The sequence below is a fragment of the Papio anubis genome, chromosome 1 (genome assembly GCF_008728515.1).
Source record: "Papio anubis isolate 15944 chromosome 1, Panubis1.0, whole genome shotgun sequence".
Classification (NCBI taxonomy): Eukaryota; Metazoa; Chordata; class Mammalia; order Primates; family Cercopithecidae; genus Papio; species Papio anubis.
The window spans coordinates 32,887,433-32,955,159 of record NC_044976.1 but is presented as its reverse complement, the minus strand read 5'-3'; the positions used below and the strand labels follow the sequence as shown (position 1 = coordinate 32,955,159).

The 67,727-nt window shown below is 48.5% G+C and overlaps 2 protein-coding genes and 1 long non-coding RNA gene across 3 annotated transcripts; 1 reads left to right on the top strand and 2 right to left on the bottom strand.

Annotated features, from left to right (window-relative positions):
- Positions 1–7,574: 7,574 nt before the first annotated feature.
- Positions 7,575–9,003, bottom strand: GJB4 (gap junction protein beta 4). The gene has a single exon (XM_031666833.1). It carries the CDS (start codon positions 8,644–8,646, stop codon positions 7,846–7,848), a length of 801 nt encoding a protein of 266 aa, XP_031522693.1. The 5' UTR covers positions 8,647–9,003; the 3' UTR covers positions 7,575–7,845.
- A 2,393-nt stretch (positions 9,004–11,396) lies between these two features.
- Positions 11,397–12,600, bottom strand: GJB5 (gap junction protein beta 5). The gene has a single exon (XM_021939225.2). The coding sequence runs from the start codon at positions 12,577–12,579 to the stop codon at positions 11,758–11,760; it is 822 nt and encodes a 273-aa protein (XP_021794917.1). The 5' UTR covers positions 12,580–12,600; the 3' UTR covers positions 11,397–11,757.
- An 11,408-nt stretch (positions 12,601–24,008) lies between these two features.
- Positions 24,009–63,636, top strand: LOC108586286. Its single transcript, XR_001903381.3, has 3 exons — positions 24,009–28,047; positions 59,187–59,305; positions 59,675–63,636. It is a non-coding gene; the product is annotated as an uncharacterized LOC108586286 (long non-coding RNA).
- The last annotated feature ends 4,091 nt before the right edge of the window (positions 63,637–67,727 follow it).

The window sequence follows — 67,727 nt, the reverse complement described above, 5'->3', positions numbered from 1 at the left end:
TGCAGAAGAAAGGGAATGTAGGGCAGGGAGGCTGGTAGATTGGGAGAAGGACACAGGGTCAGGTCTGGAAGTGCCTATGGGGTCATGAACAGGTGTTGAGGGAGGAGCTAAGTGAGGGGGCTGGGGTGGAGGCTGTGGTCACAGCATAGCCGACCCTCCTTCTCTAGTCCAAGTCTCCAAGTCTTATCCTCCTTCTGGCTCTGGATCCCATTCCTTCCATCTCTCTTTGGGACCTTGACCCTCCTCTACTGGATTCATCCCATCATTATTTAAACATTCTCAGGCCTCTCCCATCATTAAAAAAATCTTCGCTGGTCCCCTGATTCTCCTGCCAATAAACACCCTCTCATTTCCTATTCTTCTCACAGCCACATTCACCAGCCAGTTGTTCACACCTGTTTCCATGTGCCTGGCCCTCACTGTCCCTTCACTGCCCTGGGACCTGGTTTCTACATCCCATTCTCCTGCACAGGTACCCATGACCATCTTGTGAATGGAACGAACACTTTTCAGTCCTTATTTGATTTGGCCCATCTCAGCGTTTGGCTCTGATGATCACTTTCTCTTAGAAACACTTCTCTTGGCTTCTGCGACACCATCTTCCTCCTCTACGACATCATACTCCCGTGGCTTGGATGATCTCTACTTACCCTGCCTGGAGCTGTCTTCCCCCATGTTATTTGACCTTTAAGTCTCCATCCTAGGGTATCTTCTCATCTCTCTACCCCAGTCTCTGTATGGTCTTACCCACTCCCAAGGCTCAAGTCCTCAACTACCATAGAGGCCCAGATACGTCTCCAGATAAAACGTAACCCCCCATATTCCCATTGAGGAGAGCCTCAAAAATGTGTGTGGGCTGACTTGGATATATAAGCTCTTAGTGTGGTTGAAATAAAATGTACTTTATTCACTTAGTTTGTTATACATTTTAAAAATCACAAATTGTATAAAACAATGTAGTAAGAAGTATTAGTTTTTCTCTCCTCGTGCTTTATGAAGTAATTTTATTTAAATTCTTAACATTTTTCTCTAACATCTGAGTCCATATCATTAGAGCTTTGGTTGTTATCAACATTTTACAAAACACAAAAACTTTATTTCTGCCTAAGTTATTTGAGACATAGTGCTTTTTGAATCAGTGTATGATGCTGGAGATTTTATTCTTTGCCATAAAAGTCTGGCTGCTTAATATTAGGTTGCATAAATAAAAAAAAATCTTCCAGTAGGTATTTGTCATCTCCATAACATAACCACTTCCTTTATTGTTTTAAAGTGATTTTTAAAAATGGGTTTGCTTACAAAGACAATACTTGCAATTGTAAAGTCCTGCCCTTGGGAATAATGATCCAATATATGTGAAATGCTTTTGCCTTCACCTTTTTTTTTTTTTCTGATTCTGCCAAGCAACCACCATGAATATCCAGAACTTCATTGATTGAGGTTATTTCAGGCTAATGAGTTTTCCCCAAAGAGCGTTTTGTTGTTTCAAAATGCAATAATTGAGAGCATGCCTCCCAAATGCAGGGGACTTTGTAAGGACTTGAATGAAAGACAAAAGCTTCCTTCCTAAAGGGTAATTTTGGAGCAAAATCGTGTCTTATATTCAGGCATTTATGCTGACAAGTCCCAAATAGATATCTCCTGACTAGTCCTTTTCCCTCTTACATCAACAGCCTACTAGACGTCTCCTTCTGGGTGCCCATCATCAGTGTCAACCCATTTTAATTGAGTGCCTACTATGTGTCAAGCACTGTTCTAGGTGCTGGAGGATAGAAGGGTGAAGACAACAGAGTCCCACTTCTTAAGGAGCTCATCCCAGTGAGGCAACAAAAATAATAAATATGTAAAAAAATTTCATGTACTAGTAAGGGCTACAAAGAAGATAAAATGAGGTCACACAATGGAGAGTGATGGTGTGTGGTGGGTGAAGAGGGTGGGTCAGAAAGGACCTCCTGGAAGAGGGGATGTCTGAGTTGAGATGTGAATGCTAGGGAGACAGACATATCAAGCTGCAGGGGAAGAGCCCTGTCAGCGGGGCAGGTGCAAAGACCCCAAGATGGGAGAAGGCCAGTGCGGGTGGAGCATGGCAAGAGCGGAGAGTGAACGGAGGTTGGTTTGGAGCAGTAGCCAGTGTCTGACCCTGTAAGACCTTGCAGGTGATGGTAGAGTTTGGCTTAAATTTATTTTTCTGGCCATGATGGGAAGCCACTTGGAGGATTTTAAGTCAGGGAGTGACTCCACTGATCTGACTGACATGCTAGAAAGATATTTCAGGCTGTTATGTGGAAGAAGAATTTTAGGGGAACAAGAGTGGAGGCAGGGAGACCAGCTGCTGTAGGTGTCCAGGTGTAGAAATAAGGTGCCTTCACCTGGGACTGAAGCACTTGGAAAGACTGGGGTGTTGGATATGAAGTCACCAAGTGATTGGATTTTGAATATGGCATTTTGGAATGATAGCCAATACAACTTGCTAATGGTGCCAATATGATTATGAGGAAAGAGATTCCAGGTTTTTGAACTGAGCATCTGGATGGATGGGGATGGCATTTTCCAAGGTGGGGAAGGCTTGGAGAAAGCTTAAATCTGTTCTCGATTAGGGGAATTAGGAGTTCTGTTTTAGATGACCAATAGGAAGTTGAATACAGGAGTCTGACCCTCATAGGAACAGTTAGGTCTGGACACATCAATGTGGGAGCCATCAGTTTATGGATGGTTTTATAGGTGGTACTGGATCAGGTCAGTGAAGGGAAAATGTATAGAGAGGAGGAAAGAAGGTAGAGAACTGGGCCCTGGGGCATCTTGCATTTAGAGCTTAGGAAGAGGAAGGAGAGGCATTGAAGGACATCAAGAAAGACCCATCAGCGAGGTGGGAGGAAAGCCAGGAGAGATGCTGCCTGGAAGCCAAGAGAAGACAATATTTGAGGAGGGAGCTCTCCATGACTGAATGATTCTGAGGGAGTTAGGCCAGGTCAAAGAATGGACCACTGGGTGTGGCAGCTTGGAGGCCCTTGGGAATATTGACAAGAGCAGTCCTGACTGGAACAAGTTAAAGCAACAAGGAAGTGGAGGCAGCAAGTATAGAAGACTTTTGTTTTGGCAATGAGGTAGCAGCTGGAGAAGAATGGAGTGTCAAGAGAGAATTCAAAAAAAGAGAGAGATGAAATTATTATAGTACATTTGTAGAAAGGGAAATGGCAACGCAGGAGAGAGAGGCACCAACTGTGGAGCACAGTCTAGAGCAGGTGAGGGGTGAAGGGGTCCATTGTCCAAGTGGAGGGGAGTGTCCCAGGAGCAGGGACGCTTTGTCCATGTTACAGGAGAGGAGGCAAGGCCAACAGCTGCTCATGCTGTGAGTTTGGCAGATGTGGTGGTGGTGGGCTGAGCTAAGCTGGCCGGTTGCTTCTATTCCCAGCACTCTGTGATGCCTATCAGCTTAAATGGAGGATTAGGAGAATGGTGTCTGTTTGAGGAAAGAGGAGAAGGCATGATAGAGTCATTTTGGAGAGTAGGGATAAAGTTTTAGGAAAATATAGAATTTCTTAGAGGTGCTGAGTGTCCACTTGAAGTTTGTGGTCAGAAGTTTAAATGGAGACCAGTCAGTCCAGTTGTATTATCCTCCAGGTGCTCAGGAACAGGTGCCATGTGGAGAGTCTGGTTTAACTGGAGTTAGGGTCTTGCCAGGTGAGAACTAGAGAGGCATGGGAAGGTGAGGGAGTGGAGGACATTTGTGAGCTGGTGATTAGCTGGGGGTCTGTGGAGTCTAAGCTGAGAAAGGAGGGCAGGGAGAATGGGAAGGGGTGGGGGAACATAGTGGTGGGTCAGTGGATGGGGCAGAAGGATTGCTGGAATGGGAACCAGGTTGGGTGAGCCACATAGATGGGAGATGATGCAGCTCTTGGTGGAGACAGGCCTAGGGTGCAAACACGCAGGTGGGTGGGTTGGAAGGGTGGATAAAAAGATTGTTGAAATCAAGGAAGTCAAGGAACTGAGAGGTCAAGGTGTTGAAAATGGAGTCACTACTAATAAATGTAGTAGCAGATGGAAGACACTAGGCGCTGAGGGGCTGAGGTCATCCGTGAAGGAGAGGGAAAAACCAGGATATCTTACTTGTATCTCAAATTCAACATGTCTGAAACTGAAGTCATCCACACCTCCCCACTCAAGTAAATGGTACCACCATTCATAGCCAGAAACTTGGGTGTCACTTTGATCCCCACACCCAATTAAATCACCACATGTTTTGGATTCTATCTTGTAAACATTTCTTAAATTCATCTACTTCTTTCCATCCCCAAGGTGCACACCCTAGTTCAGGCCATCTCTCTAGGGATTTGTTGTTGTCCTCAGGATAAAGTCCAAAGCCATTAGCAGAGATTTACAAAGAAAGCACTACAAGGATCCAGCCTCTGTCTACTCCAGCCTGACTCCTACCTGAGCCCCTCACCCGGCCTGAGCGCTTCTGGGTTCTCCCCATCTTTGTCACCAGGCATGCTCTCCCTTTGCATAAGCTGTCCCCTCTGTCTGGAATTCCACCTGCTTGCTTGGCAAAATCCTCCTTCTCTAGATGTCTCAGGGAGCCTTTTTCTGGATGCCTGGATGTTAGATCCCCTTTCCTCTCTCCCCAGCTTCCCCAGTGTGCCATGAGTTAGGTAGCTGTCCTCTTCTCTAGAATGTAAGCTCCATGAGGTCAGGGACCATGTCTGATTTTTTCCAGATGACTCCTTAACACCTCATATGGAGCTTTCACATAAAAGTGAATAATAAAGAACAAATATTTCCAGGAATGGAAGGCTCTAGAGGTGGAACAGTTCTGGGTGATGACCAGGTCTGGGATGGGGTCCTGCTAGTGGGTAGCTAAACGCTGTTCACAAGGTAGTCACGGGATGGAAAGGACAGGATGATGCACAGGTGACCCCTGAGGCCTTGGGTCATGGGAGAATAGCAGGAGGAGAAGGCCTTGGGCTATAGGCTCAGTCTCCAATGAATGAGGAGAGATAGGTCACAATGATGTGGGCAGGACAGAGGGCAGAAGAGGAAGCAAAGAGGGATTTTTTTCAAGAAGGTGAAGGTGGACAGGTGTGAGTGGTGGTGAGAGCAGTGTGAGTCTTGACATTGTGAGTGGGATTGAGGATAAGATGGCCTGATGGTTAAAGTGGTCCTTAGTCCCAGGCTCCTCTGAAAGTCCCCACTTGGCTCAGTGGCTCAGGACTCAAGACCTTTGGGAACAGCATCTAAGGAGAGGTCGCCATGGGAGCTGTCAGGTCCTGGAGTGAGCTCACCATAAGCTGGACCCAGCAGCTGTCCCTGGAGGATGGATCTGGAATCTTGGGGGCGTTGACTATTGTGGGGTCCCCTGGCCTGGACTTGGGAGCTACTGTGGTCTGAGCAGTGTGGGGCTATCTGGCTCTGAACTGGTCAGGAGTGCCCCCCTGTTCTCTCGGGCTGGTGGTCCAGCTCTGGTCTGGCTTGGAAGTGGGAGTTATTCTTGTTTCCTGGAGTCAGGAGTCTAGTAGATGGTATTGGTGCCCTGCCCATGTCCCCTTTACTCGGGGACATCCATTCCCCAAATGTTGTGAATATTGGCTGCTGATGGCTTATGGCTACCCCTGAAGAATTGATTTTGACTGAGCCAGAGCCACCTACCCCTTCCTGCCAACCCTCCTGCCACTGGGGGCGCCTGAAGTAATGACTGACTGAAATGTGGCAAGACTTATGATCTGAAGCCCCCTCATCCCACAGGGATCGGGCCAAGGCTGCATCTTCCTGAGTCTACATCCCTGCTCAGTTCGGCCCCTCCCTCCCCCACTCCCCTTGCTCCTTCCTTCACATGCACGCAAACCCCTGCCTCTGGCTCTGCTCCCAGGGAGCCTTGCCCTAAAGACGGGTGACTTTGATCTTATGCCGTAATCAGGGGTGGGTGTGGAGGCTACCTGTGGACCACAGAGGACACAGCCCCTGACAGACTCAGCAGATCTGTGTGGTCTTGAAGGGCCTCTTCCCCTTTCTAGACTCAAGTTTGCTTACCTAAAGGTGAGACCTTGATGCTGGCTCTAGTTAAACAACAGAAACAAAGCAAAGCAAGCAAACAAATGCTTTGCTGAACTCCGCAGGCTAGGTGTGGTGGAAGATTCAGATGAACAAGACTTAGTTCCTTCCCCCAAGCAGCTCACAGACTATTTACTCATCCAACAAGCATTTACTGAAGGCAGCAGGGACCTGGATGACTCAGTGACCTGCCCGTAAAGGGCTCACAGACTGATAGGGAGACACTCAGGGGAAGTAACAGTTCCGATCTGGGGAGAGTGGCAGAGGGACATGTGAGGCTGGCACTTGGAGAGATGGGTAAAGCTGTCCTAGAGTTTTGAGGTAGGGTCACAGAGAAGGTGGGAAGGGCATTCTAGCCAGAGGAAATAGCATGACAAAGGCACGAAGAATGGCACCACGTGACGTGTCTGCCTGGGGAATCAGGAGCCCTTTGGTATTACTGGCAGGTAGAAAGGAGGAGGAAGCTGGGATGAGGAGGGCAGGTCAGCGGGGGCCATGCTGAGGGCATGGGGCTGGTGATGGTGGAAGAAGTTTTAAAGCAGGAGGAATGACATGGTCAGTTGCATAGACGGGTAAATCACTCCATCCCTGTAGTGGAGGCAGATGGGGGAGGTCCAGTAGGTAGTTAGGTTGTCGTAAGGAGAGGAAGAGCAGATTCAGGTGACATTTAGGGACTGGAATCAGTGGGATTTGGTGCCAGTGGGGATGTGGGTTATGAGGGACAAGGATGTCAGGCTTGTCCCTTCCCCTGGCTTGGGCAGTTGGGTGAATAGCTGTGTCCTGCATGAGATGGGGCGGGGCATCTTCCAGGGGGCAAGTCTGTGGGGAGCTGCTGAGGTCAGCTTGGGAGTGGCGAGCATGAGACGGCTGGGGGCCTCCCAGGAAATTGTCTAGTGGGCATTTGGTGGGGCTCGGAGGCATGTTAGGGTGGAGGTGTGGTTCTGGGAGTTGCCAAAGTCTGAGTGGTTGTGGGGTGGGGGAGTATGGGATGGGGAAGTTGTATCAGTGAAAAAGAACATGAAATTCCATAGACTCCAGGATCCACGAGGGACCTTTCAGCTCAGACACTCTCAATGGGCCCTGGCCTGTAGGATGTGCCTCTTGGGCACCTTGACAGACCCCCATCCCTGGCTTGCTCTCAGCCCTGCCCCTCCTACTGTCAGAGGGGACTCACCTATCTGGGACCCGTGCTGGGCAGGGCTAGGGAGGCCCAACCCACGCTCATTCCTGTGATGGGCACTCACTGAGAACCGGCTCCTGCTGGGCACAGAGTCCCCTGGGGTTCCTCTCCTCCGGCTTTGGTCAGCTGGTTGCAGAACCAAGAGGCCCCTGGAGTACCTTCTGCCTTTAGGCACTCCCCACCACGTCCTGGGGGCACACTGTGTGTGTGTTGGGGGGTGATGGGTGAGCCTGGATCTGAGGTTCTGGTGCTCAGGTGCTCACCGAGTTGCCTTGGCATCCTCTCTGAGGTCCACCTAATCCCCCCACCCCCGTTTTCCTATCCGCCACTCCCCATCTGGTCTGCAAAGTACTGGGAAAATCGTATTTATTAAGAGGTTTGACATACACTATTGCCATATACAAAATCCCCGCCAGCCATCAACCTCCCTCCCCTGAGGCTCAGGACCCAGGGACCAAACTACCCGCCACCTCCCACATTGGCCCCTGGGTGAGCTTCCTGAGCCCCCACAGCCACCGTCCTCACCACCCTGCTACGGTAAGGATGCCCCTGCCCCTGCCTGTTTTCCTGGGTGGCCTCAGGTGGGGGGACCTGGTGATCTTATCTGCTGACCTCGCAGATTATGGATACCGACCTGCATCCACTGGGGCCGACCCAGCCTTCATTAGGACAGAGTTCCCATCCTCAGGGTGCCCTCCCTGGGAGAGGACATACGGTGGGCAGGTGTCGGGTAGGCGTTCCCGGCGCCGAGACCGCCGGTGCCTGGGGCCGAAGATCTCCGTGCACCTCTTGCCCACCAAGTAGAAGACCTCACTGAGGTTGAGCAGGATGCAGATGGCAGCTGTGGTCACCATGAAGTAGGTGAAGACCTTCTTTTCCGTGGGCCGGGAGATGTAGCAGTCCACAGTGTGGGGGCAAGGCTCCACGGAGCAGGCCACTACGCGGGGCATGTCGTAATCCTTGTAGAGGCGGTGGAAGATATAGAGGAAGCCGGCATCCACAGCGGCCTTGAAGATGAGACTCAGCAAGTACGTCCACCACAGCCCACCCCGCTTCTTGCTCGGGTTGTTGTACAGGGACGGGGCATTGGGCCCGTGTTTCAGGCGGTGCTTGCGCTCCCGTTCCTCACGGTAGGCCACGTGCATGACCACGAGCAGCGAGGGGCACGTGACCAGGATGAGCTGCAGGGCCCAGAGGCGCACGTGGGACACGGGGAAGAACTCGTCATAGCAGACGTTGGGGCAGCCGGGCTGCTTGGTGTTGCAGACAAAGTCCTTCTGCTCATCGTCCCACACCTCCTCCGCCGCCACCACGTACACCAGCACGCGAAAGATGAACACCACAGACAGCCAGATGCGGCTCAGAGCCGTGGAGTACTTGTTCACGCCACTCAGGAGGCCCTGCAGAAATGCCCAGTTCATGCTGGCTGTGTCCCGGGTACTGCACGTGGAAGATCTATGCCTGGGTGCTACCCACCCACTCAGGCCTTGGGAGCCTTGAGGCCTGGGGGAACCTGGAGATGGGCACGCTTAATGCTGGTGCGATGGAAAAAATCTTTTCACAATCACCGTGTCATCATGTCCTCACTCCCAATGACTTGGTAGGGTAGGGATTGCCCCTGTCCCCATTTCACAAAGAGTAAGTGAAGGCCCAGAGATACCCACCCAAGGGTCCACAGATGGAAGTAGCAGAGTCTTGCACTTTGGCCTTCGGGTTCCAAAATCAGGATCTATTTTATTCTACAAGGTAATAGATACATGTGAAGACAATCATCCTGCATGGACATGCCAGCCAACCTCTATTACCCCATGTTTCAGCCCATGACTTCTAAAGAGATTGTGGGAAGGTTTGAATTGGATGATCTGCTCTCCCGTCAGCTGTCAGGGCTGGGCCAGGGCAGGAAGGGTGGGAACGTACCCTTATCAGTTGTCAGATCCATCCCATTTTTACTGAACACCAACAAGAGCCTGGCCCTGTGCTGGGGACGTTCACATCAGCCCCTTGGTAAATCCCAGAACAATCTTCATCCTTACTCCTTGCCTCTGGCTCCAGGAAGGTTCTCCGCCCTGGCATTCCCTCCCAAACTAAAGAGAGGTGCTTTGGAATCATGGGGACTTGATATCATCCCTGCCAACCCATGTATTGATGCTGGGGCCTGAGGGCTGACTGTCTTGACCACAGTGGGTTCCTCTGGAATTCTAACCATTCCAGCTTTAGGAAGGACCCAGGATGGATTCTGGCATGGTCTGGACTCCCCATTTACTTTCTCTCAGGGCACCCCCTCCTCTGTCCATTTAGTGGCTGTTTGCTAGCCGCATTTCCATTATTTCCTCTCAGGCCCCTGTCCTGTGGACTCTGACCTCCACACCCCCTTATCTGGAGTCCCCATCAGGCTCCATCTCCAAACCCTCCCCTCCTCCTACCCTCTTCCCTCCCTATCCCCAATCACTGACTCTGCTCTCAGCCTCTTCAGACATCGTGTGCCTGGGACATTTTCCAAGCAAGAGGTATCGCCTGTACCCAAATGGTCTATTCACCTGTCTTATTTTTTTGCCATACTGTCAGCTGCTAGAGGGCAGGCTCTTCACCTCTCTCTCCCTAGCACCCAGCACTGGCCTGGCCCAGTGGACACACAATAGATGTTTGTTAAACTGAACTGAAACCCATTACTTCCTGATCCCCCCTCTTCCCTAATCTTCTGTCCTCCCTTAGGTCAGCCAGGACATTCCTTCTCCTCCTTGGCACTTCCCTGGGGATCCTTTAGGGACCCTGAGCCTCTGACTGCCTCCCTAAAGCCCAGCTCACAGCCTGAGATCCCTTGGATATCCTCAGCTCAGCTGGTTGCTTTCTTCCGGCCAGCCTCCTGCCCTATTCAGTCCTCACCCTTCTTGGGTCCAGTAGCTCCTCCCTTGTCCTTAGGCTTGTCCGTCTGCCTCAGGACCTCCTGGAGGCAGCTTTTGTTCCTCACCTGCTGGGTGGGGCTTTCTGGGCCAATGAGCCAAGCGAGAGTGATTGGGTGGGCAGGCAGGAGGGCGGATTTCCCCGGGCACATATTCAGAGCAAACACCTGTGGCTCTTCTCTCCTGGCCCACGCCTCCTCTCTAGCCTGGCTGGGCATGGCTGGGCCTGGCTCCTAGGCAGGCAGGTATGTGGGTAAGACTGCTCTGTGGGGTTCAGGAGCCCAACATCATTATGCTCAGGCCTAGGACTGCACCAGTGGGATTGACCATGTCCCCTTCCCATTGCCTCCTTGCCCTGCCTCCTTGCCCTCTCTCCTGCCCTTTTCCTGGGAAGCCTGATTCTGAGGTCCTCAGCAGCTGACATCTACGGAAAGGGGCAACCGTAATTTAGTGCAAGAATGCATCCCATTCTGGTGGTGGGATATTTCTGGGATTGGAGCCTGGGAAGCTCTTGGATTGTGTAGGGGATGGGAGGGGTCAACTATGACTTTTCTAGACCAGGGCACTCACAGCCCTGGTGGAGGCAAGGAATGCAGGTCAGCAGCATGAAATGCCCCAGTTAGTACAGGGCCAGACACAGCATTGCTGTTCTTCCTCTGTGGGTCCTGGGGAAGGCCTCCAGGGAAGCTGGAGCGTGACCCCACATATGCTGGTGGGGGGCCTGGGACCTGTGTTCCGGCTGGGACGATGAAGGTTAATGTGCAGCTAGGGAGGAGCCTTCTGCCTCATTTCCCACAGGCATTATCGAGCACTTCCTAATACCAATGATTAACATTTATGTGTCCTTTTACAGCTGGCTAACCCTGTCCACAGCCATGAGCTCATCAGTCCTCAGCACAACCCCACAGGCTAGGTATTATTAACCAGTTTTGGAGAGAAGCTGAAGTTACTTTCCCAGAGTCCCGGTGGAACTTGGATTCGACACAGGAATTCTGAGTTCATGAACTTCCCACTGCCACGTGCAGCTCCCTGTGGACTAAGCTCCATTCTCTCTGCAGACAACCCACAGGCCTAAACTTGCCATGGGGCATAAAGGCTAGATGGGAGCATGAGCAAGTAGCACATCCCCTGGAGTTCTGGGGGGCCCCCTTTCTGGAAGAGAGGATGCCTCTCATCAGACTGGACCAAGTGCAGCCCTTTGCGGAGGCAGAGAGATTGACACCATGAACATGTGAGGGTCACAAAGGCCGCACAACCAGAGGGCACCTGGAACCAGCAAACGAGTTGACTTTTATTAAGCTCTCACAGTGGGCCAGACATGATGAAGATGCCCGCATGTGTGTTCTTCTATGAATGCCCGCCTCCCTCCAACCCTGGGCAGTGGCCCTCACTATTTCCATTCTAGAAAAGGAAACCGAGCTGCAGAGCAGAGGGGGAACTGGCTCAATGCCGTCCAGCTGGGGCAGGTGGCTGGAGCGGAGGACTGGGAATTGGCTCCCAGAGTGTCTGAATACTCTCTCTTGCCTGCCCCTACCTCACGGCTAAGCTCCCCCACTCTCAGGTTGCACCTACGAGAGAGGCTTAGAGCCTCCCCATCCAGGCCCAACCTGCCAGCCCAGTCCAGGCAGCCCCTCACAAGATGGTTTTCTTCACATGGTCTCGGGGGCGGTCTGGTAAGAGAGGAGGATGACTGTCTGAGCCCAGAAAGATGAGGTCACCCGAAAGGAGGTCGTCTTGTTTGCAGGAAGAGGTGGTGCCATGTGGGTGATGACCTGTGTACATGGCTTGGGCTTTCCTTGCTGCCAGGCACTCGTGGCACCTCTTGCTCACCAGGTAGATGAGCTCCACGAGGTTGAGCAGGATGCAGATGGCAGCTGTGGCCACCATGAAGAGGGTGAAAATGTTCTTCTCTGACGGTTTGGAGATGAAGCAGTCCACTATATTGGGACATGGATCTGCGTGGCACTTGACCACAGGAGGGAGGATATATTTGGGGTAGAGTGAGTGGAACACATAGAGAAAGGCGATGTCCACGCTGGCCTTGAACACTAGGCTGCAGACGTATGTCCACCAGAGCCCACCCCGCTTCTTGCCGGGGTTCAGGTAGAGGCGCCCACTGTTCTCCCCATGGGCTTCTCGGTGCCTCTTCTCCTGAACCTCCCGGTAGGCCACGTGCATGACCACGAGCAGGGAGGGGCACGTGACCAGGATAAGCTGCAGGGCCCAGAGGCGCACATGGGACACGGGGAAGAACTCATCGAAGCAGACGTTGGAGCAGCCAGGCTGGAGAGTGTTGCAGTCGAAGTCCTTGTGGTCGTCACTCCACACACGCTCGGCCGTCACCAGGTACACCAGCACACGGAAGATGAAGACCAGAGACAGCCAGATGCGCCCAAAGGCTGTGGAGTACTTGTTGACCCCACTCAGGAGTCCCTCAAAGATACTCCAGTTCATGGTGGACCCACGCGTCAGCTGCTACTGCACGGAAACGAGAACAACAATTTCCTACATTTATCACAGACTCACTCTGAGCACTTTGTAGAAATATGTCATCGCATTTCATCCTCACCACTACTAGAGGAACTAGGTTCTACTACTGTCCCCATTTTATAGAGGGAGGAAGCTGAGGTTTAGAGGCATTATACAAGGTTACACAACTATTAGGTGCAGAGCTGGGATTTGAGCATAGGTAATTAAGTCCAGAACCCAACTCTTACCAATAAAAGTGGATGAGGGCAGGTCCAGGGAGCCACTCATTCCTCCCAGGGCCTGAGGCTGTGGTCTTGGGGTTCTGCAGAGTGAAGACTTACGGAGTTGGGACATTCTGCCTGCTCCCTCTATTTCAACCCTGGCCCTCCTCCTCAAGGGACTGAGCCTTGAGATGGTTATCTCCTTTCTGAGCATTGCTGCCTCTTCTCAGACAGCCCCTTCCCCAGGGGAACCTGCGCTTTGTTCTTTTCTTGGCTCAGAGATGGGACTGGAAAGGAGGCTGGAACCTTGTTCCCAAGCCCCCATCTGCTCTAACACTCTGTAATTAGCCAGGCAGAGTCCTGCTTAGTGCCACTCATCCGAAGCATGCCAGTGCAATCCAGCTGAAAGCTAAAGCAGACAGCAATGAATTCTCCTCATGCAGTTGGCTGCCTAGAGTAGCCTGGTATTCCAGTGTTTCCCAAACAGTGTTCCCTGGAACCCTGTCCCATAAGTTGGCAATAGGAGAAGTGAGAGAAGAGGATTCTGTGTCAAGAAAAGTTGGCAAACGTTGGGTTTAGTAAAGTTAAATAGGGTTCTTTAGCTCAACCGTGCTAAGAAGCTCACTAATAAATTCACCAAAAGAGGTATGAAATATGTGGCATTGCCCAAACTCCTTTGCCCACAGAAGCCCTTTTCCTCCTTTTATCATCTTGTGGAACAGCCTTGTCAAGACATCAAGTGGGAAATGCTGCTCCTGTCACTTCTGCTGGTGAATTTGGCCTGATGGACTCACAGAATCAGATTCACCTCCAGGTAAGGACCGTGACTGCAGAGTAAGGGCTCCCCACGTCCTCAGCTGCGAGTCCTCTGCCTGACTCCTGGGGATGGGGGTGTGTCCACTGAGACCCATGCACTGTGGTTTCGACCAACGGTGCACCCTGGGGCCCCAAGGAACCTGTCTGCCTAGCTGCTAAAGGGCTCAGGACGGTCTTCCCGTGCTGGTGCAGGCTGAAGCCCCCCAGGCTGTCCCGAGCCTCCACAGCGACAAAGCAGAGGAGTGATAACAGCCAATATCCATGAAGCATTCGTGCCGTGCCGGGCACTGCTCTAAGTTCTTTGCATGAATCAGTACATTATTCCTTCACAGCAACCTTAGGAAAGGGCATATTTTTTATTCCCAATTTACAGATGAGGAAAGAGGAACACAGAGGGATTAATTAACTTGTTCAATGTCACACAGCTAGTAAGTGGCAGGGCTAGGATTTGAACCCAGGCAGGCTGGCTCTAGAGCCCACCCTCCGGGAACTGCCCAGCCTTAGGCCTCAGACCCTTTCCTCAAGTTTCAATGAGCTGCCTGCCTGTTTGAGTGCAGACGGATTCTGTCCTCCCCGCTGTGCGTGGATCCTGGATGAGGGTGGCTGGGGGTTGGATGGCGGATGGGTGGGGGTGGGGGTCGGGGGGTGGGGGCCTCTGATCTGAATCACCAGCTTGCATTCTCAGTCCTGTCTAAGGTAGGCGAGACTCCTGGCAGCTTCTCAGGGAACACCCAGGGAGGCTCCGCCTTTAGCCCCCAGGGGCTGTCACCCAGCCCATCCCTACTTGGAGAGGAGTGGGGCAGGGCTTTGCAGGCCCAGGCAGAGCTACCCTTCCTGCTGAGTTTCCGGCCTGGCCCCTTCTTAGCTCCTCTCCCACTCAGTTCCCTGCTCCCACCTTTGCCTGGCTGGGGAGAGCTGAAAGAACCCAGAGCCACTTATGCCTCCACCACCGGGACCCAGGGCGCGGATATGTCCAGGCCACCTCCCCCAACTCCCCAGCAGAGAAGTGTCCTCCTGCCACGTATGCCAAGGGGCAGGGCACATGTGGACACAGATGCCCTTACCTGAGTGGCTACTCCTCAGGGCTCTCCTGGCTCCCAGCAGCCGGCAATAGGACTCAGCAAGCAGCTGGAATTTCATATCCAGAAGCGGGGAAGGTTTTCAGGGAAGCCCGTTGAAGCCTGTTCCCAGGACAGCGCCTGTCCTGGGTGTGCCAGCCCAGCCCGGGAGGAGGAGGAGTTGGGGCCTGCACTGCCATTGGCTGGGCCCGAGCCTCCCCAGACTGCTTCTGATGAGGCTCAGGAAACTGAGGGGTTCACTCTTCCCAGGGCACTGAGCCTCAAATCCTGGTATCCTCTCAGGGAGAGGCACAGGTCCACTCTGACTCCTTATTCATCCTTCCATCTGTGGGCTTGTGTGGGAGAAGCTGAGGCCTGAATCCCAGTTCTGCCACTTTCTCACTGTGTGATGCCTCGCCTTCTCTGTGAAAGTGGGAAAAGAACAAATCCTACCTCATAGGGTGGATGCATGAATTAACCCAGCCGTAGGGGTAAAGTGCTTAGAACAGTGCCTGGCACAAGGGAAGCCCTGTCTGCAATTGCCTGTAATGCGTGTAAACTGCCCAGCACAGGCCTGCTGCATAGTATGTCCTCAAAAAAATATTTCTTCCTCCCCCTTTTCCTTATTCCTAGGCCTTTTCTTTCTGAGATACAGGGAAGGCAGAGGAGAAGGGAGGGAGAGAGAGACATATTCACTAGAGAAAATCTCATTTGGATGCATGTTGTCTTTGGGTTAAAAAGGCCAAACCCAAGCCAGGCAGGAACCACAGGAGAGGTGGAGAAGGTGGGCGGGGGTGCCTGGGGAAGGCTTCTCGTTAGTGCACAGACACAGTCCGTTGGCCTAATTAACTTCCAAGGCGCCCTGTATCAGCAGGTCACATAGGGTCAGGATTCAACAAAGTATTCAGCAGCCACAAACACCACATGTCCACAAGCAAACACAATGTGGCTTCACATGTGCATACTCTTACACATAGGCCACAATTATGGGCACAGTGTTGCACACACATGCAGCAGTGGCTTTATTTTATTCACTGCTCTACCTCTCGTGCCTAGAATGGTGCCTGGTGTCTTGTCCAGTTAGGCTTCAATTTGTACTTATTGAATGAATGGTGTGTGAAATGCACACACCCTACAGAGAGTCACACATTTCTATACTCCTTCAGGCTCTTTCCAAAAAGCTGTTGCCAAGTACAGGAGAGAGGAGGCATATAAAGAGATCAGTTACAACATTGGGAGAAGTCCTAGAAAAGACATAGATAGAGAAGGGAGTTTTAAGTTCTGCCAGAGGGAGACCCAGGGAAGGTAACATTTAAGCTGGGTCTTGAAGGATGTATAGGAGTTCACCAAGAAGAGATGCTGAGTGAGGAGGAGACTTTGAAGCAGTGGGCACATAGTGCGCAGAGGACCTTTGTGAAAGATAATGGAAGAACATTAGAGAGTGGGCTGGGTAGTGGTGGGGGCACCACATGGCCAGGTGACTGGAAGGTCAGCAAAGACCTTCCAGACCATGAAGGACCTGGAATGTCATGCTAAGGAGTCTGAATTTATCTTGGGTGCAGAGGGAGGCATGAGGGAATTCTTTTCTTTTTTCTATTTTTACATTTGTGCTGAGGCAGGAGTGAGTTCTAAAAAAGGAAGAGACATGGTCAGATTGGTACTTCTGATTCTCATTATTCGAGGTAGTTATATTCTATAAGTCACCAGGAACACCAAGTTAGTGCATATTGAAGCATTCTTCCTAGAGGACATATGAGGCTAGGTTCCTGCAAGCTTCTGTTTGCAATGTGGTTATCAACTGATCAATATAGAAGTCTGTTTTATGTGTGTTTCTGAAGACACCTTGTTTAATATATATTGTTGACTCATTAATATTGGACTCATAGCCAACACCACTATAACTCGACTGAATGAAGCTTGTCTAACACACATATTTTTTCCATAAGGCCCATTATAGTCTTCGTGTGCTTAGAAACACTAGATGGCGGCTGGGCGCGGTGGCTCAAGCCTGTAATCCCAGCACTTTGGGAGGCCAAGACGGGCAGATCACGAGGTCAGGAGATCGAGACCATCCTGGCTAACATGGTGAAACCCCGTCTCTACCAAAAAATACAAAGAACTAGCCGGGCGAGGTGGCGGGCGCCTGTAGTCCCAGCTACTCAGGAGGCTGAGGCAGGAGAATGGCGTGAATCTGGGAGGTGGAGCTTGCAGTGAACTGAGATCCGGCCACTGCACTCCAGCCTGGGTCACAGAACGAGCTCTGTCTCAAAAAAAAGAAACACTAGATAGCACTTCAGCACTATACTCAGGGCCATTTCAAACAGCAAAACCCCAGCAAAAAGCAAGAAATGAGAAAAACATGGCAGTAAGTAGACCTCCAGTAGAACATATGCTTATAGTATTAGAGCTGAAAGGGGAAGGCAGAATGTCACCTTGTTCAGCCACAGCTGGGAACATGTGCATTGGGAGACTCAAATTCTTGCCACTCTGTTTATGTTATAAATGGCCATGAAAGTGTCTTAAGTGTAAATTTTGGATTAGAAATAAATTGTGGGCCGGGTGTGGTGGCTCAAGCCTGTAATCCCAGCACTTTGGGAGGCCGAGACGGGCGGATCATGAGGTCAGGAGATCGAGACCATCCTGGCTAACACGGTGAAACTCTGTCTCTACTAAAAAATACAAAAAACTAGACAGGCGAGGTGGCGGGCGCCTGTAGTCCCAGCTACTTGGGAGGCTGAGGCAGGAGAATAGTGTAAACCCAAGAGGCGGAGCTTACAGTGAGCTGAGATCCGGCCACTGCACTCCAGCCTGGGTGACAGAGCGAGACTCCATCTCAAAAAAAAAAAAAAAAAAAGACATAAATTGTGGTGAGCTGGCGAAAGCACAATACGGAATCTGTGAATAATGAAGATCAACTGTGTGTTTAGAAAGCTCCCTCTGTTTGAGAAAAGAGGCTGGAGGGGCTTGTGAGACCAGTATGAAAGTTACTGCAATGATTTAGGCAAGAGATGAGCAAGAGGGTTGGATTTGGGAAATAGCTGGTAAATACAGCTGGCAGCTTTGGGGGACTGATTGGATGTAGGGTGTGAGGCAGGAGGCTGGCCTAGGATGGTTCACAGGTTACTGATTTTGGTGATTTGATAGGTGGTTGGGCCACTGATAGAAATAACCCTGTGAGGTAGGAACTCCAATGGCCCCATGTTCCAGATGGGAAAACTGAGGCCCAGAGAGGCTAAGAAACTTGCCTGGGCTTGCACAATCAGTAATCAGGAGAGCTGGGGTTGGAATTCAGGTAGCTGAGCTCCGGAGCCAGTGCTCTTAACACTGTAATGCTTCAATATCTTCATACCCAAGGATTTGGCCACACTGTTGGCTTCCTTATGCCTGATAAACAGAATCATTTACTCATCGTCAAATATTCATTAAGCACCTACTATGTGCCACGTGTTGTGCCTGATGGTGGAAATAGATCAGTAAGCATGATTCTCATGGTTCAACCTCTGGGCATGGTCCTCTTGAAGATTACAGTCAAAGGAGGAAATAAGACATTAAATACACACACACACACCAATAACTCTAAAAATGCAATTGTGATAGACACAAAGGAGAAGCACAGTGCCAAGAGAATGCAAAATGGAGAACCAGACCTAGTTTCAGGAGGCAGGGAAAGCCTTTCCAAAAGAGTAAGATGTAAATTGAGGCCTGGAGCTTTCTCCTCTGCCAGTAACCCTCTGCCTGCTTCCTAAAACGCCAGCACTCTCCAGAGCTCTGCTGGATTCTCTTCTCTCAGTGCACTCTCCACAGGCTGTGGCTCCTACCACCAGCTTGGGGCTGAGGACTCCAACTATTGCTGCCACCTCGTGGCCCTGGATAGTTCAAGTGGCGCCTACTTGGCACACATAGCACTGAACTCATTAACTCCAAACACATCTGTACGAACCTATGTGCCACGTTTCCCACTCACTCCCCCTGCTATGCTTGGAATGTGTCCCCCAATGTTCTCACGTACTGAAACTTAACCCCCAATGCAACAGTGTTGGGAGGTGGGACTTTAAGAAGTAATTAGGTTAGTTAGATGAACATCATTATCATGGGAGTGGGTTTGTTATCATGAGAGTGGGTTTATTATCAACTGAGAGGTTTCAATGGAGGCTTCATGGCTGTTCTTTTACTGAGGGATGGGACTTGGGGGATGCTGGAAATCCAGGAGTGAGCTGGAGGTGGGAGGGGTGGAAGGTGGGCATGACAGAGAAGAGGCAAACCTGGAAAACAGGGAAAGAGTTGTGTGATGGGCAGAATCCACACAGACCTGGGCTCAAACCCCATTTCTACTCCTTAGCTATGTGGCCTTGGTCAACTCATTTCTTCTCTCTGAGACTTAGTTTCCTTTCTTTAGAATGTGGAAGGGGTGGGGGGTGCTGTTGTGAGGAGTGCTTGAGAGGATGTATGTAAACATGGTGATTTACAGTTGGCATGTCCCACACATTCATTTTCTTCCACTCTGTGGGCTGTTGCTCTCTGACCTGTTGGGTGGACGTTTGTTTTTCCCCTGGGACGAATGGTCATGCTCTTCCCCTATGATATGCCTCCCTTCCTGGGCCTCTAGACCTACTCCACCAGCTCTGCCCATGCTTCCAAGCTCAGCCCAAGGGGGCTGAAACTGGAATGTGCCCCTTGGTCTCTTCCTATGATTTCTGAGGCTCTGTGTGAGCTGGGTCATGGAGAGGTTCACCATTCCTGAGACTGGGGCCCAATGCTTCTAGGTATCTTCATCCCTCCAGCCCGGCCCACACTAAAGCTGAATCGCTGGTCTCATTCACACAGTGTTTTGTTGTCTCTGGGCAGGTTGTCTCAGTTCCATTTGGGGCCTCCCTTTTAGAGTATTGAGGGCTTATGAGCAGTTCTTGAAGCTTTGGCCACTGGCTGCCACCTTTCCCCTTGCTAGCCAAGAGTTCCAAGGCCAAGGACCTTCCTGTTGGGCTCTTGCCTGGATGCTCAGCATCTCTGCTGAGTCATGGTCCAGTGTGGGGACCACATGACTTACTGAAAGTTACCAGACAGCTCTGGATTTTAAATCTGGTTCCATCAAGTGGTCAGTACATGTAGCAGGGGCTGTCAGTATCAGTCCTAGGTCCTCTTGGCATACTCCATTTCGGTGGTTAAGAGGACCTTGTACAGCACAATGATTTACAGAAGCAGGACCAGGGTCCAATGGCCAGCACCTGCCACTCTGCCTGGGGCTCTCTGGGCTTCTGGGCCTCTGCCTGCAAATGGGGTAGGCTGGAAGTGCTAGTGAACTGATGCCCCACTGGGAAGAGCCCTCAACAAGTGACTGATAGAAGTTAGGGTATAAAATCTCCAGCCTCCTCAGCCTTTGATTGAGATGACTGTGAAGCCATTTTCTGCTGTTTCCCAGCAGTCCCCAGCAGGATTAAGCTCCATTGCCCATGGAGGTAACTCACTCAATTAAACACCCTTCATTAGCTTTCTTCCCTTCTCTGACTCACTGCCCATTCCCATGCTGATGTTTCCTGGGATGGCCTCCCAAATAAACAACTTGCATGCAAATCCTGTCTCAGGCTTGGCTTTTGGGAGAGCCCAAACTAAGACATCTCTTGTTTGAACAGAGAAGCAATCTCATTTCCTGGGGAATTCGCTTATCCTCACTCTAACCAGCCGCATCTTCACTCATTGAGTGTTGATTGGCTCAGGGCTGGGACTGGCCCCTAACTGAGCTAATCAGTCACACGGATCTTGCTCAGTTGATTGGTCCAATGTGACAACTTAACCCATGCTGATCTACCAAGGGGTCTTCCCTGGGACTTTTGAACATGGGATAGGGAGAGTGTCTATCTGATGACAGACATAGTGAGAAGTGAGGCTCTGGAATTGTCGGCAGTTTGCTGTTTGAAAAAGCTGCTTTGCTGAGTGAGACAATGAATCTGATGCAGAAAGGGAAACAGAAACAAAAGATGAGCAAGCGAGTGCTTGGGAGGCTCTGGAGTCCCCGGCTTGATCTATCTCGGGAGCCCAGCCATAATGTTTTCTTTCCTGCATGCACATAAACCACTGCATTTTCCTTTTGTTTTAGCCTGTTTAATTTAGGCATCTGCCATCTGCAGCCAAACATACTCTCTGTAACCTTGGATTTGCCATTTAATAGTGCCTGGTGCATAGTAGGTGTTTAACAAATATTTGTCGACTGACTTGTACCCTCTGGACCCTGTTTCCCTTACTTGTGTGTTGGGAGTGATAAGAGGTAGCTCGTAGGGCTGTTGCATGGATGAAATGAGAAAATGAGAGGGAGAGGGCTGTCTTGGCCTGTTTCATGCCACTGCAACGGACTACCACAGACTGGGTGATTTATAAAGAACAGGTATTTATTTTCTCACAGTTCTGTAGGCTGGGAAGTCCAAGACCAAGGTGTTGGCCTCTCGTGAGGATGTGGCCTCTGCTCCCAAGATGGTGCCTCAAACACTGTGTCCTTCAGAGAGGAGGAATGCCGTGTCCTCACGTGGCAGAGGCAGAAGGGCCAAAATGGTCAAACTTCCTCTATTAAGCCATTTTATAATGTCATTAATCCATTCATGAGGGTGGAGCCCTCATTACCTAAACACCTCCTCAAGCCCCACCCCCCAATACATGGGGGATGAAGTTTCCAACATATGAATTTTGGGAGACACATCCAGACCCTAGCAAGGGCTCTGTCAACTACGAAGTGTCAGAGCCACGCAAAGAGCTTTGTTATATGCCTGTGAGCCAGGGAGGGTGCCAGGGTGCCAGGGAGGGTGCCAGGGGAGGTAGGGCATCTTGGATGAGGTGCTCAGAGCCCTGCCTGGATCTGTGGATGCACAGAGCCAGTGAAAGCTGCATGAAGATGAAGCTGAAGGGAGTGGAATGGGAGGAATGGCTTGGGGAGATTTTTTTCTTTTGAGAGAATCAATAAGAAGGGCAGAGAAGGGAATTAATGTTTATTGACTCTCTGTTATGTAGCATTCACTGGGCTCAACTCCTCGCATACATCAGAGGGTGCAAACTGGTGACCTGGAGGCAAATGTTTTGTTTGGCCTTCACGGTGCTAAAGAAACATTTCAATTAATTATCAACATATCAAAATCTGGAGGTTCCATATAAAAACATATTTTGGGGGAAGGTCTTGAAAAATCAGAAGATCTGGCAGCACGGGGTCTGTATTCCCTGTAACATCAAGAGCTGGAGCTGACAAGCGCTGCCCCTACCTTGTAGTCATTAAGATGGTAATCCTGGACACTGTCAACTTATCTTCCTAATAGCCCTGCAAAGCCCACTTAGTTCCATTTTACAGATGATAAAACTGAGAGTCAGAGATAAAGTGATTTGCTCCAGACCACACAGTTAGGGATTGATGGAGCTGGGGTTGTGGCTCAGTTCTTATTGATCCCAGAGTCTATTCTCCTACCACAGTACGGAGACTGTCTGGTTATCTGTGGGAGAAGAGTGAGGAGGGGGAGAGGTTTGGTATCAGTGATTAGGAAGGGTTAGGGTGCCACAGGTAGAGGCAGGAGAACTTGAGGGTGGGGAGATGATGATGTCAGACCAGGCCATTGCCAGTTCGAAGGGACCACAGGATGTCCAGGTGAAGGGGTCCACTCCTAGGTCACTTTTAGCACCTGGAGCCTGGACCTGGTGGTTTGAGAAATAGAGGATTGTGGCTGGAGATATTTTGGGGACCTGGTGGCTGATTAGCCAAGGGGAATGAGGCAAAGGGAGGATATGGAAATGCTGTTCAGGTGTCTTGCTTGACAGCCTCGGTGGCTGGCCCTTCAGGGGATCAGGGTTGGGGGCGGGCAGGAAAGGGGAGGAGAGAGAGGTTGGGGGAAGCAGGTCTGGTAGGGGAAGATGGTGCATCCGGTTTGGAGGTGTTGAGTTGGAGGGAGATGTCCGGGGACAGTTGGCTGAACAAGTCTGGAGCGCAGGAGGACGCTCCTAGCTGGAGATGATGATCCAGAGAGTAAGCTGTGGTGCCCAGTACAGACAAAAGGAGCCAGGCCTGGGTGTCCAGACCAACTGTGGCCTTAGTGCTTGGTGGAAGTTGGAGGAATGCCCCCCATTCAGTCTCTCTGACCTTCCACACGGTAATGAGGATCCCGCCCTCCTCACCCAGCGGGCCCCTCTGTAATCAGCTTCCCTGGGGATGTTTGAGCGAAATGGAATAGCGAGGCAGGCAGGGAAGAAGGGAGGGAGAACTGGTTATCGCTTCCCCTCAGCTCCAAGTGGATAATTACACAGCTCTCTGAGCCCCAGGACTGGGCCAGGCGGCAATCCATACAGACAGCCTCTCAAAATTAATGGGACTCCAAGGGGTTTGGGGTGAGGGAGCACCAAGCCTGAAAGAGGCTGAGGAGAGAGAAACTAGACTTGGGAAGACTGTGTCTGACAGAAAGAGCCCAAGGTACAGGGTCTGAAGCAGAGATGGAGGGAAAGAGCAGGAAAGTTGAAGCTCAGAGAGGTTAAGTCACCTGCTCAGAGTCACACAGCAACAAAGCTGGGATTTGGCCTCTGTTTGTCTGTGTCCAGAGTGCATGCTCTTCACCCATTCCATGGTGGACCTTCTCCCTCACTGAGAAGGTCCCTGGAAACAGGCCTTCAGCACACAAACCCTGCATCAGAGCTGCTTCCGGTCTGAGTGAAGGTGGGGACCTAGGGAAGAGCAGTGACTTTTGTAGATGTGAGGGAGGAAAAGGGAGCAGGTGTGACGGATCTTTCCAGTCAGCTCGCACGGGGCCCCTCCCTCCCCTGTTGGAACTGAGGGCACCTCTGCATCCCGCCCCTCCGCACCCCCAGCAGTATGCCTCTCTAGCATGCTTCTGGATTTATCTGGAGTTTGGTTTATAGTCATTGTGTCAATGGTAATCTCTTAGTTCTATAAATGTACCATGGCTCTGTGAGATGTTATCAGTAGAAGGTATACAGGAGCTATTTGTACTATCTTTGTAGTTTTTAGATTCTTCCAAAATAAAAAGTTTATTATAAAAAACCCACAACCAACAGCAGATTGCAGCTATTGGTTGGGGGCAGGGAAGGGGGTTAATGAGGGGAGAGGTCAGGGCCCCAGAGGGGAACTGGGGTGCGGAATATTGATGCAGGCCCCCACGGCAGTGTTCTCATATGAGGGCCCTCTGGCACTTGAGTTAAGCCAGTCGGGTCAGTATCATTCACCTAGGTCCCCATTGGCCATGTCACCAGGGCCTCAACCTGAGTCTACACTGTGTGCACTCAAGATTCAGTCCACTAGGAGGGGTGAGGATGCATGGGTGGGGGGTTGTGAGGGGAGGGGAAGCACCGGAAATATCTACAACTTACTTCACATCTGTTACATGCTGGTAAGTCTCCTAAGCTGCTTCATATACAGCATCAATTTGAATTCTCACAAAATCCCATTTCCTGGAGGAGTCTGAAGCACAGAGAGGTTAAGTAACTTGCCTAAGGTCACACAGTATGTTCTGACCAGAACTCTTCTGATAGCCAGGATGGGAGACCTTTTAAAGTTTGCCCCATGAAAGGGACACACTGTAGGTACGGCAGGACTTCTGCATCTCCCAGGGCAGGAGCCACTGGACCAGCAGGTTTCTGGCGGCCTGCAGCTTGGGAGCCAGCAGGACTGAGATGGGCTCTGGCCTCTCTCCCGGGAGCTTCTTGGGCATCTCGGCTTGGCTTTTCTCTGCATGGTTGCTCTGTTCTCTCTTACACCTGGTCTCCAAGGCTATTCTGCCCGCTCTACTCCACAGTGGAGCTCAGCCTCTCCTCCTGGCCCCTGCGCCCACTGCTCCCAGTCTAGCTGAAGGAGTGACTGATTGGCCCAGCTCCTCCTCGTGATGATTGGCTGCCCTTAGGTCCAGGTGTCTGTGACCTGGATGGGCAAGACAAGCAGGATTGTATGGTTCAGTGCCATGAGCCCCGGCTCTGCAGGTGGATTGCTTAGATTTGAATCCCACTTTCTCCCTGTGTGACCCTGGGCAAGTGACTTCACCTTTCTGTGCTCTCGGCTCATCCTCGGAGGTAACAGTGCTATCTTCTCCATGTGAAGACTGAATACATGATGCTGTGTGAATGAATGCATGCAGAGCCCTGGCCCAGAGGATGCACTCTGCCACCACCGCTTGTTGCCATTATTATTACTGCCATCATAGATCACGGTGTGTCTACTTGGCAGGGGCAGCGAGTAGGGGAGGGAGTGATGGACACCCCTCCTACACCCAGCCAGCCCAGGGACTGCTCATCCTCATGCTCCTAACCTGTCTGTGAATCTGGGTGAAAGACTTCCTAAGGAAGGGGAGAGTTCAGGCTTCAGGCTTCAAGGTGTGTGTGTGTGTGTGTCTGTGTGTGCACGCACACGTGGAGAAGTAATGCCCCCTCTCCCGCCCCCCACTGCCGTTCCTGAGCCCCTGGGCTATGGCCTTGCTTTGTCTCTTATGCCCTGACAGTGGTGAGGGAGGGCTCTTCCCTACCTCAGCAGAGCACAGGTAGATGTGTGTGTAAATGATAGGCTTTTAGGGGGAAAGTAAGGACTGTGCCTCACAATCAGGAATCTTCCAGGATTACAGAAGACTCTGACTGCATCTGGGTAAATGAGCAAGTGGGTGCTGGGAAAGGAAGGCAGATCTTGTGGGCAGAGCTGCAAAGCCTGAGCTCCTCCCATCCTGGTCTGTGGAACACCTACTTCTCCCACCTCAGAGTCCTGCCTAGAAGTCTCTCTGCACCCCCAACCCCGCCCCCCGCCTCCAGCTGCTGGGCACATTGGTGCAGATCGCAGGCACAAGAAACCTGAGGGCTCTGGTGCTAGGATGGCTCAGGCCTTCAGGTATGGGGCCCAGGCAAGGCGTGGGATGGGGAAGAAAGGCCAAGAGGAGGCTGAGTTATCCTAGCAAACAATAAGACATTGCACATGTGCACACCTACAAAGCACCTAGAAACATCTCTAGCTCACGGTGAGTGCTACCCAGGTGCTATTAACGCAAATGAAGAGAGACGAGAATGAAGAAACCTGTGTCAGAAGCTGCCAGAGTCCGCTGACAACCAGAACACAGCCTCCTCGGGACCCCACACCTGCTGGAGAGAGGGGACACCAGCACGGGATTCGGTGCTTGCTTTGTGCCAGATAAGGTTCATTTAATCCCAACAGCCACACAATGAGTTGTGACGATCATCGGCCCATCTTCCAGGCGAGAAGATGAAGGCTGAAAGAGGTTAAACAACTCTTTTTCTGTTCATTTTGAGCACGTCAAGATGATGTCTTTGCACCTGCTCTTCCCTGTCTGCAGTGCTTATGCTCTGCCCTAAAATATTCACAAAGCCAGTATACGAAGCTGTAACAAATCACCCCCAAATTTAATAGCTTACAATCACAAGTATTTATTATCTCCAAGTTTCTGTGGGTCAGGAATTCTGGAGCAGCTTCAGGAGCACATGATGATGTCTACGGGACCTGGGCACTTTTGCCTTTTTTGGCCTCTTCCCTTTTCAAAGAATATTTGAAAAATTACATTTCATGATTGTGTTGGTATAAAGGTAAATATATTAGTGTTATAAATTAAAAACATGTTCTTTGACCTAGAAGTTCCTTCTTTCTCTGATTTTAAAGGAAGTGTAAAACATTTTCTCTAGTCCTGAATGTCTTGTGGGCGCAAGGCACGGTGCCTCTTGTGTTTAGTGGACAAACTGACCCTCAGTGGCTTAGCCAGCTAGTTCTGGCTCAGGGTCACTCATGTGGCTGCAGTCACCTGAAGGCTTGACTGAGGCTGGAGGGTCCATTTCCATGATGGTGTACTCATGGTTACTGGCAGGAGGCCTCTGTTCCCCGCTGTGGGCCTCGCAATGGGTTGACTTGAGTGTCCTCATTGACAGCTGCTTCCCCTAGAGTGAGAGAGGGGAAAGTAGGGTGGACTTCTTTCATGCCATATCTTGGAAGTCGTCCATGGTCAAATATCATTACTTCTGCCACATTATTCTTGTGAGTCATTAAATACAGCTTGCATGTAAGGGACATAGGGGAAGGGAAATTAGGCTCCACTTTTTGAAGGCAGTGGATAGACATATTCAAAAACCATCATACTTGACTTCAGACAGGCCAAGACCCTTCCCTAAGTCACCTAATTTTGACCCTTGTTGCCACCCTCCAAGTCCCCTATAACACATCACTCAACTTATGGCTATCAGAGATTACCTTGTTCGTTGATCTGATTGTCTGTCTGCCCCAGCTGGAAGGGAAGCTCCTCCGTGGGAGGAGACCTTGTATGTCTGTTCTCTGCCGTTGTTCTAGGGTCTAGCATAAAGCCCAGCACCCATGAGGCTCTCAGTAAGTATTTGGTGAACGAAGGAATGAGAGAATGAATGAGCGTTGGGGGTGGTGGTGGGAGAACCTGCGGTCACTTCAAACTGGTGGTGGAAGGGGCGTGTGTGAAGAGGCCGAAGCGCTCTGCTTGGGGTTTGTTGGCCTGGGATGGTCTCCAAGGCCCAGGGGATTGGGAAGAAGGTCTCGTAGGGAAGAGCAGGGTAGAGCAGTAAGGGAGTGAGAGGCCTGGAGAGGCTGGATGACCAGAAGGCATGGGATTACCTTGTGAGTGGGGACCCCAGATTATAAGATCTAGTGGGGTCTAGTTGCTACAGATGTAGGAACAGGAAAATTACAATGCATTACGGCAGATGCGTAACAGAAGTGTGTTCAGGACCCATTGGGCTGGACGCTGATGCTGACTGGTGATGGAGGACTTTGCTTTTGGCCACACCCTTGACTGTGGACTTTGCTCACTTGCGGAGGTGTTAGGGGATTGCTGAGTCCTGGGGAGACACTGGGCTTCTGGTCACTGCAAGACTGGCTCACCTGCCCGAGCTGCTCCATTCAGCCGCTGGGGGGCAGCAGAGGCCCAGGCTTGGCGGCAGCGCCCGGGCTCCTGCAGCCTCCGCCCTCAGAGCCGTTCTCTGCGGCCAGCTACCAGCAACCAGCTCCTGCTCCTGTAGGGGCAGAAGCTGCTGGGTGGGGTGGAGGTCCCAAGTTTGGGGTGTTCCAGTCTGTGCTCCTGCTGCTGAATTGTTCCTTCCACTCTGCCCTGAGCCTTCTCCTAGTATCCTTTCCTCCTCTACAAATCTTCCCCGAAGATGAAAGCAGGTGGGGGTAGGGTAGGGGCCTAGAAATTGTCGACTTCAGTAAAGGAGTTGGACTTTACCCTAAGAGCCATGGAAAGTTCACTGAAGTGCCTGATTTGTGTTTTCGGAAAGGTACCCCTGGCTACTGGGAAGCAGAAAGCACAGACAAGAAGCTGCTTCAATGGCCCAGGTGGGAGAGGGGTCGGAGAAGAACCAGTGAGACAATGAGGCGGATGGTGGGTACCCCCTGCTGGGACATGGGGAGAGCTGGGCTGAGTGCAGGGGGGCAGTGCTGAACCCCAGAATAAGCACACTATTGCAGTGATGGCAGAGGGTTCAGGACACAGGGCACCCCGCCCGGATAGGCCTGAGTTCAAGGCCAGGATTCCCTTCATGGGGGTGACAGCAGGCAGGAGGGGAGCAGCCCCCCATCCTATATGGACTGGCTTGCTAGAAAGTGACTCAGGAACAGGGGCCAGGGACGCACAGCTGAGCACAAAGTGAGGTGCTGGGCTTGACCGTGGTGGAGTCTCTGACCAGAGCTAGGCTCAGAAGGGCAGCTGGCCCTCTAATTCCTAAAGGCTGTTCTCTCATGCCATGTGCTCCAAAGGTGCTGTCACCAGACATCAGGGACAGTGTGAGGAAACCCTAGAGGATTAGCCTGGTCTTGGCCCTGATCTCGAGTTGACTGAAGCCCTACACTTTTCTACTTGGGACTGAATCCACAGGCCTCACCAGCCTTTGTGCCTGCTGCCTGCTGGCCTTCACCCCACCTGGCTCCAGGTCCTCCAGGTCCTCTAGGTTGGTACTGAGCTGGAAGCTGGCTGTGTGATCACAGGTGGCCTTGTGCCCAGAGACTACACTTGGGCTGGCTCTAGCAGAGGGCCTCGCTGCCTCCCAGGGCTCATAAGGGGGACTGCTACTCTAAACTCTTGCTGTAGGTGGTGAAGGACTCATCCCTGAGCCTCCAGGAAGGTTTGGCCCAGAGACTGCATACAGTTGGGCTGGGTCTAGCAGAGGGCCTGGCTGCCTCCCAGGGCTCCTAAGGGGGACCGCTCCTGTAAACTGTTGCTGCAGATGGTGAAGGACTCATCCCTGAGCTGCCAGGAAGGTTTGGGCTTGTGCCCCTCTCCCCCTTCCCACCGGCTGTTACTGGCATCTACAGCATTCTCTCGCTGCTCTCTTTTACCTGGCCAACTCCTAGTCATCTTTATGTCTCAGTTTAAATGCCACTTGCTTGGAAACAATTTTAGTGCACCCATTATTCTTTCTCAGAGCATCCTTTGCTTTTCCTGCAGTGTATTTATTACAACTTATTATACTTTTATTTTGAGTGAGAGAGTGAGAGAGAGAGAGAATGTGTGTGTGTGTGTGTGTGTGTGTGTGTGTTAACATCTTGACCCCCTGAATAGACTGGAAGCTCCCTGGAGACTGGAAGCATGTCTGTTTTACTCATCATTATAGTCCCCAGGCCTGGGATACTGCAGGCACTCTAAAAATATTTGTTGAATGGGTGAAGGAAAGAAAGAATAAATGCATTATGGATGCCCCTGGGGATGCCCTATGTGTTGGAAATTCATAAAGCCACAGAGTAAACCTGGCATCTCACTGGATCATCAATTTTACTTGATGGTAAGGAATTAGAAGTATTCTATTTACTTATTAATCAAATATTTTACATTACAAAAGTAATACATGTTCCTTGTCAAAATTCAATCAATAGGTGTTATTTTTATATTGAAACAAACTCTGACACATTATGGAGTAAAATGAAAAGTTCACTTGACTTTTAAAGAGAAAATAGGAGGCTTCAAAGACATTTTGAGCTTAAGAGGGGCCAGACTGGCCTGTGGTGCAGGCTCCTGCAGGGATGAGGTCACTCCTGTGGGTTAGGGCACCTCCATGGGAGAGGCTGAGAAACTGCTGTTAGGCAATTGCACTGTTGTTGGCATTGTGGCTGCAGAGCCCGGGTGCTGACTGCACTTGGAGAGAAAGCAAACGCCCGCTTTATATAACGAGAAGTGGGCTGGTCAGACTCCAGGGGCAGGAGCCTGGAGGAGAAGAGTGTTTTTATGGAGGAGTGGGGATGCAGCGAGGCTTTCTAGGGGGTATCAGGAAAGAAACCTTCCTGGTAATGATATAATAAAAATCCTTTGCAAAGAGTGAGAGAGTTTACCCCCAGGGTGAGGGTGCTGTAACAGGTCAGCCACTTCAGAGGGGCTGGCTGTCCCAGGCCGGGGGCATCAGGACTGGGGAGTACCGGGGAGGTGGGGAAGTAAGTGGTGGGGGGTGTGATTGGATTGGCTGAAGGGGTAACCCACGGCCATCCAGGGAGACCAGCATTGAGCGGGCAATGGAGAATGACACTGTTACGTGCAAAATGTACAGCTCGAAGTGGAGTCAAAGATGTGGGCCTGGAGCCTGACAGATCTGGGTTCAAACCCCAGCTCTGCCGTTTTTAGTGATGTGACTTTGGTCAAGTCCTTTCCTCTCAACCTCATTTGCTCCATTGGCACAAGGGGAATCCTGATCACCATCTTGAAGGGGGTTGTGATGGTTCCATTAGGAATTTGTTCTCTGCACGTTCAAATCACCTGGGTAGTGTTTTAAAAAATACTGATGTCTGGGCTTCAGCTCAACTACCTGAAGCAGAATCTCTGGGAGTGCATCCCCAGCATCTAGGATGCTTTGGCAGAGTCCCAGGTGATTCTGTGTGCAGCCGGGGAGAATCCCTGCCAGAGGTGATCTGAACACAGCCTTGTGATTGTCTCCAGCAGAGGAAGAGGCTCTGGCTGCCCCAGGCTTTGTGGTCAGTCCACAAGCTGCTTTGTGCCTCTCACTGGGCTTTTCTCCTCTGCCTGGCTTGTTTGCTCTTTGTCTGGGTCCCAGCTGTCAGGGACAGGGCACGAGCCAAGTGCCCACCGGGATGCAGCTGCTTTCTGTCCAGTGGCCTTGGGAGTGACAGACAGATGCAGACCTACCGGGAGAATGACGCAGGGGTGGACAAGCCAGGCCGAGAGCGAGGAACACCCCTCCTCCCCCGCAAGGAAGATCCAGAAAGAGATTGACTTGGTGCTAAACTTGAACTGCACCAGAAGCCCCGGGGATTGGGAGAGGGGTGTTAAAATACAGATCGCCAGGTCACCCATCCCAGGGCATCGGCTTTGGTAGGTCTAGGGTGGGGCTGGGAATGTGCACTTCTGACAGATTCCCAGGTGACACTGCTGCCCCCTGGACTACGCTTTGAGAACCACTGACTTAGAGGCCCACAGAGAAGTCAGCTACACACCAGCTCCGCCCACACATACCCAGAGCCAGAGAGCAGCAGGCCCAGAGGAATGGTGGGCAGTCAAGCAACCCACAGACACACTCTAGTCAGAGGAGGCACCGAGGAGGCGAGAGACCCAGACACACATCAGCAGAGCTGGGGAGACAGGGACCCCAGGGTAGACCCAGGGAGGAGACACCTAAGGGACAGAGGCAGTGACATCCTGGTCCCTCACCCCAGCTCAGAGAATGACCTCGGGAGAGAGAGTGGTAGGCTGACCCAACGACAGACAGACAGACCTACTGGAGGACAGAGTAGGGTGGAGATTGGCAGTGTGTGAGCACCGAGCAGTTGGGGGGAACCACAGATAGATAAACTGACTGGAGGACAGAGAGGCGGGTAGAGATTCGCAGTGCGTGAGCACTGAGCAGCTGTGGGGAGCTCTAGGGTGTGCTGGTGCCAACGTGTACCCCTCAATTTTCAGGACATTTGCCAGTGAATTGTAAACCCTTAATTGTTGGAAGTTAGCCCTGGTGGGATTGTTCACCCTGGGTGAACACCCTGTAAACCCCATGTGCTGGCGACTTTAGAAGCAATGGCTCCTCTTTTCTGGCCTAGGTTTGACCCATGTGGGACTTTTTGCCGTTCTGCTCAAAGGTCAGGTCCTGCCACCTCGTCCAGGAAGCCTTTCTGACTGCTCCACCCATGCGGCAGATGCTTGTCTCCTGGGAGTTCTGTGGTGTCAGCTTCTCAAGACTTCTGTGGATTTTTCAGGGCTTTGGTTCATTATTTCTGGTGTGACTCTGGGTTGCGTCACCCCCTTCCCAGCCCTCAGTGTCCCCAGTGGGGATTGGCTGAAGGATCGATCCCTAGGGCCTCTTCCACTTGAACTAATTTGTGTTTAGTCTCTCTTTCCTACCTTTTTTGATTGTGTTCCCCTGTCCTTGAAATTTTCTTGAGTAAGGCCCATCAATATACGTATGTTCATTTATGAAACCTGTACATACATTATGAGACGTATATAAAGTATAAATTTAAAAGGATGAGATAAAAATACAAATAGAAGTTACTATGTGTGTATATATACACACATATAAATATATGTAAATAAATATATATTTATACATTTATTTTCAACAGTGCTTGAGAAGTAATATAAATATACATTAATATTATGTAATTGTAAATATTCTATTACTGTTATCAAATAATCAAACAGGGGTAGCTGTTCGCTCATTATCTGATAATAACAGTAATAGAATATTTACTCAGCGCTCTTGTTATGAGCTGGGTACTGTGCTAATTGCTTTACATGAATTGACTCTTTTAAGTTCCTTAACAGCCCTATGAGGTGGGCACCATCATCATCTCTACTTCCCAGGTGGGGAGACTGAGGCACAGAGATGGTGGGTAACTTGCCCACTATCACACAGCCAGTAGATAGTGTGACTGGGATTTGAACCCTGGTCCAGCCACCAAGCTCAAGTCACCTGTTAGAGGGCAATTGAGGGAGGTTCTGCCTCCAAGCCCTGGTCCCTCAACCGGCATGCTCCCAGACGTGAGGACCATGCTGTCTGTGTCTGTTTTCTTTTTTTTTCTTCTTCTTTTCTTTTCTTTTCTTTTCTTTTTTTTGAGACTGAGTCTCACTCTGTCACCCAGGCTGGCGTTGGAGCGCAGTGGTGTGATTTCAGTTCACTGCAACCTCCGCCTCTGGGGTTCAAGCAATTCTCCCGCCTCAGCCTCCTGAGCAACTGGGATTACAGATGCTCGCCACCACGCCCAGGTAATTTTTGTATTTTTAGTAGAGACAGGGTTTCACCATGTTGGCCAGGCTGGTCTCAAACTCCTGACCTCCAGTGATTCACCCGCCTCGGCCTCCCAAAGTGCTGGGATTGCAGGTGTGAGTCACCGCGCCCGGCCCATGCTGCCTGTTTTCATTAGAACCACTGCTAAATGGTCTTTGAGAACTTCTTGGACCTCTGGTGTCCTGTCCAGGAGCTGTACCTGCATTATCTCATTGACTCCTTCCTCAAACCCCACCAGGGCAGTATTGCTATCTTTACAAAGCCTGAGCCCAGGAGGCAGTGCCCTTCCCAGGGACCTGGCTGGGCACTCTCCTGCCACCCTGGTTGAGTAGGAGGGTGAGATTTCCCTATAAACATTAGGAGAACATTAGGAGATACATCAAGCTGCCCTAGAAACTAGGCTCTAGTTAAGTGCTTGAAAAGTAATTATAAACTCCAGAATATCTTTCAGCCGAGCAGGTGGCTGGAAAATTAGAAATCTATTTCTGAGACACCTTCTGCTTTCCAGAAAGGCTGAGGTTATGTTTCAGGCAGGTCAAGTGCTGGTGGCCTCTGTGGAGTGTGTGTTTGTGTGTGTGTGTGTGCACGCGTGTGCGTGCGTGCAGGGTGCAGCACTGAGGGGCCAAGGAGAGAGGAGATGCCAGTCTGGGGGTGTAGCTGTCATGCCTGCCCGTCCCTGGCACTCCGTGCAGTGTGGAGGCGGCAGGCGCCTCCTCTCTGGTGTCACCCCTTGAGAGCTGGGTTGCTAGGACACCGGAGCCGAGGAGATGCCAGTTGATTTGCCAAACAATTTTTCTTCCAATTAGGAATAATTAGACAAAGGGAGAAAGTGTGTGCTTTCATGGTGGCAAGAGAGTCTTGGAGCTTGGGGACCCCGAGGAGCTGTTAGGGTTTCGTGGCTGAAGATGGTTAGGAGTGTTGCCCCACCCCTGGGAAGGAGCCTCTTTCTGGACCCATGGCACCCACCTTGGGGGAGAGAGGAGCAGATCTCACATTTATTAAGTGTCTACTACATGTGTGCAGCCCTCTTTCATGCTCACGACAAGCCAGGAAGAGGGACTAGGATCTCGTGTGGTCTCTTCACTGCTTGCAGCCATGCTGGGCTCCCTCAGTTCCCAAACTTCTTGAGGTTTTTGCACACACTCTTCTGTCTGTCCAGAGTGCTTGCTCTCCTTTATGTAGCCGGCTCCTTCTCGCCCTCCAGGTGACCACTCTTATTATCCACAATAGGCCCTCATGCCAGCTTTCCCCCCACAGCCCCTGGCTGCCTCCCTGCGTGGTACTCATTATGGCTTGCAGTTATTTTATTTGTTCGGTCACTTGTTTTCTCGTCTGTCTTCCTAGCTAGAACATCACATTCGTGAAGACAGTGTGTGGCACATGGAAAGGTCTCAGTAAATATTCGTGGAATGAATGAATGAAGATCTCTGTTCAAAAGGAAGTGGAGGCTTAGCGAATCTGAAGTTCTTCCCTATGGTCTGCAGCTCAGTAAGGGGTAGAGGGGTAGACCCAGGCCTTCACCTTGTGTCCCCCTTGCACCCAAGCTGGCGCTCTTCCCATGGCATCACACTGCCTGCAACCAGGGGCGGCCTCTGTCTGTTCCCCTCTTTCCAAAGAGGCTTGCATCAAGGGAAGGCTGCTGGGCCTCCTTGGATACAAAGACTCCAAGTGCTGGCAATGGAGCAGTGCAGGGTAGTGGTCCCTGGAGTCTACCTGTCTGGGTTCAAATTCCAGACCTGGGCTGGGTGCGGTGGTTCACACCTGTAATCCCAGTACTTTGGGAGGCCGAAGTTGGGGGATCATGAGGTCAGGATATCGAGACCATCCTGGCCAACATGGTGAAACCCCATCTCTGCTAAAAATACAAAAATTAGCTGGGTGTGGTGGCGTGTGCCTGTAATCCCAGCTATTCAGGAGGCTGAGGCAGGAGAATCGCTCAAACCCGGGAGGCGGACGTTGCAGTGAGCTGAGATCATGCCAACGCACTCCAGCCTGAGAGACAGAGTGAGGCTCCATCTCACAAAACAAAACAAAACAAAACAAATCCAAAATTGCAGCTCTGCCTGGCTGGGCCTCAGTGCTCCTGGCTGTGGTGTGGAATAACAACAGAACCCATTTCTCAAGGGTCTTGTGAGGATATAATGAGACAATGCATGTGGAATGTTTAGAGTGGTGCCTGGCACATAGGAAGTGCCTCCTATGATATAAGTTGTGGGAAAAACTGGGGTGACAGACAGCTTTGATCCTTCCCACTTGTGTCAGTGACACATAGTGGGCCAGATGATGCGGCCCTTTAGGTGCCTGCATAAATTATTCATCTTGGCATCTGAGGCCTCAAATTCTTAAGAGCTCCACTATTAGGAAGCTGAGAGAAGCTAGCCAATGTGAGAGAGCCCAGTACAGTGTCTGGCACGTAATAAGTGTTCAGTAAAATGGCAGTTGAGCCACTCTTGAAATAGCCAGGCCGAAAGTCCAACTGACTGTCAAAACTCTCCATCTGGGTATGCCTTTGGTCCCTCAAATGCAAGAATAAAAATAGCTGCTGAATTATAAGGCCACTGTGCCTGGCTTTTTCATGTACTTTTAACTATTTGAAATTATCCTATTTAACTCATTTATTACCTATCTCTTCCCACTAGAATGAAAGCTCCAGGAAAGAGGGATTTGTCTCCTTTTTCATTGCTCTTTTCTCCATGCCCAGGGCAGTGCCTGGCTCATAGCAGACCTCCAGGGAAATATTTGTTGAGTTAATTGCCGTCATGTCTGTTATGGATCCTGTATTAGACTCCTATTGTTGTAACCAATGACCACAAATGTTATGATTTAAAACAGTAACATATTTAATATCCTACAGTTCTGGAGGGGAGAAGTCTAAAATGGGCCACAGTTTGTGTTCGTTTTGGAGGCTCTGGGAGATCATCTGTTTCCTTGCCTTTTCTATCTTCTAGAGGCTTCCCACAATCCTTGGATTGTGGTTCGGCATCACTCCGACCTCTGATTCAATCATCATGTCTCCTCTGACTCTGGCCCTCCTGCCTCCCTCTCAGACCACTCAGAGAATCCAGTATAATCTCCTCATCTGAAGATCCTTAGCTCGATCATACCTGCAAAGTCTCTTTTGCCCTATAAGATAACAGTCACAAATTCCAGGAATTAAAATGGGAACATCTTTGGGGGGCTGTGATTCTGCCTGTTGCAGGCCTGATACCCCATCTGTTCTTTCCGATGATTTATTCTCTTTCTCTCTACTTTCTTCTTTCTCCCCCATCCCACCTCCCCACACCCCTGGCCCCCCAGGCTCCACAACATCAAGGGTCTGCCTTCAAGGACAGACCATGGTTTCTTTTCCCAACGGCTCTTCGCTCTGAACTCTGGGAGTGATAAGGGGATTCTAAGAATTCTTAACATTTAATATTCAGGTGCTCTGGTACACTGTAGTGTTTTTAGGCACTGAAATGCAGGCAATTTTTGTTGTACGGGTATTTTTTCAGTATTTTAGAAACATCTGAATCACAGCTGTCTGAAGTCTACTCAGAGAGTGATACACTGCACTAAGATTTCCAACTAAACAAAGGTGTATTCACGTAGAAGGCATGCTGATCACCTTCCGGCCCTCTCTGAGACCCTTCCAAGTCCTCTTAGTGTGGATTTAATTCCCTCACCCTGGGCGATAGTGAAGATGCAGAGCTGAATGTCTTTCCCCTGTTTCAGCCACTGTGTTCCCTTTAGAGCCACTTTGGGTCTGTGATGGAGTCTACCTAGGATCAGGTGGTGGGGAGGACTTTAAAGAAAATGGGAAGAAAGTTTGGTTAGGAGACTTAGGAGAGAAGAGAGTGGAAAAGGTATAGGGAGATTTCCTAGACCCAATTCTTAGACTTCTCCACTCTCTTCACCAATTTACTTAACCAACCCTCATTAAGAACTTAACATGTGGCCCGGCATGGTGGCTCACACCTGTCATCCCAGTACTTTGGGAGGCTGAGGTGGGTGGATCACTTGAGGTCAGGAGTGAGGCAGGCGGATCACTTGAGGTCAGGAGTTCAAGACCAGCCTGACCAACATGGTGAAACCCTGTCTCTATTAAAAATAAAAAAATTAGCTGGGCATGGTGGTACATGCCTGTAATCCCAGCTACTCAGGAGGCTGAGGCAGGAGAATCACTTGAACCTGGGAAGCGGAGGTTGCAGTGAGCTGAGATTGTACCATTGCATTCCAGCCCAGGTGACAGAGTGAGACTTTGTCTCAAAAAAAAAAAAAAAAAAAAAGGAACGTGACATCTTAACCTGTGCCGGGCACCTTTCTAAGCACCTTATATATATTAATGAATTTACTCTTCAAAACAACCCATTGAAGTAGGTCTTATGATTAACCCTGCTTCACAGACAAAGGCACAGAAAGGATAAACAACTTGCTCAAGGTCTCACAGTGATGAGCGGAGCTGGACTGGACCCAGGCAGTTTGGCATTGGATCCCACGAGTTCACTACTGCACGATGCTGGATTTTGCCTGATAGCTAAATTCCCTCTGATTTCCTCCTCCTTCTTCCCAAGCCAGGTCTGATATGGTTTGGCTGTGTCTCCACTGCAATTTCATCTTGAATTCCTGCGCGTTGTGGGAGGGACCTGGTGGGAGGTCACTGAATCATGACGGCAGGTCTTTCCCGTGCTGTTCTAGTGATAGTGAATAAGTCTCACGAGATTTGATGGTTTTAAAAAGCAAAGTTTCCCTGCACAAGCTCTCTTCTCTCGTCTGCCACCATGTGAGATGGGCCTTTCACATTCTGCTATGATTGTGAGGCCTCCCCAGCCACATGGAACTGTAAGTCCAATAAACCTCTTTCTTTTGTAAATTGCGCAGTCTTGGGTATGTCTTTATCAGCAGTGTGAAAATGGGCTAATACAAGCTCCTTCCTTATGGGTCCTGCTCCTTCTTCTCTGATAATTTATTTTGGCCAGGATCTTGTCTCCATCCTTATACCTGGAGAGACTCAAACCAGAAAGATGGAGGAAGCTTAGTTATTTATCCTGGCCCATCTCAGATAAAGCAGCATTTGAGGACCCTGTGTGGGTTCAGTGGTGATCATAGTTTGCTTTTTAAAAAATTGGCATTTTAGTATCCTTTTAACAAATTATGGAAATACAACAAGGGATTATTTTGCTCCAGAGCTGCAGCCACTAGGTCAGAATCAGAGCATGGTTAACGATGAGGCCATGGGGCAGTGACCTGGAGCACCCGCCTATATGGAATTCCACACCTCTTCGGAATAAATTGCAAACTGACTGAGGTTTCCATACTAGACCCTGTATGTGGCACGTAGAATGTCAATGAGTCCTACTTCTGTGACACCCTCAAAGGGAACACTCCACAACATCTTGGACATAGGTTATTTCTTTTACTTCAAATAGCAGTTCTATGAAGTATGCATTACTATGTGCATTTTATAGATGAGAAAATTAGGCTCAAAGAGGCTCAGTAATCTGTCCAAAGTCACAGCTAGTAAGAGGCAGAGCTGGAGGGTGAACGTGGAGTTGGCTGTGTCCAGGGCTTGTGGTTTTAATGTCGTTCCTCTGCTGCCCCAAGAGGTGGATAGTGGGGGAAGAAATGGCCTGCAACGCTTCCTCCTCCCTCTCCATCTCACAGCCAGTGTGGGGCAAAAGTGCCTGCAGTGAACTTAGGTCTGCGGCTCATAATAAGTACTTGTGTGTTGTGGAGGTGCAAGCATTGTGACTGGAAGAAAAGAGAAAGGAAGGAAGACAAGAAGGCTTCAAGAAAGAAGTGGCATTTGAATGAGGCCTTTGATACAGGGAAGGGCCTGTCTCCATTTATGACTGTGTGCACATGGGTGGGTTCATTCACTTATGATTTCCTGAACCTTTACTATGTGCCAGATCCTATGCTGGGCACAGAGTACACATTAGTGAGTAGAAGAGGCATTGCCCTGCCCTCTCTAAGCTACAGTCTGTGGCAGCACTATCCAAGGGAACTTTCTGGGCTGATGGAAATAACTCACAGTGTTCAGTGGAATAGCCACTGGCCACATGTGGTTACTGCAGGTTTGAAATGTGGCTAGTGGCTGGGCGAGGTGGGTCACGCCTGTAATCCCAGCACTTTAGGAGGCCAAGGCGGGTGGATCATGAGGTCAGGAGGTCGAGACCATCTTGGCTAACACGGTGGAACTCCGTCTCTACTAAAAATACAAAAAATTAGCCGGGCGTGGTGGCGGGCGCCTGTAGTCCCAGCTACTCAGGAGGCTGAGGCAGGAGAATGGTGTGAACCCAGTAGGCAGAGCTCGCAGTGAGCCGAGATCATGCCACTGCACTCCGGCCTTGGTGATAGAGTAAGACTCTGTCTCAAAAAAAAAAAAAAAAAAAAAAGAAAAAAGAAAAAAAAAAAGAAATGTGGCTAGTGTGACAGGAACTGAATTTTACATTTTTAAATTAATTTTGTATTTAACTTTAGTTAATTTAAATTTGAATAGTCACACGAGGCCAGTGGCTGTGCTATTGGACAGTGCAAGTTTAGAGGGAAAGGCAGACAGTAAACAGAAAGAAGTGCTTATGGTGATGAGTGCTATGCAGGAAGAAAGACCCAGTGGATGAGAATAATGGGGAGTGTGCTATTTAGACTGAGTGATCAGAGGAGGCCTCTCTGAGGAGGTGACGGTTCAACAGAGACCTAGAAGATGAGTGTGGGCCATAGGAAGAGTCAGGGGCAGAGGGAAGAGTGGGAGAGAGGCCCTAAGTAGGGAAGGGGTGGGTGTGCCTGAGGCAGTGCGAGGAGGCCAATGGGTGAGAGTGTTGTGGGCGAGTGGAGGGGATGCAGGAGATGAGGTCAGGGCATGAGGGGAACAGGGTCTGATCATGTAGGCTTGTAGACTCGGTTAAGGAGCCTGCACTTATGTAAAGTGCAAATGATGTCACAAAAAGGTCTCTTGCTCTGACTGCCACAGATTGTAGGTGGCGACAGTGGAAAAAATGACCTCAGGGAGGAACTATAGCAATGGCCCGGGGTTGGGGAGAGGGGGGCATGGAGTGGAATGATGGCTTTGGAGATGAGGGATTTGACTGAATTCAAGACATACTTTCAAGGCAGACATGGCAGATAGCCTGGCTGTGAGGGGTGAGGAAGATTCTCAGGTTCTTGGCCCGAACCACTGGGCAAATGGTGGAACCATTTTCAGAGAAGAGAAAGTTAAGAACAAAAAATCAAGAATCCAGGCAGTTGCATGGTCATCCAGATGGTTGCTGAAGTCGGAGGGAAGCTGAGTGTTTATCTGATTATGTTGTGTCTCTGTGGGCTGAGTATGTGAGCACAGTCTGTGTGGGCGAGCACGCATTGATGTTTGTACACATTTTTGCTTTGGGGAAAGTAAATGCATCCATTTGGGGTGGGGTGAGTGTGTATGCACATGAAGGTCTGTATTTGGATGACTATAGGAATGTCTGCACACATCTGTGCAGGTGTGGGTGGGGTCAGTGTATGTGAGTGTGTACCTCTGTGTGTGTCTGCACGTGGGGTGAGAATGTCTGTCTCGGGTTCAGGGTGAGCCCAGGCCTCGTTTATATCTGTGAGATGCGTATAAGGGAGGTTTGTGTGTATGCATCTGTGTGTATGCAGGGTGAAGGCGTGCGCGTGTGTGGGGTGACTGTGTGCAAGTTGCTGTATATGTGTGGATGCAGCAAGTGTGTATCTTCAAGCACTAGGGTGGAGCTGCATGTAGTTGCCCATTTCTTCCTCTATGAGGCGTGAGTGTGTGTGGTGTAGGGTCTGTGAATGCACATCTATTTGGGGGATCATATGCACAGACCTGTGTGTGTCTGTCTATGGGGAGAGTGCATGCACATACGTGTACAGGCATGGAAGGGGGATGTTCCAGGGATAGGTGTATATGGGGGCGTGTGCCCATCTGTGCTGTTTGAAGCTCCTGCAAGTCACAGAGGCAGCAGCCTGCAGAACGTGTTACGTCATGTTTATAGGTCTCTCAACTTTAAAGCATTTTAAATTTCCAACCCAAGGTGACCCCAGTGGATGGCAGAGCCATTTGTTCCTTGCTTTGATTTAAAAAGAAAGTTTCCAGAGTAGAATCCCTTCTGCCCCCAGCGGGGCAGTCCCACCTGATTCTTTGACTCTTCAGTGGAAGGAGGACCCAGACGTGGGTTCCCAAACAGTTTGGGTGGATGGGGACATGGAGAGCGAGCTGGGGAGAGAGCTCTTTGAGTGTGGAGAAGGAGGAGGAGTAGAGGCTGGAGTGATAATGGGAACGAGGAGGTGGGAAGAAATCAAGCCCTCTCCTCACTAGGGCAGGCCCAGGACACAAAGGCTTGCAGACGTGATCTCTTTTGCATACCCTCTTTCTTTCTTGTCTTCTTGAGGATTTGCACTTGGCCTTTTGCTTCTCACACTACACACACTCCCTGAGCAACTTGACCTCTAGCTGCTCAAGGCAACCCCTGATACCATAAATCCCTTTCCAAGCTGCCCTGGGCACCTTCTGGGACCCCTCCTGTGTGCCTTTGTCAACCAAGAGTGTCCACCACTTTCGTTTCATTATACTCCAAGTTGCTGTGGTGATGTCTCCTGTTCCTGTTGAAGCCCAGAGTGTCAGCTGTGTCCCCCAGACAGAAGGGGGAGGGGCCGCAACTCCTGCTTGTCACAGTGTGTGCTGAGGGCCTGAGGGGCTGCTCCCAGCTCAGCTGCTTGCAGAGACCCACGGAGGTAGGAGAGAAACAGCTCCTCAAACTTCAACCTGTAAAGGTGAGGAGATGGAGGCCACCTTGTGCCAGATCTCAGGGATGAGGTGGTTGGGGTTGTGCTGGAGCACTGAGTGACACACCAGAGCTGTGCTAGAACCTCCTTTACCCTCATCTTTGGACCAAGTTTGGACCTCAGTTTTCCTTTCCCTTAGATGAGTTCTCCCTCCTTCATGGCAACAGCTCCTGGTGGGCCTGCCTTACCCCTCCTGCAGATGTGCTAGAGTCCAAGGATGCACATAGATTGAACCCTGGCTCTCAGACCTCTGCACCCGTTGATACCACCTCTCTGGTGATCTCACTTGCTAGCCATTTGGGTCTCATTTGAAACAGATATTTATCATAACATGTTTTTCTGGCTTTGAATCAGGCATGAATCTGGGGCTTGGAACTGAGTTCCATAGGGGTCTCTTTCTTTACCATTGGTCAGTTGTAGACTCTCAGGATGGACCTCTCACCCCACCAAGGGATAAGCCTACAATCTGGGTCTCCTTAACATCCTTTCCACCATGGGACTTCCTGGACCAGATCTTGTCATGTCCCTTGAACTTACCTTGTAGGAATTCTGTCTATAGCCCCAGCTGGTAAGGGGGCAGGAGAATCCTCAACAAAGACCTGGGAATGTGTCTTTTGGAAACTTAAGGCACCTTAAAGCCAAGTTGATGACTTTTTTTTTTTTTTTAAACAGAGTATCGCTCTGTCACCCAGGCTGAAGTGCGGTGGTATGATCTCAGATCACTGTAACCTCCACCTCCCGGGCTCAAGCGATTCTCCTGCCTCAGCCTCCCTAGTAGCTGGAATTACAGGTGTGTATCACCACGCCTGGCTAATTTTTATATTTTTAGTAGAGACACGGTTTCACCATGTTGGCCAGGCTGGTCTCAAACTCCTGGCCTCAAATGATCTGCCTGCCTTGGCCTCCCAAAGTGCTGAGTCACAGGTGTGAACCACTGCATGCAGTCTTTTTTTAAATAAGAAAAATAGTCTTATTGTTTCGTAGAAATAGTATCTAATCACTGTGGAGTAGGACAGCTTAATGGCTAAGCACATGGACTCTGGAGCCTGGCTGCCTGGGTCTGACTCCTGTCTTTGTCACTTTCTGGCTGTGTAACTGTAGGCAAGCTATTTGACCTCTGCGAGCCTTAGTATTCCAGTCCTCTAAGATAGAGGTAATAGCAGTATCCACATTGTAGCGTTGTTATTAGGATAAGATGAGTTAACATATGTAAGGGATTTACTGGCGTCTGCAGCGCAGAGTAGGTATAATAGATGCACCTTCATTATTATTCTTGAACACTTTCAATGCGGACGAAAGCAAAATCGACACCAAATGCTATCACCCAGGGGACCTTCATCCAGACATCTCTCTTGGGGCCAAAACGCACATAGTTTTATATAAATGTGATTTATGATAGGTATTGTTCACATACCTTTTTTTCTATTTAACCGTCTGTCTTAGAGATTTTTCCATATCAGTCACTATAGATCTACTTCATTCTTTGAAAATTAGTATTAATGAGCTACAATTTATTTGCCTGATCTATCACTGACTTGTGGGAGTGAAGGTTGTTTTCAATTCTTCTCTATTGCAAACAATACTGTGTGTGTATGCTATGCATATGTCTTCTTTTGCGTTTGAGCTGTTATCTCCTTGGGCTGAATTCTAGAAGTGGGAACGCTGGGTTAAAGAGTACGCACATTTTTACATCTTGATATATGTGGCCAAGCTGCCCTTTGGAAAGGTTGTCCCAGTTCCTAGTTTACACTCTTTCTGTTCTCTCTCTTTGATGTCTTCTTGTTAAACCTTTTTCATTTTGATTCTGGGTCTCCCATTATGTCCCCCTTGTGCCCTGAGGTAAGGCCACCTGGATGCAGAAGGAAGCTGGATGAACACTTTTTTTTTTTTTTAAATTGGTCCATGAGATCATGAGCTGCCAGGAAAGTGTTGCCACTGAAGGCACTTTCTGATGTGGCCGTTGAGGGGCTTGCTGTGCCACTGCAGTTCTTCCTGAAGCAGAAAGGGTGAACTGTGAAGCATGAGGAAGCCTGCTGAAAAGTGACTTTGATGAATGTTAAGCATTGTTCTCTCCAGGCTGCAGATCGAAGCAGCCCGGTTGATTTTACCGGATTTTGCATGTGAATAGAGGCTTGGAGTGGCAGATTACCCTTTTCAAAGATGGTCACAACAATAGCGTCCATGCCATATGTTTGTGTACAATGGGAACCTTGCCATGCCCCATCAAGAGATGGAGTCTAATTCCCTTCTTCTTGAATCTAGGCTGGCTTGTGACTGCTTCGACTAATGGAGTCTGGTGGAAGGGATGCCCTGCTTGAATTCCGGAACCACAAATTTGGGAGTAAAATAAAACGGTGGTCATTCTACATTTCGGGGGTCATCTATTACACAACCGTAATATCTGGAATGTTTAGCTACTGCTTACTGGGGAAGACAGTCCAGTGAAGTGCAGCAGTTTTCAACCTTAGGGTACCTGAGAGTCAACTGGAGCTCTCGTGAATGACGCAGATTCCTGGGCTCCACCTCCAGAGGTTCTGACTCACTGGACTTAGTGTGGGGCTGAGAAATCTGCATTTTTAAAATGAGCACCCTAGGAAATTCTGACACTGGGTAACCAACGGAAAACTTTGGTGCATCATGTGAGAGCAAAAGCTGAGGAGCCAGAAAGACTTGGATCTGAATTCTGGTTCCGTGGCTACCATCTATCTGTGCCTTCGTTCCTCATCTATAGAGTGCAGGCAACCATGTTTCCTACTTCATGGTGGTATTGAGGGGTTAGATGAGATAATGTGTGTGGTCCTTACCATAGTCCTGACACGTAATGAATACAAGGAAATAGTGTTTGACATTGTAGCCTCATGGGGCAAGGATTCTTAAGGGTTCTCCCCAGTGCTTTGATATTAAATAGAAAATATTGTGTTTGGGTGTATTTAACTAGGAATGGGGTCCACAGTTTTAATCAGATTCTCAAAGAGTCCTATGTCTAAAGAAGGTTGAGAACGCTCAAGAGAACGTTTCTGCTGTTTGACCTGGCTCCAGCCTCAAGAGCCCCTTTTCCTTCCAACTGAAGCCTCTTGACCATACCCACGGGGTTGGCTTCATCCCAGAGCATGAAAGAATGACTTTCAGGTGTCCTAGTTTCACCTTCTGGGACTCAGTGAAAGTATAAGGTGGTTGGAACAGCATGGACAAAGATCTGGAAGTGGGGTTGAGCTGGAGCCCACAGGAGGCGGCAAGCTGATGATCAGAGAAAGAGGCAGTTTCGAGTCAGATCACAAATATTTAGAATGTCCAGTTAGGGAGTAAAGAAATAGGGAGGCAAGGCCACCTTCTGAGCAGGAAAGTGGCAGGATCATCCCTGCGATTGAGTAAGACATCTCCGTGATGCTGGTTGAGGCAGGATGGTGGCTTGGTTGTTAAGGCAAGGGAAGAACCCTGGATTCAGGAACAGGCTCAGTGCAAAGGCAAACTGCAATGTTCCTGCCTGGGAATTTTGGAAGCGCTGTTAGCAGCTGACTGCTTCTGTACCTCCCCTGCCTGGGCGTGTGTGGTTGACGGAAGAGCAAAGGACTCCATTCTTTGGGCTGGAATGCCAAAGCCTGGGTGGTGGTGTGGCAGAGGGAAAATTAAACTCCGGCTGTGTCCTTGAGTAAGCCACTCCTCTTCTCTTGGCCTCAGTTTTCCCATTAGTAGAATGAGGGGTTAGGAGACCTGGGTAGGTTTGTGACTGCTTCATCCTGTTTCTTGGAGCCCTGCTATCGCAGAGTAGGAATGGCAAGCGTGTTTTAACTTCTGTGCCACTGCTGTCTGGAGTGTGTGCTGAGCTGGATTCTGAAGTGGAATCTGGGCTCAGTGGGGAAGAGCTCTGATAGATTAGCAATGCCTGCCCTGGTGACTTGGACAGTGGCCTGTCTCGTTAATGTCCCATCATATGGAAACCTTATGTTCACATGGCATGACTTTAGTCACTCAGGTTAATATCTATGTCACAATTTTTGCTCTGTCTATATACCATCTCAATTAACTTAATTTAAAATTAGTATTTCTTAAAAATGGACTCATTTTGAAATTATATTGATTATTTACATGATTGTGAATCAGGATTATTTAAAAACACACATGCAGCTAAGTCTAATTTTTATTCCTAATCCCTTTCCCCTGTTCTTGCCCGTCCTCCCAGAGACAATTGTTTTTATTTGTTTTTGGTTTATCTTTCTATTGTTCCTTTTTGCAAGTTACATAGTACATTGTTACTTTTCTAAACTCTGTTGATCGGTAAAAGGGCCAAAATGTTATTTTCTTTTTCTTATCTAAATTAAAAATGATAATCTTATTGTAGTATAATTGTGGTATAATGTATATACAGAAAATACACACATCTTAAGTGTACAGCTCCGTGAGTTGAAAATTGGAAACTCAAAGAGTGAATGTATTCATCTAATCAACTCTCAGGTTAAGAAAAGAAAGTGTTCCCAGGTCTCTGTAAACATCCTGCAGGGTTACCAGTTTATTAGATGTTTGGGCATCTTCTTTTTTGGAGTGCCTATGTCTGGGTAATTTTTCATTTGCATTTTATCTGCCTTTTTACAACTGGTGCATAGGGCTTCTTCATACATTCTAGTTGTGTGTCTAATGTTGATTACAAATATTGCAATAATATTCTATTCTGTGGTTTTTATTTTACTCTCTCAGTGGTGTCCTTTGAAAAAAAGAAGTTCTGAATTTTGAAATAGTCTGGTTTATCCATCTTTTTCTATATGATTAATAATTTTTTGTTCCGTTTAAGTAACTCTAACCCCCAAGGCATAAGGCCCTCTTACGTTTATCATCTAGAAGCTTTCTTGTTCTATCTTTAAAATGTAGGATACTTGGAACAGACTTTTGTGTATGTTAAGGTAGGGGTCTGAATTCCATTTTTTCCATACAGCTATCCCACAGACCCAGCACCATTTATTGAGAAGACAATCCCTTTCCCCTGTACTTCAGGAATTCCATCTAAAAAAATTGAGTATCATTTTGAATCATGAGTTTGACGCGCTAAATTATTTTTGTAAAATACATTAAAGTAGATATATATGTGAAAATAAAAAATGTTTAATGTGCATTAAACCACCTAAAATCATCTTACGTACGACACTTTAGGAAACCCTTCAGTGGGATGTTGAGATAACAGCCACAGGTAAGGGAAGAAATTCTCAAAGTACATTTAAAAAATTCCTTTAAGAATTCATTATATAAGAAGTTCATATTTGTTTTAGAAGCAATAGAAAATACAGTTAACTATAAAGAAATAAATAAAAATCCCCTATAACCCTCTTACCCAGAGGTAAATACTCTTGCCATTTTGGTATATTCTTTTTTTTTTTTTTTTTTTTTGAGACGGAATCTCGTGCTGTGTCACCCAGGCTGGAGTGCAGTGGCGCGATCTCGGCTCACTGCAAGCTCCGCCTCCCAGGTTCACGCCATTCTCCTGCCTCAGCCTCTGAGTAGCTGGGACTACAGGCGCCCGCCACCACGCCCGGCTAGTTTTTTGTATTTTTAGTAGAGACGGGGTTTCACCATGTTAGCCAGGATGGTCTCGATCTCCTGACCTCGTGATCCACCCGCCTCAGCCTCCCAAAGTGCTGGGATTACAGGCTTGAGCCACCGCGCCCGGCCTGGTATATTCTTTTTCAGCCATTTTTTTCCCCCATACACACCCCCCCCCCCCACACACTGTATTATATAAAAAAGGGGTAATGAAATACATACTATGTTGTATCCTTAATTTTTACTTAATGTGTTCTTAACAACTCTTCATGTCGATAAATCATATTTTTACATAATAATTTTATTAGATGTCTAGGCGTGATATGCTAACTGGCTCCCACTTCTTCCATTCTCCTAAATGTAGACTCTTATTCCTTCTTTCTTTCGCTAAGCCCTTGCCTTCCAGACCCTCAATTTAATAGTACCTACCACCAAGCTGAAGAAATAAAGCCAGGCTGGGTGCGGTGGCTCACACCTGTAATCCCAGCACTTTGGGAGGCCGAGGCAGGCGGATCACAAGGTCAGGAGTTCAAGATCAGCCTGGCCAACATGGCAAAACTCTGTCTCTACTGAAAATACAAAAATTAGCCGGGTGTGGTGGCATGCTCCTGTAATCCCAGCTACTTAGGAGACAGGAGAATCGCTTGAACACAGGAGGTGGAGGTTGTAGTGAGCTGAGATCATGCCACTGTACTCCAGCCTGGGTGACAGAGCAAGACTCTGTCTCAGAAAAAATAAATAAATAAAAAAAAAATAAATAAATACATAAATAAAAAAAGTCCTCCTTTGATTCCTCTTTATCTGATTCCATTTTCTTTCCTGTCTCCTGAGTCACCATCATCTACAGCTAGTGCTTCTAAATAATTTAACTTGCCATGTATGATGTGCACTTTTACTATATTCAAGTATATTCATTAACAATATATAGTATTGCTTTGTAGGTTTAAAAATGTATATGTAAATGACACCGTACTATACACATCCTTTTGCAGGATACTTTCTTTACTCAAAATTATGCTTCTAGGTTTTATCCATGTTGCTGTAGGTAACTATCAGTTATTCATTTTTAACCACCATGTAGTAGTATTTCCTTATATGAGTGTACCGCAGTTGAATCATCCATTTCCTTCTGTTGGGAAAAATAAGGAATGATGCTCTCTGTTTGAGTAATCTGTAAGTGTTTCTTTAGAGTTCATACACAGGACCAGAATTTCACGGTATGCAATTTGACTTTACCAGTTGTTGCCTGCCCAATTGTTTTCTAAAATGGTTGTAAATTTACAATCCCATCAGAAATGTAGAAAATTTCCAATTTCTTTGAGTCTCAACCAACCTTTGATATTGTTACATTTATAAATTTTTTTCTACCCAATTGGGGTGAAATGACATCTATATTAGCCAGAACTCAGAAAACCAGACACCACACAAGGTATTTCAAAGAGAGTGAATTTAATACAGGAAATTGGCTACACAGATGTTGGAGAGCTGATAGGGCAAAAAGGGAACACAGGGGTAACTCAGAGATAATAACTGCAGGAAGCAGGTACCAACCCTAGGGCTACAGGAACAAAAGAAGTTTGGGAACCAGGACCTAGGAACTCAGAGTATGGGTCCTGCAGTCCTGCGGAACTGGTGCTGAGACCTGGGAATGGTATGTGGCTGCTATTGGTATATGGAAGGATTGCGGTGAGGCTGGGTTTGGGAGTACAAAAAGAAAGTAGGGGCTGGAGCCAACTGCTGCTGCTGGAGTGATGCTGGCAGGAAAGGAAGAAAGAGGAACCAAGTCCCTTCTCTCCTCATCTTGCCTTCCAATCTTCCTCGAGTGCCTTTCATTGCAGGAACCTAACAGGAAGCCAGCTGGTTCTGGAGTCTGGGAAGCGTTGGGTTTGGAGTTCTGGCCTCAGCAAGAGCAGAATACAAAAGGGTAGATGTGAGCTGAGAGACACTGGGTAAATAACCTGCATAGAATCGCACTGTGTGTATATTACATCTCGGTTCTTTCCATTTTTATATGTAGCTATTTTAAATGGTGCTTCACAAACATCCTTGCACATACGTTTTCCTTAGAACTTGTTTCCGAAAGTAGAATTATAGAGTCAAAGAAAATGCATATTTTTAAGGCTTTTGGTTCAGGCTGACAAAATCACCAGAGAGTAGGGTTTGGAGGAAAGGGAGTCCCCCCACCACCCCACACAGTGTATTCCTGGAAACCGCATCACGGAGCAGATGGTAGTGGAGGAGATCATCTTTCTATGCTGGGGCGCTCTTACCTGAGGATTGCTTCCTGCCCAGGGAATGAGTACCAGGAGACTGCAGTTCTAACAACGCTATCTCAGAAAACGAGAGCTACAGCCTGAAACTTCTGCATCATTTATACTAGTTATATTAGTCTCTGAATTTTAGATCTATTACCCATTGACCACAGTGAATTATAAAGTATACCCACACAACTGAAGCACACAAAGATGTAATTCTACGGTATCACTCACGCAATCTACCACCAGTGATGTATCCTTCTGCTGAGTGCTCAGTATTAAATTAACTGTGGATTTGTTGGCTTAATTGGGCTTACAGGGGCCAGGAGTGTGTGTATGTGTGCAGTGAGTCTGGGCAGCTGGAAGGCAGAGGCTAGAGGGAGTGTAGAGAGGAGATAAAAGTCTGAGTTTAGGAGGGTAAAGAAAGTTGGGGTCAGTTGGCACAGTATGAGCCCCAGAGGCATTTAGGGGAACAGAAAGTGCAGTGGAGAGAGGGATGCATGGGTGTGAAGGCCTGGGAATCCATGGGACAGTGCTGAAGAAACACCTCACCTGTATCACCAGATAGCTAAGAACTACTCCGCCTGGCCCAGATTCTTTGGGCTGTGTCTCTACTCAGCTCTGATGAGTGCATGAATCCCTAATCAGATGACTGCAATCACAAGACTCCCCTCCAGCAGGTAATCAAGAAGCCAGAGCCCCTGAACACTGGGCCAGGTATCCATCTCCAAGGGAGCTGCCCCTCCCACGGTCATCTTGGAGCAAAGCCCTGCAGAGGGACATTGGCCTTGGCTGGATATTGTGGGAAATGCAGGGTTGAAGTCTGGGCCTTCAAGAAATCTTCTCATAATTTTTCCAGCCCTTAACACTTTCTGAAATGTGTCTGGGGCAGTTGGGAGAAGGCTCCCAAGCCGTATCCAGCCCTGACTATTCTCTGAATTGTCTCCTGGATGTCTCTTGGCATCTTCCTCTCACCAAGGCAGAACTCCCATCAGGACAAGAACTACGGTCTGTTTGGCACACCATAATATACCCAGAGCCCCATGCGGTGCTTAGCACAGATACTCAAGACATACTGATTGGATGAAGGAATGGAGTTCTAATGCAAAAATGTTAACTTTCCACCTGCAGACAGTTCCATCTCTGGGCTGCCTTGTCTGTCACTGATGTTGCCATAGTCATTTCAAATTGATTCTCCCTCTTCCTCCTTCTCTCATCCAATTGGTCATGTTCATTCTATCACCACTCCAGTGCCCTAGTGTCATCCTCTTTCTGCGCTTTATGCCGTCCTTTGACTTCACATCCAAAACGCCCATCGGGGTTCCCTTTCACTTTCAGGATAAAATCTAAACTTCTTAGTTCGGCCTTCAAGGCTCACCATTGGCCTCCAGCATCCTTCTGTCTGCCTCATCCATTTCTCTCCTGCATGTCTCCTGATGCTGCCAACCTGGTCTCCTCCTAACTGCTCACATATATTCTGGATTTACCTGTCCTTAGATCTGGGCTCATCTCCCTGCCTGTAATCTCCTCTTTTTACTGGCCAATCCTGTTTGATGATTTCTCCTTCCACTGAACTGAGAATCAGATTGAAGTCACAATATGAGACCAGCTCTGTGTCATAGTAGGTGTTGGGAGCTGGTGATGAAGCTGAGGCTCTGGTACGTGTAGTGATGGCCGAGGTCACACAGCTGGTAATAACAGCTGCCACTTATTGGCTGTCTTCTATGTTTTAGGTCCTCTTCTAGGTGTTTCACACACTTTCTTTCCAATATGCTCAGTACACCTGCACCATATCATTCAAGTAAGGATATAGCATTAAAAGATTCCACAACTGTGCCCATTGCCAGGCAGGACCATTGCGGGAAACTGGCTTAGTGATGGAGTAAGTCATGGCTGGAGTAAGGAGAGGATAGGATCTTGGAGTGCTGCTGAGGACACCAGGGGTCACCTTGTATAATAAATGCTCAGTTCCTGGGGAAGGCAAGAGAAAGGAAAGGAGAGATGCCAGGAAAAAAAATCCTCCATTTGTGTCAATGTCTCATGTGGGGCCTGGGATTCTGTATGTCTAACAAGCTTCCAGGTGATTCAGACGCTGCTGGGCCCTGCACTTTGGGTAGCAAAGCTGTAGGAAGGTTCCATCTTCCTGTGACTGGGGGGTCTGGATTGATGTGTGACCAGGGCCTAGGGTCAGTCTATGACTGGGGAATTGGGTCAGTTCAAAACTGGAGAATTGTACAATTGACCATACTTTTGATTTTGACCAACACTGCATCTGTCCTCCAACCTATAGCTACAAGTCATAATAAAAAAACCACACAAGAGTGAGGGAGGAAAAAAGAGATTTCCCCTGAAAGGGGAGGTGCAGAGCACGTCGGGGAAAGATTCGCGTACTATCCGGGTTGGTTAGCTCCTTTTTCGTAAAGGTAATTTCTCCCTCTTCTTCTCTCACTCTCCCGCCCCGCATTTTACATATGTTCTTAACAAAGAAATATATGGTTAGTGTCACATCTGGGAGCCTTGTCTACAAGGCCTGATGACAATATATAATCAGTTTGGGAGAGGGGGCAGCACAGCATAGAGAAAGGAAATGGTTTCTCTGGACTAGGAAAGAGAAAAGGAAGAGAAGGAAACCAACATGTATTGAGCTCCTGCTATACACCAGGCACTCTACTAGATGTTTATATGTAAGCCAATCATTCATCTTCCCAAGAATAAAATACATTTCTTATCTTATTTCACAGATAAGGAAACTGAAGCCCATCAAGGCATCAAGTACCCATGGTTGCTTGAGTGTTAAAGCCAGGACTAGATCTGTAATCTCAAAATCCTTGCTGCCTCATGGGACCTGGTCAGATGGGTGCAGTTTGGGACACAATGCATTTAAGGAGCCTGTGGAGTGGGTGGGGGAAGCAATACTCAGGTGGAGTGGTTGAGGTCCTAGAATTCCCACATGGCAGAAACTGCTCTCTTCTTCTTCCTCAGTGTTCAGAATACCTGTGTTTTAGCTAGACACAGCCATTTGGAATGAAGATTCTGCTTCTCCTCCACCCACAGAGCTGGGTGTGGGTATGTGTTAAGTTGTGAGTAGCGGGAAGTGTGAGAAGGTGGTTCTTACCTACCTTTGCCCCTCTGTGCTCCCCTTTCCTTCCTGCAGCCTGGAATGAGGCTGTGAGGCTCCAGTAGTCGTTTTGTGCCATGAGGCAGTAGAAACCTGGGTTCCTGATGACTGTGGAGTTGCCAAACTAATCTGGACCTCCAGATTCCATACCTGCAAGACACATGAACATCTGTCTTATGTAAACCACGTTTACTTTTTTTTTTTTTTCTGTATGGCAGAACATAATCTTAAGTAACACAGAGGCCAAGGGCATCTTCTCCATTCAGGGCTGCAGTTCTCAAACCCAGCTGCACTTTAGAGTGCCTGGACCTCCCAAAGACCAACACATTGAGACTTGCTGGAGGGCGTGGCTGCACATTGGTAGTTTGAAGCTCCCTAGGTGATTCCAGTGTGTAACCACTTATCTAGGACTGAAAAGGATGTGGAGAGGGCATGTTCATAAAGAGAGAAGAACCAGGAGAGTGAGCTGTGAAGGCCTGAGGAGGGAATTTGAGTTAAAAAACAGGTGGGCATCAGCACTGAATGCCTCTTTTGGAAGCTGGGGGGAAGCCATGGAATTAGGTTATTGGGCTTCCTGGTGACTGGGTGAGAGGCATGAGGTCAGGGTCCAGTTTGAAATGGGCTAAGGAGGGGTGAGTGCTTCATAAGAAGCCTGGTCAATGATACACTGGATCAATGATACACTGGATAAAGAAAATGTGGCACATATACACCACGGAATACTATGCAGCCATAAAAGAGAATGAGTTCACGTCCTTTGCAGGGACAGGGATGAAGCTGGAAACTATCATTCTCATTAAACTAGTACAGGAACAGAAAACCAAACACTTCATGTTCTCACTCATAAGTGGGAGTTGAACAATGAGAACACATGGACACAGGGAGGGGAACATCACAAACGGGGGCCTGTCACGGGGTGGGGGGAAGGGGAGGGAGAGCATTAGGACAAATACCTAATGCATGTGGGGCCTAAAATCTAGATGATGGGTTGATGATGGGTGCAGCAAACCACCATGGCACATGTATACTTATGTAACAAACCTGCACATTCAGCGCATGTATCCCAGAACTTAAAGTAAAATTAAAAAAATAAAGAAGCCTGGTAGTGTAGGAAAGAGAAGTAGGCCACTAGCTTTATGGGACAGTGAGCTCATATTTGTACTAATGACTGAATTTCCTTGAGTGATAAAAGGGCAGGCAGGGTGCTAAGCCTTGCCAGACATCGGCATCTCATTTCCCGTGACCCTTCCTCGGAGTTGGTGGCTGTTATTTCCACTTCACAGATGTAGAGGCTGAAATACAGAGATGGAATGACTGGCTCAAGGTTATGCAGCTGGTAGGTGTTGGAGCCTGAACTTGAATCCAGATCTAAGTCCATCCTGGGAAGGCCACCTTTAGCCTGGAGGCACCTTGAGCCTGTTTGTTGCTGGAGGTCAAGGGAGAGGTTTTACATGCAGATCCTTGAGGTTGAGTGAGGGTGTGGGAACTCAGCTGTAGGCTTGGACTTGGATGAAAGAAGGGACCTTTCCTCTCTCTGAGATGGAGGTGAGGATGTGGGCAGTTGTGGAGAGGAGGGAAATTGGGGCCCTCCTGTAGCACCCCCATCTTTCCAGGAGCCAAAGCAGGGTCATGGCAGGGCACAGGGGCAGTAGAGACTGACAAAAGCTTGAACAGCAGGAATTTGTTCTCTGCCAGAGGGCAGCAGAATTGGCCTATCTCTAGTATTGAACTGAGGCTGTGGGACCTTGTGATAGAAGCTTGATTCCAGGCTCTGATAGTGCTAAGCCAAGCAAAGCTGATTATTAAGTGTCCAAGGACACCTCTTCTGATAGAGACATAGGTGAGTTTTCTCCCATTCCCTGCCTCCCATCCCCAGGACAGCCTGCTAACAGGATTCTGTTGTGGCTGCAAATGAATTTGCTGTGATCCCAAACTCTTTGATTCCAGCAGCCATCCCTGGAGAGGAGCCCTGAGGGAGAGCATCCAGGCCATCCGGATTTTCTGCATGGAAGACCTGGCTGACCGCTGCCTGGGCTGCCTTTCAAGTCTCACCGAATTATGAAGTCAACTACTGGGTGTTTAGAATGTCTCAAGTTCAAAGACTAGCAGGCTGGAAGCAGACATCCGAGGGAACTTCAGGCACCTTAGCAGGAGGAATATTAAGATGTGGCACGCTGGGCTTATCAGGAGACTGGATAGGGAATCAGAAGGAATACATTTTTATTCTGCGAGCTGCAAAGTTCAGGAGTCGTTCTTCTGATATCGGGCCCATTGTTGGGTTTAGCTTTGGTGCAACTTTCTTGGCCATGGAGCTTAACTAGGAGGGAGTGAATTCCAATGGTTTTGGCCTGTGCTCCTTAGAGTCCCAGGGATCAGTGGGAGGTGAGTGGCTGGGTGGGTGGGTGGAGCAAGGAGAACAGGGTGCAGGAGACACTGACTCGTATTTGTTTTTCCTACAAATATTTATTGAGCCTCTAAGTATGTACCAGGCACATTCCAGAAGAGTGACTCAGAGGTCGTTTGAAGTGTGTGCCAGGAACCACTAAGCATGGCCCTTGTCTCTCTTTGTGGGCCCTCTTCAGACACTTCCCCCTCATACACGGGATCTGGGATCACTAAACATCTCATTGTCCTTGGATTCACCAGCCTTTGAACGTGCTGCTCCTGCTGGAAAAGCCCTTGCTTCCCCTCTTCACCTGGAAAACTTCTATTCATTCATTAAGGCCTGACGTCATATTTTCTGGGAAGTCTTCCTTGCTCACCCCCAGGCAAATTTGATTTTTTGTCAAATTTGTATTATTTATATCTTTGTGTTATTAAAATTCCATCACATTTCAGAGTTTCTGAGTGTTTAACTAACTTAACCTAAGTTCACACAGCTAATTAGAGTCTCAGCTAGGATTTGAACTTGGAACTTCCTGACACCAAAGCCAATAAACTTAACCACTAGATCACATGTCCACTGAAATTAGTGGTTCCTTCTCTAGGCTCCCAGGGCCCCCAGAGTTTTGTCATGGAACTTATCATTCTTGATTGTCATTATTCATTTGCTAGTGAGGTTTCTAGGGGAATGGGCTATATGGAGTCGCTATGATGACTCAGCATAGAATGGACAGCCCAGGTGCTGGTGGGAAGATAACAAAGGTTATTAACGTGCCCAGTACTGGGCTAATCTCTCCATATTCATTGTATCATTGATTACTCATGGCAATCCATGAGACAGTCATTACTACTCTTCCCATGTCATAATTTGGAACAACCGAGGCTTAGAGAGCTGAAACAACACATCCAACTCCCACAGCCAGAAGAGGCAGACCTGGGGTTCAAACTCAGGTCTGGCTTAGTCCAGAGCCCATACTTTTAACTGACATATCGTACTACTTCTCCTGGACATGTTCTCTCAGACCCTATAGTGGTGCTGGGGTACAGAGACAAGTGCCACCAAGCTCCTACCTTCAGGGAGCTCACAGTCAAGTGGAGAAGACAGGCATCCCGATATCCAAGGCATCCCTGATTACCGTGACATGAATGGATAATCATAACACATGCTGTAATGTAGGTAGCCTGGAGAAAGGAGTAAATAATTAGTCAAACAGAGGGAGTGCTGGGGAAAGATTTGAAAAGCAGAGAGGATGCCTGAACAGGGGTTTGAAGGTTAAATAAGTGTCTTCCAGGAGACAAGGATGTAGAAGGACACCAGACACACAGAGCAGCATACACGAAGGGAGGAATGGAGGGAGGGAGAGAGAGAGAGAGAGCTGCTGGGTGGTAGGGAAACTCCAAGTGATTAGAACTTTCACCCTTCCTGTCTCTCATTCCCCAGCTGACTCTGTTAGGAAATGTGGAAAGCTGCAGCTGCAGAGAGCTGGCTGTGCCTGCTCCACTGGAGTTCTCAGTTCTCTCATACCTGTCTGTTTAGAAAGGAGCAGGTGGGCTGTGAAGGTCTGCAGGATTCTTCTCAGTGCTGGGGCATTAGGAGAAATGGTAGGGACAGCCACTCTGGGTATTAGGACTGAATACCTGCTCCCCACTCCTGTCAGTTGCACAGCCCAGCTCCCGGCTTCACTGCAGTGGGAAGGGAGATGAGGGACTCTTGAACTCAGAACATGACTGACCAAGACCCTTACAGCTGGGGTGGAGGTAGGGGCCCGAAGGCAGTTTCTGGAGGTGGGGAGCGAGTCTTCTGGTTGTTTTCCTGGCAACAGAGGGAATAATAGAGTCTAGGTTCTGGCTGGCTCAGGAGCTGGGGTGTCTGGCCTGTCTTTCCTCAGTCCCTTCTGCTATAGATACTGATAGTTCTCTGCCACTAGGCTCCGCCTACCAAGTCCCTGAGCTCTTCCTGACCTAGCCTGGCTCTGAGTGGGGAGCCAGCATGGCAGAGGGTGGGCCTGTTACTAGTTGTGTCTCCCTGAATACAGGATCTGAGAGCTGGGGAGCTTTGGACTCCCAGAGCCCATGAGCCTGTTCTCTTCCCTCACTGTAGGTTCCCAAGCCAATGGCTGGTTCCTGATTTTACCTAGTCTTCTGCACTGGGATAAGAACCTGACATCCAGCTTCCCCTTTGGGAGCAAGGCCTTTTCCAGGGGCTGCTCCTGGTCTGTGTTTTCCTCTGCAGTTTGGGAGCCTATTTCCCCCATGAGGGCCCTAACCCTACCCATGAAGACACTACACACCCTGCTTTGAAGTAATGTCCAGACTGGACTCCAGATGCAGCCTCGGATTAGACCCAATTTGGCCACATCTTCCTGGAGCTGTCTAGTAATTTGGAATCCACCCGGCTTCCTACTTAGCCACATGCAAAGCAGGGTCCATCTCCCAGCCTGGTTCTGCCTTTTCCTCAGTCTTATATGTGTGTGTCTGAGTACATGTGTCAGTCAGTGATCATGCCAGGATGGCCAGTTGGACTTGTGTCAGCATGCATGTGTGTTCCTTGAGGCTGTCCCGTGCAGGTGTGCACCAAGTTCTCAGCCCAGTTCTGATGTCTGTTTGTGAATATGCCCAGATACATCATGAACATGGCTGGGATGCTAGGAGGGGGATCAGTATGCATGACATTGCATGTCTTCAAGTACACAGGTATGTGTCTATGCACACGCACAAACCTCTCTAATATGTATGTATGCATGTGTACATGTGTATATATGGCTAAGTGTGTGTCTGGGAGTGTTTGACCATGTCTGAGATGAGTCTTCTGCCCATTCTGAAAGGAAAGGGGACAGGGGTCCACTCTCCCTTTTTGTAGTCACACTGTGGTTGGGGCTGGCTTGTGACAGAGGGAGTGAAGGTAAGTGCCCCTCAGAACCTTCTGGGATCTTTCTGCCTAACATTCTGAGACTTCCCCAGCTGTTTCCTAGCCTTGCAGCCTTGGCTTTTAGTACTTCAAGATTATTTGGCCAGGCGCGGTGGCTCATGCCCGTAATCCCTGCACTTTGGGAGGCCAAGGTGGGCAGATCATTTGAGGTCAGGAGTTTGAGACCCAGCCAACATGGTCAGACTTTGTCTCTACTAAAAATACAAAAATTAGCCAGGTGTAATGGCACGTGCCTGTAATCCCAGCTACTTGGGAGGCTGAGGCAGGAGAATCACTTGAATCCAGGAGACAGAGGCTGCAGTGAGTTGAGATTGCACCACTGCACTCCAACCTGGGTGACAGAGTGACACTTGGTCTCAAAAACAAACAAACAACAACAACAACAAAAACAACAAAACAAGAAAAGAAGATTATCTGGTGCCTTGGCCCAGTCCCCATCCTTCACTTTGGAAAGGGTGTACCTGCAAAAGGTACCAGAGGAAGCCCACACCCTCATATTTAGTCTGGCAATGAAGTCAACCATTCAGGACTTGCCTACTGTAGTCTGTGTAGGTCCTCCTCCTCCCCCGCTCAGGTCCAGGCCATTGTCCTCAGTGGGACAGGGAGGCCCAGGGAGGGGCTCCTGGCCTGGCTGTTCTGGAGGCCTGGGCTTGCCAGAGGCCTTCAGCTTTGACAGAGGACTCTGGGCTGTTTGGAGGCACTCCCAAGGCCCCTGTGCTGTGTCAGGGGCAGGAGGTGATGGCGGTGGGTGGGTAACATGTCCAGAGCTTCCCCTTTCCAACAAGTCTGTGGATGGGCAGGGAGAACACTCGTGGGGAAATTATCAATTTAAATCGGAAACGCAAGCAATTTGGATAGAACCCCAGGACTGCAGTTTGAGAGCTCATTCTCTGCCTCGTAGGGGTTTGATTACAACCAACTTGGCTGATCACGTGCAGAGAGGGCCAGAGAAATCGTTTCCAAGGAAACTCAGATCTTTCTAAGCCCCTTCTGGCTCAGGTGGGAGCCAGGGCTGGCCGGGAAAGCAGAGGCTGTGCTGAGTACCATGGGGCTCAATTCCCGGTGAGCCCTCTGCCCACTCTCTGCCTGCTTCTGTGCTTATCCCTGCTTCCCCAAACTCGGCCTGCACTTTCATTCCTGTTTACAACAGTTGTTTCTCTCTTTGTCTCTGCTCCCTTAGTCTTCTTATTTATCTCAGTTGATGTCTGCACTTGGGAAAGTTGGCAAAAAGTTAAAAAAAATTCTTATTTTTTCTTATTAATGGTGATTAAAAATATCACGAACAATCTTCTACACATACTCATTTACTCTTTTTCTTTGTAGGCCATGGAAACAGAAATCTAGTGGAGGACTCTGATCCCTAGGGGATGTAGGGCCACTGGACCCAATTCCTGTATAATCTTGTGTGGTATTTCCCTGCTTCTGCTCACCTTCATTGGATGGTAATGTTACATTTGTTAACCCACTAAGGTTTTGGGGGTTGTTTATTAGACAGTTGTCTAGCCTGATAACACAAACCTGAAAGAAGGGCATTCAGCACCTACTCTGTTCCAGAAATGCCACAGGATTTAGTTCTATTATTTCCATTTTCACAGCGACCATATGGCAGACAGGACACTATGAGTTCATCAAACCTTTTTTCTCCTGGAACTACATTTCCCAGCATGCCTTGCTATAAGGTTGCATCATGTGACTGAGTGCTGGCCAATGGAATGTGGGTAGAAGTAATATATGGCACTTTTGTGGCTGCTCTCCCCCAAAATATCACGAACAATCTTCTACACATACTCATTTCCTCTTTTCCTTTGTAGGCTGTGGAAACAGAAATCTAGTGGAGGACTCTGATCCCTAGGGGAAGTAGGGCCACTGGACCCAATTCTTGCATAATCTTGTGTGGTATTTCCCTGCCTCTGCTGACCTTCATTAGATGGTAATGTTACATTTGTTAAGCCACTAAGGTTTTGGGGGTTGTTTATCAGGCGGTTGTCTAGCCTGATAACACAAACCTGAAAGAAGGGCATTCTTATCCCTATTTTTCCATGGGGGAAATGGGCTCAGAGATACTAAGTAACTTGCTAAAGTCACACAGCAAATAAGTGGCAAATCCAGATTTGAGCTCAGGTTATGTCTTTTCCACTATCCCAGGCTAACAGGATGATTGTTCCTGTGTAGATGTTGCCTTGGTCTTTGTCTCCTGAGGAGTCACAGAAAGAAAGACACAGACAAGGACTGGGAGGAAGGGAAGGAGGGAGCAGCTGGGGGGCAGGTGTGTAGTGGTGCATCATAGCAGCAAGGGAGGTAAAGGTTCTAGGAAGGGGTGGTCAATTGTGTCTAATGAGACCCAGCCAGGTGGAGGAGGAAGAGGGCTGGGAAGAGTCCATTAAATTTAATGACCTCAGTGACAGTTTTATCTGAGTGATGGGGCAGATGCCAGCTTGCAGGGGGTTTGGGAACAAGTCAGTGATTATGATGGTTAAGGGAAGGAGAGAGGAAAAAAAAGAGAGATAGCTTTAAGTGGAAGCCAGGCCAAAGGAAAACATTTTGAGAAGGAAATCAGTAGTTAGGGAGAGATTAAAAATAAGAAAGGGAATCATGACCTACATAACGCAAAACATCTGAATGTGATGATTTCCTCCTTTAGGCTTGGTTCTGCTGTGCATTTCCAGGGCTAAGCTGACTGGCCAGGAAGCAGGGAGCAGGGAGGTTGGACACAGCCAGCAAGTCATGCAGCATTAACTGGCCTGAGTGGGCAAGCAGGTGGCAGCTGAAGTATTGTGAATTGAAAGCCTGAAATTCTTCAGGATCTTCTAAGATTATATATTTGATTGGGTCACAGATTTAATGCGGATAAGCCTAGTTGATCAACCTGAGGAGTAGAGGGTGCTGTCACCTGCACAACACCTACCACAACTTCCTAGAACCTAGAGGCCGAGCTTGTTAAGTGTCCCCAAATGCCCATTCTCTCCTTCCTTTTAGTCAAGGAGCCCTGAATTTTAGGGAAGAACATGATCATTTAGCTCAGGACCACAGTTCCCAGACTCCCTGCAGCTGGATGTGGATGTCTACTCAGTTCTTGCTAAAAGTATGTGTGCAATTTCCAGAGCACATCCTTACATGGAAGCTATTTGCAGTGAACATTGTCTATTTCCTCCTTTCAATGAGGTGGAACTTGGAAGTGCTGGAGATGAGCTAGCTGTGGCTGTATGGACAAAGGCAAGACCCTAGGGGATGGCCGAGCAACCAGACAGAAGAACTCTTGAGACCTCAAGGAAAATAACTGCCCGCAACTGCTCTTGACACTCTCTCCCTCTGGCCTGTTGTGTGGGAGAGAAATAAACTTCTATGTTATTCAAACCACTGGATTTATGGGTCTTATTGGTACAGCAGCTTGTCTTGCACCTTAATTAATATTCCCCCGCCCCCTCCCTGTCAATGTCTCTTTCTATAGTGTTCTCCTTCATTCAGTAGTTGACCCATCCCCCCTCTCTCATTTCTTCCCTTCTTTCTCGTCTCTCCCCGCTTTCATGGCCATATTCTTTGAGTCTCTACCCTACATCTAGACCATCTCCTCTTTCCTGTTCTGTTTCTTCTGTAGAGCAATTTATGCCTACCAACACGAGCGCTCTCCAGGGTCCTGGTCTTGGCCCTGCTCTGCTTTCCCCTCCACACTCTACGTGCTTTCTTGAGTCAGTCTCATCTACTTTCTCAGTTTAAATTCTGCCTGATGACATCATACCTGTTTCTCCCACTTGACTTCTTGGGTCACCTCAGTTATATTCAACATATCTGTGTCAATTAGGATGCTTGTGGCTGTACATGGCAGAAAACCCAACTCAAAATGTCTTAAACAATAAGGAAATTTATTGGCTCATATAAAAGGATAGGACAGGTTGACCTTCTGGATGGCTTGATCCAATGATTCAATGAATTCATTAAGGGTCCAGGTTTTTCTATCTTTCCATTATAGTCTTCTTCTAGAATGGCCTTATCTCTTGAATCGGAAGATTGCTGTCAGTCCTAATCAGTACCGCATGTTTTCTGTTCTCATCAGGAGAGCTCCTCTCCCACAGTTATTGAAGACAGATGCTTTTCTTTGGCCTGAAGGAATCAATTTATGGCCCCAACACCAATAAAGACACAAGGGAATAGTATGTGCTTATTGGCTTAGACTTCTACTCCAATCAGTCATTAGCAAGGGGGATTATTATGGGATGGGTTATCATGATTGGGTTACACGGGTCAAGGCCCATCCTGGATCTGGAGTGATTCCTCACGTCGTGTTTCTGGGACAAGTGGCAGAAGGCCTGAATGGATGTTGGGCAGCTGATTACAATGTCAACTTCAATATTAAAATCTAAATTCATCATGTATACTCATCCCCCTCAAACCAGACCTCCTCTTGTCTTTTCTATTTCAGCTCATGGTCCCACCATGAACTCAACTACTTTAACTGGGAACTAGAGTCCGCCTTGAAGTTTTCTTTTTGACCCCCTCAATGATTACTCAGTTACCCAGTACTTTTCTCATTTGTAGCCCCCTCTTCTATCTGCTCTCCTCACTCTAACAGTTTTTTAATTGGCTTTCTTTCTCCAATCCCAGTAATTTTCAATCCACTCTCCCTGCTGCTTCCAGAATGAGCTTTTGAAAATACAGATATGATCCTTTTTGTCAACCCTTTGCTTAAACCCTTCACTGGCTTCATATCATTTACATGATAAAATCTGACCTTTCCCTAGGTAGCTGGGGGGTAAATAGGATTTAAAATGCTTTATCTTGGCTACAAAACGAGCACAGTTAACACTGATGCATAGTAATGTCAGTAAATATTTGTTGCACTAAACAGAAAGCTGCGTGGTGTGTACATGTGTGTACAAGGGCCTGAAGAGAGTGAGTGATTGGCATGAAGGGAGAGTCGACACGAGGTAGCCTGAAGTTTGACAAAGCTCAGAATTCATACTGGCATGGTAGGTTGGTCTGTCTGTTTTTAATTGTAGTGTGGTCCTTAGGAGCTTTGGTTTAGAAGTTATGCAGCTGGGGTTGGGTTTGAATCCTGATGTCATTCATTGCCACCTTGGGCAAACTGTTGAACTCTCCAGCATCAGCATCTACCTTTCCTCTGCAAATGAAGATAATACTATTACCCACTTCCAAGATTTCTTGTGAGAATTTGCTGACGTGATGCTCAAAAAGCACTCAGCATGAGGTGAATACAAAATTAATGTTGGTTGTTATTGTTATTACTTAATTGAAATGTAACATAAATTATAGTCATGCTCCATACAATGATATTTTGGTCAACGTCAGACCGTATACATGACAGTGGTCCCATAAGATGATAATGGAGCATACAGAAACTTGATACATGGCACTTGATATTGGCATTGCAGATCAAGTAGGGGAAAATGATTGATATTCTGTAATGGTGCTGGGACATTTAGTTTTCCATATGATAAATGTACATATAAATAAAAATATATATACCATCTAGGTTTGTGTAAGAACACTCTATGATGTTCACGCAATGACAAAATTGCCTAACGACACATTTCTCAGAATGTGTCCCCATCGTTAGGTGACATGTGGTTGTACTAATATTTAAAACGATTAAGAGATGTTTTATTAGTACAAACTTCTCCTATAAGAGGATGAATTACATAATATTTCCTTTCACACACGAACACAAATTTTTCTATTGATTTTCTTCACTGCATTAAAATTTGGAGTGGGATGTCTTTAAGTGCAAATATTTTTACATTACTTTTTAATTTTTAAAGTTTTTGAATTTTTTTTTTTTTTTTGAGACAGAGTCTCACTCTGTTGCCCAGGCTGGAGTGCAGTGGCTTGATCTTGGCTCACTGCAACTTCTGCTTCTCAGGTTCAAGCGATTCTCCTGGGTTCAGCCTCCTGAGTAGCTGGGACTACAGGCATGCGACACCACGCTCAGATAATTTTTTGTATTTTTAGTAGAGATGAGGTTTCACCATGTTGCTCAGGCTGGTATTGAACTCCTGACCTCAAGTGATCCGCCAACCTTGGCCTCCCAAAGTGCTGGGATTACAGACCTGAGCCACTGTGCCCCGCCATTACTTTTTAAGTAGTTAAAAATTCCTAAAAATGAAATTCAAACCAAATGTTTAGGGACCTCTTGGAACATTTCTGAGGAAGGCTGTGCTCCATGGGACATAATTTAAAAGCTGTGGATCTAGCCCTGCCCTGTACAATACGAGCTATGTGTGCCTATTGGGCAACTGACATTGGCCAGCCCAAACTGAGAGGTGCTGTAAATGTACAATACATATGAGACTCCAAAGACTTAGTACAAAAAAAATGTAAAATCTCATTAATATGTTTTCGTATTAATTACCTGTTGAAATAATATTTGATATATATTGAGTTACATAAATATATTATTAATATTAATTTTACCTGTTTCTTTTTACCTTTTTAAATGTGGCTACCAGAAAATGTACAACATAGGCTAGGTGCGGTGGCTCATGCCTGTAATCTCAGCAATTTGGGGGCCGAGGTGGGTGGATCATGAAGTCAGGAGTTCGAGACCAGCCTGGCCAAGATGGTGAAGCCCCATCTCTACTAAAAAATACAAAAATTAGCTGGGTGCAGTGGCGGGCACCTGTAATCCCGCCATTTGGGAGGCCGAGGCAGGAGAATCGCTTGAACCTGAAAGGCAGAGTTTGCAGTGAGCTGAGATCGTGCCATTGCACTCCAGCCTGGGTGACAGAGCAAGACTCCGTCTCAGAAAAAAAAAAAAAAAGAAAAAGAAAAAGAAACTGTACAACATGATATATGTGGCTTGCATTATATTTCTGTATATTTCTAACAGGGCTGATCTAGACTTCCTCCAGCCTTACCTCCTTCTTGCCTCTGGATTCACTGCCTCTCTGTTCTGCTTTGCTCTCCTTAACTCCTTTGGAAGATCTCCAACATCCACGTTTTGGCCCACACGTCTTGTGAACGACCTGTGGCCAGAGGTTCTGCACATTTCTGCTCTGGGCACCTGTGAATTCTCAATTAGAACTTCCTTGGCCCACTCTGCCACCCCCTGTGGGTGGAACTGAGACTCAGGAGCACAGCCTGATGTCCCTAGAGACTTCATTAGGGGCAGTTCCTGTGTGTGGAACTCAGCAGAGCCTTTGGCTGAGCAGGAGTGGCTGGGTGCAGGGCAAAGCATACCCTTTCTGTGACCCTGGGGGATGCTACTCCTCCAAACGCCTGCTCCTAGACTTCTGCACTGTGGTGGTTATCAGCGTAACAGCAAACAATGGTGCGAACACAGGCTTTGGAGCTGGAAGTTCTGATCCCAGCTCCACTTTACGAGCTCTGCAACACTAGGCTTGCTTATTGATCTCTTTGCATCTCAGTTTCCTCTTCTGTGAAATGGGAGCAATACCAAGCTGTGAGAATTACTGACAGACTTTAAGGGGCATGCATATAAACTGCCTAGCCTGTGCAGACCCTCAGTGGATCTGACTTCACTTCCTCTCCCGAAATCCATCTCCACACTGGGTGAAGAGTGAGTTTGGTAAAGGAGATGAGATGGGGAGAGCGGGAAGATGGAAAGGGCTCAGACCAGAAAGGCTGAGGGCACCAAAGGAAAACTTCCTGACTGTCCATTTTTGTCCAGGGCTAGCTCTGAGGGAAGAGACAGGACTGGGGCTGCTGGGAGCTCTGGGTTAATGAAGAACTGGAGCCCACTCCTCTGCTGTCACCATTGATCTTTCATTCCAGGCAGCTTGCAAGCTGCCCCAGGAATCAATGTCGGAAGGTGAAAACAAATTTCTAAAATTAGCCCAGAATACACTGCAAGAAAAACCTTTTGTGCAACAAATTGTAATGAAGCTAATATCCAAGGAAGGTGTCATAACAAGGAGCTCAGGGGACAGGCAGCACACCCAGCACTCTGCCTCACCACAGGGGACTCCGTCCCCATGGGTACTGATCCTATCCACTGGGAAAGACATACAACCTGTCACCACACGGACACATGCACAGCACATTCCAGCGCCTGTGAGTCCTATTATGCAGCCATTAAACCGGCAAGAAAGGACAGCCAGGCTAAGTGCTAATTTTGGGATGGTGTGGAGGGAGGGGCGCACATTTATACTCTGCTGGTGGCACTGGAAAGTGTTCCGTCTTGCCAGAAGGCTCTTATGTATGTGCAGTAAGTGCTGGAAAACCATTTAGATTTTTGGCCAGGTTACTCTGCTGAGCAGAGTCAGATGTGACCGTTTGTGCTGGGTTAGGAATCCCAAACATGACAGTTTTCTGTTGCTTTTCATGATGATGTGTCTGTGGTAAACCTTACTATCTGAAGTGAGCACCTCACAGAAGCCCAAATGCCCGAGTGTCTTATTTTGCAGTCTTCCCACATCCTCCTGCCAGCATAAGCTATAAGAAGAACGGAAATAAACAATGAATTTCAGGAGAACCATTTGTGTCAGGAGATACTCACCTGGGACCCATCTCCAAGACCGTGGAATTGTAGCAGGGGAGTTTCAGGAAGGGTGTGTAAGGGGGGAGGACATTTATTCTGGATTTTTGTGACTCATGGATGACATCAATTAGCTGAAGACAAGCCTATGGATTTCCCATCCTCAGAAGTCGTTGGGATGTTTTAGTACAACTAAGTGTCTGAGTAAGAAGGCTCTTGGTCTCTTGTCCTCTTGCAGTGGGACCGAGACATCATTACAATCCATAGCAGCTGGAAAAGCTTGAGTTTAAGGCCCCAAATCTGCCAGAGGAGACAGTCAACAACTGGAGGAAGACATCTCACAATCTCCTTTTGCAAAGCTGGTTCCAAGGAAATAACCAAGAGGGAAAACAAATGTTCGCAACACCCATGTTTTAGCTGCATACTTTTGTAGGTGCAAAATATTGGAAACAACCAAATGTGCCACTTCTGGGATTTGGTTAAGTGGCATAGTGGGATCATGGGGTGCTATGTGGGGACTCAGGGCGAAGCAACTAAGGTGAGATGTTATGGGCTGAACGGGACACAGAGTCATTTGCCCACTGGGACTGCAGCTGGGTTAAATGCAGGCACAGACATGAAATGAGTCATGATGCACTCTGAGTGAATAGATGCATAAAGCAGATGGAATCAAGGAGGAAGAGCAGATTTATTCATGTGTGTACTGTTTTGTTGTTAGTAAAACCAAGCTTATTGTACCAGAAAGAAAGAAAGAAAGAAAGGAAGGAAGGAAGGAAGGAAGGAACAAAAGAAAGAAAGAAAGAAAAAAAGAAAGAAAGAAAGAGAAAGAAACCTGAGTCCACAGGGCATCTGCAATTTGCTGTGATTCCCACCTCTCCTCCTTCTAAATAAACATTCACTTCTGTATTTAAAAAGAGTCATGATAGGCTGGGCACGGTGGCTCACACCTGTAATCCCAGCACTTTGGGAGGCCGAGGTGGGTGGATCACGAGGTCAGGAGATCGAGACCATCCTGACTAACACAGTGAAACCCCGTCTCTACTAAAAATACAAAAAATTAGCCAGGCGTGGTGGTGGAAACCTGTTGTCCCAGCTACTCAATAGGCTGAGGCAGGAGAATGGCATGAACCCGGGAGGAGGAGCTTGCAGTGAGCCAAGATTGTGCCACTGCACTCCAGTCTGGGTGACAGAGCGAGACTGTGTCTCAAAAAAAAAAAAAAAAAAAAAAAAAAAAGAGTCTTGGACACTAACTATAAAATTCACCAAGATCACAGACCAAATTCTAACAGGGCCCTTAGGTGTAATTTGGTCTAACGCTTCATCTCAGTCATTAATTAATTCAACAGCATCTACTGTCAAGCATCTACCACAATCTAGGTCATGTACAAAGGACCTGGGGAAAAATGTTGAGCAAA

What these genes read in the sequence shown, in the direction of transcription:
- GJB4 (XM_031666833.1), bottom strand. Translation starts at nt 8,646, where the DNA reads ATGAACTGGGCATTTCTGCAGGGCCTCCTGAGTGGCGTGAACAAGTAC.
- GJB5 (XM_021939225.2), bottom strand. Translation starts at nt 12,579, where the DNA reads ATGAACTGGAGTATCTTTGAGGGACTCCTGAGTGGGGTCAACAAGTAC.